Source organism: Malus domestica, chromosome 05, assembly GCF_042453785.1.
Source record: "Malus domestica chromosome 05, GDT2T_hap1".
NCBI lineage: Eukaryota > Viridiplantae > Streptophyta > Magnoliopsida > Rosales > Rosaceae > Malus > Malus domestica.
In genome coordinates, this window is record NC_091665.1 from 8,608,146 (window position 1) to 8,673,052 (window position 64,907).

General features: G+C 40.7%; 4 protein-coding genes and 1 long non-coding RNA gene across 5 annotated transcripts; 1 reads left to right on the forward strand and 4 right to left on the reverse strand.

The window, feature by feature from the left end:
• The first annotated feature begins 20,734 nt into the window (after positions 1-20,734).
• Positions 20,735-26,045, forward strand: LOC114824755 (gamma-glutamyl peptidase 5-like). The gene is made up of 4 exons (XM_070822220.1): positions 20,735-21,208; positions 25,017-25,169; positions 25,383-25,550; positions 25,720-26,045. The coding sequence occupies exons 1-4, from the start codon at positions 20,900-20,902 to the stop codon at positions 25,819-25,821; spliced, it is 732 nt and encodes a 243-aa protein (XP_070678321.1). The 5' UTR covers positions 20,735-20,899; the 3' UTR covers positions 25,822-26,045.
• A 68-nt stretch (positions 26,046-26,113) lies between these two features.
• Positions 26,114-29,758, reverse strand: LOC139196370 (uncharacterized). The gene is made up of 5 exons (XR_011581202.1): positions 29,527-29,758; positions 29,284-29,443; positions 29,110-29,178; positions 28,353-28,411; positions 26,114-27,399 (listed from the first exon to the last, which is right to left on the reverse strand). It is a non-coding gene; the product is annotated as an uncharacterized lncRNA (long non-coding RNA).
• A 12,655-nt stretch (positions 29,759-42,413) lies between these two features.
• On the reverse strand, positions 42,414-48,327 carry LOC139196371 (uncharacterized). Its single transcript, XM_070822221.1, has 5 exons — positions 48,123-48,327; positions 47,880-48,039; positions 47,706-47,774; positions 46,949-47,007; positions 42,414-46,047 (listed from the first exon to the last, which is right to left on the reverse strand). The coding sequence occupies exon 5, from the start codon at positions 43,262-43,264 to the stop codon at positions 42,590-42,592; it is 675 nt and encodes a 224-aa protein (XP_070678322.1). The 5' UTR covers positions 43,265-46,047; positions 46,949-47,007; positions 47,706-47,774; positions 47,880-48,039; positions 48,123-48,327; the 3' UTR covers positions 42,414-42,589.
• Positions 48,328-50,322: 1,995 nt separating this feature from the next.
• On the reverse strand, positions 50,323-52,652 carry LOC103436561 (uncharacterized protein C6C3.02c). Its single transcript, XM_008374998.4, has 5 exons — positions 52,506-52,652; positions 51,808-51,864; positions 51,590-51,673; positions 51,325-51,503; positions 50,323-50,646 (listed from the first exon to the last, which is right to left on the reverse strand). Exons 1-5 carry the CDS (start codon positions 52,522-52,524, stop codon positions 50,551-50,553), a joined length of 435 nt encoding a protein of 144 aa, XP_008373220.1. The 5' UTR covers positions 52,525-52,652; the 3' UTR covers positions 50,323-50,550.
• A 2,127-nt stretch (positions 52,653-54,779) lies between these two features.
• Positions 54,780-57,803, reverse strand: LOC139196372 (uncharacterized). The gene is made up of 3 exons (XM_070822222.1): positions 57,765-57,803; positions 55,468-55,826; positions 54,780-55,370 (listed from the first exon to the last, which is right to left on the reverse strand). The coding sequence occupies exons 2-3, from the start codon at positions 55,822-55,824 to the stop codon at positions 54,834-54,836; spliced, it is 894 nt and encodes a 297-aa protein (XP_070678323.1). The 5' UTR covers positions 55,825-55,826; positions 57,765-57,803; the 3' UTR covers positions 54,780-54,833.
• Between the last annotated feature and the right edge of the window lie 7,104 nt (positions 57,804-64,907).

The window sequence follows — 64,907 nt, forward strand, 5'->3', positions numbered from 1 at the left end:
ACAATTAGCTTGATTATAGACTCTGTTTACCTAATATAGCTTATAGCTTCTGTATAAATCGATCTCCATGTATCTCAATATTCATATCAATGAAATATACAATTCCACAATTTATCTTAACCGAAATGCATGAGAAGACAAATTTGCCCTTATGTTCATAACTTAATTTCAATACAAAGTTAAATTAAGTAGCAGCTTATGTCTCCAAGGTTGGTGGTGACCATAGGTGGGATTGTATAGGACCTAATTTTCTTTTCAATATTCGGACCGGATGATGTAAACGTATCGATTAGAATTTAATAAAATCTATCCATTGACAAAAAGGAACAAAATTATGGATAATTATTACAACTTCCCCACCACTGCCCCCCTCAACCACAATCGTTCAATTACAACTTCTCTCTTTTCTCTGTCTAGCTATATCAAAATTCATCCTTCACCAAAAGCGCATACTGGATTTCCAAGAAAATTAGATGAAACATGAACTAATGCATGCATGCTAGAAGAGAAGCAAATGGTGCAGCAGACAGATTGACGCAATCGATCGATCTACATTTTTCGTTTGGTAATTAAGTATCTTTTCTAATCCTTTTACTTCTTTCTATTCAAGTTCTCTTGTCCTAATTTTACCATTTAGTCTACAAATAATAAAGGTTATAATTTCGTGATTGGGAATATCTATAAAGCTCTTCTTACTGAAGACCAACCCAATCAAACAAAGAATCACAATCAAATTCAATCAAAGATTCTACAAAATAATTCTAAGATATTAGACATAGAATGGCAATCCTCACACATATGGCCCGATATCTTTCTATAAATACCACATTCTCCACCAAATTCTGGTAAGCTTTTGCTACGCAATTAAACCCTAAAGTATCTTCTTCTTTTTTTTCTTTTTCTTTTTTATAGAAAATTTGACTTAGGCATCGAGATCCATTGGCCAACCCCTCGCCCCTCCCTCCATGGGCGCGTGGCTTTGATCTTTGATCAAAGGAGTTTATTCGTTTTGTAGGTACAAATTCGTCCACAAATTTTTGTTACCAGAGTATCCATTCGATTTTGATTAAGGACTCATTTGGAAATGATTTTTTTTTTTAACAAAGAAAATAATTTTAAAATAACTAAAATATGAATTCGAATTTGATTGAATCCGTCCTTCGAAAGGATCAAATTAACAATAGAGATGACAGAAGAATTGCAGCTATTGTTCCGTCATCAGTATGACATTACGAATTGGTGGATTCATCAGCTACCACTGACATAATTTGAATGAGATCGTGCACGAAAATTGGAAAGTGGTAATCGTTGTGATCAAAAGTTTTGTTGGTAATATTCGATTAACCCAACAGACAAAGCGCATATCGACAAAGGGATTCCCCCGATCAAAGCTAGGTTATAAAAGCATGGGTAGCTGATTATATAGACCAAGGAAACATGACTAGGTGCTTTTTGAATGAGTGAGTGCTTTATATCACCTTCATCTATTTATGGTTCCAATAATTTGGCAAACAAATCGTGCAAGTTAAGGATCTAAGAAAAAAGTAAAGAAACATTGTTTTCTTTCTCTCTTTTTTTGGACATTTTGCAAGATCATGGCCATACCACATTGTAATCTCATGATGTGGCATGTCATTACGTAAAAATTGTGACATTATGTGATAAAAATGTGAAACGATTATTTCAGAACCACAATTTTTAAGATGTCGTGTGACATAAGTGGTTCGGCAATTTAGAAGTGACTAAGATGAAGGAAACCCAAATCTGCCCCAAATGAAGACATTGGAAGGTCTGTGCTGAATGTATCAGACTTCCCAAGTTTAGAGAGTCCAGATACGGTTTGAGTGTGGTTTAAGTATGATAAAGTCCTATATGAGGCGGGTTACTTGGGCTGCAATCCTCGAAGTGTATCTAAGTTCGCATTCACCACGCAATGTATGAACAATCCCTGCTCTAAGCCTACCGCGTCGAGAAGTTCTATCTATATACTGACTCGACTGTTGAGGAATCCTTCGCCGGCATCACATCGGTGCCTCCTATATGCTTTTCGAGGTCTTTAAATGTTATAAAGGTCCAATCTCACCCGTACATGACATGTGATACAGTTTATGCTCAAGTAATTAGTGTTTCAATCGAGAGCAGACTACAAGTTACTTTCGCTAACAAGTATCTCTCCTTACCATGTCAAATCCAAACAACGAAAGTCCTTTTGGTATTCCATGGTTCGCCCGTGCCGGCAGTTCTAGAGAACCATGATTTTCTTTAACTATTTATATTTACTTTGCTTAAGTTTATATAGTGAGGATATTGTCGAAAGTATATTGGTTGTTAGGCTGAGGAATGAAAGTGAAGTAAAAAGAAAATGACGCAAGTGGCGAGAAAGAAAGAAGACAGGTGTCGATGCAAATTTCCACCATTTTCAGTCTTGACGAAAATGCACCTACAACAATCAACACATTTGGTCAAAGACCTATGTTTGGATTAACACTTAAAACTTTGGGCTCAAAAGGGAGTTGGCCCAAAAAGAGGAGAGAAGCCCAAAGTCCAGCCCAAGCCCAGAAGGCAGAAAAGGCTTTTCCCGACTAGGTGTAGATCATTTGCACCACTTGCTCACCTACCCAAAGACCAAGTGGTATAGACCAGCTAGTTAATCAGCCCAAAAGTACTTTACAGTGGCAGTACAAGTAAATAGATGATGAGTCACTATCCTTCAAACTGCATTCGGGCAAGATTACTGCTACAGGAGGCCAAGCCAAAGCGTCTATAAAAGAAGAAAGAGAAATCAGAGTTGGAGACACTCAATCAAACAAACAAATACAAGCACAAACTCTGCTCAAAGCCATATTTGCCTTCTAACGAAGCTGTAGTCAGCCCAAGCCTTCATCCCTTTCAGGATAAACCCTTACCAAAAGCCTTTGTAATAGCTTTGCAACCTTGTCCTAAGCTTGTTGTAGTATCGATTTCTTTCTGTAAACTCATCTCCCTACCCCCATTTCTAAAAGCTCTCAAACCCCTTGATAAACCACAAAGATAGGAAGTTGCAAGACGATCAGTCTTGCCTGACAAGGTTCAACCTTGCCCAACCCTATTTGTTTTTGTCTTTTCATTCATTAGCCTAGCAATATGTTGTATACTTCAAGTTGTATTCAAGTTATTTCTAGTAAGATGGCTATTAAAAGACTCTCTCAGCTATTGAATCCGATTTGAATATGTCTTCATAGTTCAAACCAGATCTAAGTTCTAAGCTCTCGGGCATGTAAGATTGATCATTTAAAAGTCCTTGGCCTCAAGGCATAAAAAAGAACCTTATGTGGACTTAACCCATCCACGACAAGCTTTGATAACAAGAAGTCCGAAGTTACTTGAGGTGCAAGTAATTGATCTATTTCTTAGTTTTATTTCTATTATATTATGATTATAGTAGAACGTTTGAGTATAGAAGGAATTCTGATGGGAAGCCTCAAGGCCTATATCTAAGGCCCTACAAATGCACCTATTTGGGTTCATTCTGCTTTGCGGGCTCGGATAATCAGAAGTATAATGGTTATAACACTTCTGCAGACAATAAAACAAACATCGTATATTCGAGTACTGGGTTAGTTCATGATCGGAAGCCTCAAGGCCTACACCTAAGGCCCCACAAAGACACCTGTTATAACTAACATGGCCTCTCGAATATATGTGCAACTAAACTCAACATTCATTTTACATCTGCCATGCTAAAGATGGCAGTGGCACGCCTGAGCACTTAAAAGTTAATCTTGATTGTGAGCCTCAAGGCCTACACCTAAGGCCCCACAAAGGCACCTTTCAAAGTTAACTATGTCCTTCTCTTTCAGCCTTGCCCAACAAGTCTTGCCCGACAAGCTTTGCCCGACAAGCCCATCAGTAAAGCAGAAGCCCGACAGAAAGCATCAACCGGCGCCAACCTCTCGGGGAGCTGTGTGCTCGTCGGCTAGGAGATATCCCCGATGGAAACTCCTGCCACGAACATAGTTTTGGCACGCCCAGTGGGACCTCATTTGTGTTGATCTTGCATGTCCAAGAAGAAAAGCCATAAACTTTGCAGAAAGAATACGAATGATGGGTCTTCTCAACCTTTGCTACAAATGACAGATCAATCAGGAAATCTTTCTTCCCCATCAGGAAAGGTGGTCCCGGAAAGCCCATCTTCATCCGGAAAGTCGGAAAGGAGAGGAACTAATGAGGAATTACAGGCTACTATGATACAAGTATTAAGAAGTATGAAAAAAATCTCTTTGGAAACCAAGGAGGAAGTCAGTAAACTGTGTACCCTTAACAGGGAATCTACAAAGAAGGTTAGATCTGGAGTTTTCCACTCCAAAAAATGCTCAGGGAAGTGGGATGAGCCAGGTTACCATCAGAAGTGAACCAATTATTTCCCTATTTCCATTGTTAGAAGAAGAAAATGATAGAGGAAAGAAGAAAGTAGTTCTTGAAGGAAGTCAGCTCGTGATAGAACCAGTCTTGGAGAAAGAATTTCCTAGCTTCCCATTATTATCATTTAATAATAGGAAGCAAAGCGAGCAAGAAAGGACAAAGTATGGGATGCCCACAATAACAGGAGAGTCCAAAAAGAAAGCTCCGCAGCTTCGGATAAACCTCTTCCTTATAGGCCACCCCCGTTGGCTCATAAGGGAGGAGGAGCCAACTGGAGAAAGCCTGAATCAAAGAAAGAAGCATTCACAGGCAATGATCGAAGCCCGAAGAACGAGTTTACCCTTCTCTTCCAGAATAATAAAATGTTACTCAACAACTAAGGGATAAGTTGGCTGAATTAAGGAGGGCAGTGGCTCAAAATGCTCAACCACGGGCGCGCCCAGTGTTCAGGGTTATCTATCAAAAGCCTTATCCTGAATACATTGATGAGCAAAATCCATTTCCTCTCAACTTCAAGATGCCCGCATTCCCAACGTTCACAGGTGAAGATAGTAGTGTGTCCTCCAGAGACCACATTTTCAAATTCTCCAATCATTGTGTGGCATATGAAGATAACCCAAACTACAAGTTAAGGTTGTTTGGTAATTCATTGGCGGGGCGAGCATCTCAATGGTATTCTCTACTACCCCCTAACTCTATTGTCAACTGGGGGCAGATGGAGATGGCCTTCCTTGAACAATTTTACAGAATAGAACCAGAAATGATTATTAATGATCTGGTTGAAGTCAAGCAATATGAACATGAGTCCACAGAGGACTTCATGATGAGGTTCAGGAAGACAAGGATGAGATGCCAATTCCCTGTTAACCAAGCTCAGCTCATATCAATTGCTCAAAGGGCTCTGAGATTACCTTTGAGGAAAATATTTTATGATACACAATTTAACGAGCTACAGGAATTGGTAATTGCTGCCACAAAATATGAGAGGCTATTGCTAGAAGAACAGCAGGTGAAGCATACTTCCAAAACTCTTCCCTTCTACAAAAACAAAGCTGCAATTCATCGTGTGGAGGTAGGAGAGGTCGGGCCAGAACATAAAGATGTCCATGACAGAGAGGAAGTTGAGGTGTGTGCTGCTGAGATGACTATGCCTTTCAAACCATTGATGGTGAAAGGATTAGTTCAACCTATCAAGGACCAAAAAATTGTGATGAATGATGGAGGCTTCGTTCCTAGGAAACCTCCCAAGTACCAGAGCTATTCGTTCGATCTGGCCAAAGCACCTGAGATTTATGAAGAGCTGGTATGGGTAAGAGTAATTGTGCCCGACAGTACTAAAAAGATGCCCAAGCCAGAAGAGCTGAGGGGAAAGAAGTATTGTAAGTTACACTATACCTTCAACCATTCTATAACCAATTGTGTTCAGTTCAGAGATTGGATACAAGACCTTATAGTGAAGGGAAAACTGTTACTTGACAAGCCCCAAGCTAGTATGATGGTTGATACCAATCTTTTCCCAGAAGCCCCTATCAACGCGATCAATCTAAGTTGGGTGGAGAAGTCAGTGTCATCAGTTGTTACGACAGAGGGGAAAGATGGATCCCAGGTTGTCACTACACCCTCGCTCAAATAAAAGGGCCATAAGGGGGACCAAGGGATCATGATCATGTCCCAAAATTGGTATTGATGAGGGAAGCAGAAGAAAGAAGAAAATAAATAAGGGGGCAAAGAGTTACCTGAAATAAGTTCAGACAAGAGCCAGAAGCAAAGTAAACAAAAGACAAAATACATGTTCATTCAAGAGGGGTTACAAGTAATCCTAGTCTAATAATTTTACATCTTCACTCAGGGTGATTATTCGAGAATGATATGTCTGCATGATTGCAAAAATCCTACTAGGTTCAGCCAAAACGGTGTGGCTATTTTCAAGTTGAGACCTAGAATGCTCTAAATCCAAGTTTAACTTCTTCACTTCTTCGATTTGATTTTCGAGGGTGTCAAAAAGAGTTGTTTGCTCAACTTTGAGAACAACCAGTTGTTCCTCTAGCCTCTGGATTTCAGAAGTCACCACTCTGATCCTTGCTTTTGTCAATGAACCGTCATTTATCAACCTTTCTACCTAAGCAGAAGTACTTGATTCCCTCTCCTGGAAACATCTTACACGATTGGCTTATCTTTCAGCTCTCTTATGTTGATCCCGGAGAGCCCTCAAATTCTCAAAGAAAGAAAGAAAGGAATCATGCTGGGTTTTTGACAGTTGACAGGCTTTGAAAAGCTCACTCGTAACATTTTCCAGGTCACAAAGAGCCTTAAGGCTAAATGAAGCTGAGAAGTCCTTCCTTGCCCATTCTTGGAAAACTCGTTGCTGTTCTGAAAAGCCGGAAGGTGAAGAATGCTTCGACGATTTCAGCCATGTCTCAAGCTGCCCGAATTCTTCAAAAAGTTTGGGCAACTTAGCAATTTTTGAAAATGGAGAAGCAGGATGAGGGTTTTGCACTTTAGTTTCCTCTAATGAAGTAGTACCCACTGATGGAGCAGTTTCTGTCCCCCCGGCCTTCTCAATTCCAGGATGGGAAATCCCGGCACTTCTAATAGTTAAATGAGGCCGAGGGAGCTTTGACTTACGAACCAAGCGAGGAGGATAAGCTTCTTCCAGAACTTGCTGCAAAGACCAAAGAAGACCAGATTAAGACAAAAATACAGTTCGAAGCAAAGGGAAGTTTTGGGAAGAAGAAATATACCTAACTAAGCCCTGGGCTTCACAAGGAAGAGTACCAATTCCTGGTTGAGGAGAAAACCCTCTACCACTGACAGGGGAAGAAAAAGTTGCGCTTGAACCTTCGCCAATGCCCTAGAAGTATCCAGGGATAGCAGCAATTGTTAGTAAATAAATGGTAAGAGGAAAACAGGAAGAAAATACCTCCATACCTGAGTTCAACCCTGAGGAGATGAAGGAGGATCATCGAGGGTAACGCTCGGGCAAGCAAACACCTGCAAAGTAGTTGCCTCTGAAGCTACAGGAATCTCAGGGACTATGGGCTCGTCACATGTTGCCGCTGACGAATGTTGTATTTTATGTGGTGAAGAAGGCTGAAAAAGAGGTAAATAGAAGTTGATATCGATCGAAACAATGCACAGGAAATCAATGTACGGATAGTTACTCACCAAATTACTGTCCTCATCCACAAAGTGCAACATGACTCCTATGGATGGATCAAACTGAGAGGATGAAGCTGCCTCCAGGACAGAAGGAGAAATCAAAGGAGAACTTTGACTAGGCAAGGGGGCAGATACCCCGACCTGGATGAAGTCAGAAGAAAAGAAAGGTTCAGGCATTAGCGCCGGAGATTATAAAGTTACCTAAGGTTAAAAAAGGAAGGGAATGTACCTTTAAAGGATTAACCCGAGGAGGAGAGAGGCTTGTTTCTCGGGCAAGTGGTGAAGAGACCTCGGGTGGACGGAGCTTTTCCTCTCTTGCAACCTGACTCAAGTAATCATGCTCAGGGTTTTGGGAAAGTAGGAAAGACTATGCAGACATAAACATAAACTATACCTCAAGTTCTTTGAGGGTGATATTTCGCAATTCTTCAGCCTTTTTGTGCATTCCAGCTCCTAATGGTTCCTCCTTAGAAGCAATGGTTGGTTTCTTAGATGCTTGAGGTCCTATTTTCAAGGGGAACAAAGGCAATTAGATAAAGAAGAAGGGTGGCAATCTGATAAAGAAGAACAAGACTTACTTGAAGATATTTGCTTCTTTCTGCCTGCCTCAGAAACTGGAGCAGATAAGGCTGAAGACTGGTGAGGTTGGACGATTCTTGTTCTCTTACTTTTTCTAGTAGGAATTGGTCGTTTAGTCTTGGGTGGGGATGCTGGATCAGAATCTGAGGTCTCCATCACAACTGTTTTCCTTCGCTTAGACACTTGGGTGATGACTTTAGGCGCTTCTTCTTCAGCCCCTGAATCTTCGGAAACATCCCTACCTTCCCCAGCTGAGTCAGCTGAGTCATCCTCGGAATCAATAGGTATCGATTCAACATCCACTTGGGCTGCAGGATTAAGCAAGGTAAAAGCTAAAGAACTCAGAAAAAGGGATACAAAATCAAGATAAGAAGAAGAAATACCTATCAGAAGTAACCGATTCTTCTCATGGATCATCTCCTTCCAATTTTCAAGTTCGCCCATACTAGGGTATGATTTGAGAGAAAGTTGACTGAAAAGGCGATCATGAGTCTCTCTCAAGTCTCCTCCATATTTCTTGGTCCATTTTTCTTCCCACCAAGAAGAAAAGAGTGAAGTGCATTCAAAATTGAGAATGATGGACTTTCGGGCAGCCTGACTCATGACTTCAAGACTGCATTGGGTAGCTTTAAAGATTGCCTCAGAAGGAGATGATAAACGAAAGGAAGTGCCACAATGAATAGAGTCGAAGAACGGGATGGGAATGGCTTGCCTAAAGCCTAACTGCCTGCTGCAAAAGTTAGGGTGATACACCTTCAACTGTCGATCATATCGATTATCCCGAACTCCTCAGACCATGTATCTTCATTGAATGCAACTAATGAATTTTTCCCTGCAAAAGGGGGTGGCATCTTCCCCAGGAGCATCTTGAAAAGCTTGATCAGAGAACCAAGGATATCTCCTCAAGACTGACACACCCCATTCCAGGTCTGATCGAGTCCTACAAACCTTGAAGAAATAAAAGCAGGTGAAAGTGGAGTGATCGGTAGGAGCGGCTTCAGCTAGGATTCGAGCAGGGGCCACACCTTCTGGGAACTCTAAGCTCGCAGCCCGAAACTCTGGAAAGTACCATTGAAGCCATGTTTGTATCATCCATATGGGTCCATTTAGGTTAGTCTCAAATGGCTCGCTTTGAGTCATTTCGAAAAGAAGATGGTAAAGATGAGAAAGAAGGAATGGACCCGTTGCTACATCATCAAAGTTATGAAGAGCTTCCACCAAGGGGATCCATTCAACCTTCACTCCTTTAGACTTATTGGGGAAGACATGTTTGTTGAGCCAGTATAGAAGGAAATACATGTGCTCTTGATCTTTATCAACATGAGAAGACCCTGCTCTAAAATTTTCATTTACGAAAGGGATGAAGCCCTTGAAGGAGGTCCCGTAACTCATAAAGGTTGCAGAATTATATTCCAGGGAAAGGAAAGAGGCAGATGACCCTGAGCTTTCAGCAATTGAGGGAAGAGCCCAGTCTTGAGTAACATCCACTATCCTGCCCGATGGCCTTAGCCCGAAGACCTGGGCCATATCAAGAATAGTCGGAGACATAGGACCCATACGGAAGTCAAAAGTGTTTGTGCCCGTATTCCAGAAAAGAAGAGAAGAAGCAAACAGTTCGGGCTTGGGAATAATGGTAGTTTTTTAGAGCATTATCAATTCATAAATACCATTATTCATCCATTTTTTCTTAAAAGTTGGCTCTAGTTCATCGATCCATTGAGCCCAAGCCAGATCGTTCATCAAAGGAAAGCCTCGACGATATGACGACCACTTAGATGAAGAAATGCCTGACTTAGCCAAGAAGGGATTTGGGGAAAACCAGTTACCCTTGGGCATATTATTCTCTATCACGGAAGGGACCTTAGAAATCCATGCGGGACCCAACGATTGTACCCTGTGCACTTCAAAGAAAAGCTCAGAATGCAAACCTGCTCGAGGGCGATGCAGTCCGTTGAGTAACGGCGCAAAGTGGCGATTCCTTCACCGGATTCATAGGATAGTTGGGTTTGGCTGGATCCTGAAGCCATTTGATGAAGTTTGGAAGGAGAATGGCAAAGAAGACGACAAGGGTAAAAGATATCGGGCAAAGAGTAATAGAGAATCTGAAACATTTAGAGAAGCAAAATGTTTGAGAGGTTAAGAAATTTTCAATTACAGAGGGGATTTCATGCTAAAAAATACAGAGGATTCGTGGGTTAGTGAAGTGATCGCAGGAAAGTGATGATTATCTTTAAAAGGCGTGCAAATCCCGAGAGAGAAACGTCGGCTTTAATGGAGAGCTATTCAATCAATATTGGCGCTTGGAATTCCAGTCTAAATATCAATTGAAGGGGGCACTGTTTGGATTAAAACTTAAACTTTGGGCTCAAAAGGGAGTTGGCCCAAAAAGAGGAAAAAGGCTCGAAGTCCAGCCCAAGCCCAGAAGGCAGAAAAGGCTTTTCCCGACTAGGTGCAGATCATTTGCACCACTTGCTCACCTACCCAAAGACCAAGTGGTATAGACCAGCCAGCTAATCAGCCCAAAAGTACTTTACAGTGGCAGTACAAGTAAATAGCTGATGAGTCACTATCCTTCAAACTGCATTCGGGCAAGATTACTACTACAGGAGGCCAAGTCAAAGTGTCTATAAAAGAAGAAAGAGAAATCAGAGTTGGAGACACTCAATCAAACAAACAAATACAAGCACAAACTCTGCTCAAAGCCAGATTTTCCTTCTAACGAAGCTGTAGTCAGCCCAAGCCTTCATCCCTTTCAGGATAAACCCTTACCAAAAGCCTTTGTAATAGCTCTGCTACCTTGTCCTAAGCTTGCTGTAGTATCGATTTCTTTATGTAAACTCATCTCCCTACACCCCCTTTCTAAAAGCTCTCAAACCCCTTAATAAACCACAAAGATAAGAATTTGCAAGACGATCAGCCTTGCCCGACCCTCTTTATTTTTGTCTTTTCATTCATTAGCCTAGCAATATGTTGTATACTTCAAGTTGTATTCAAGTTATTTCTAGTAAGATGGCTATTAAAAGACTCTCTCAGCTCTTGAATCCGATTTGAATATGTCTTCATAGTTCAAACCAAATCTAAGTTCTAAGCTCTCGGGCATGTAAGATTGATCATTTAAAAGTCCTTGGCCTCAAGGCATAAAAAAAAACCTTATGTGGACTTAACCCATTTACGACAAGCTTTGATAACAAGAAGTCCGAAGTTACTTAGGGCGCAAGTAATCGATCTATTTCTTAGTTTTATTTCTATTATATTATGATTATAGTAGAACGTTTGAGTATAGAAGGAATTCTGATGGGAAGCCTCAAGGCCTATATCTAAGGCCCTACAAAGGCACCTATTTGGGTTCATTCTGCTTTGCGGGCTCGGATAATCAGAAGTATAATGGTTATAACACTTCTGCAGACAATAAAATAAACATCGTATATTCGAGTACTAGGTTAGTTCGTGATCGGAAGCCTCAAGGCCTACACCTAAGGCCCCACAATGGCGCCTGTTATAACTAACATGGCCTCTCGAGTATATGTGCAACTAAACTCAACATTCATTTTACATCTGCCATGCTAAAGATGGCAGTGGCACGCTTGAGCACTTAAAAGTTAATCTTGATTGTGAGCCTCAAGGCCTACACCTAAGGCCCCACAAAGGCATCTTTCAAAGTTAACTTTGTCCTTCTCTTTCAGCCTTGCCCGACAAGCTTTGCCCGACAAGCCCATCAGTAAAGCAGAAGCCCGACAAAAAGCATCAACCGGTGCCAACCTCTCGGGGAGCTGTGTGCTCGTCGGCTAGGAGATATCCCCGACGGAAACTCCTGCCACGAACATAGTTTTGGCACGCCCAGTGGGACCTCATTTGTGTTGATCTTGCATGTCCAAGAAGAAAAGCCATAAACTTTGCAGAAAGAATACGAAGGATGGGTCTTCTCAACCTTTGCTACAAATGACAAATCAATCAGGAAATCCTTCTTCCCCATCAGGAAAGATGGTCCCGGAAAGCCCATCTTCATCTGGAAAGTCGGAAGGGAGAGGAACTAATGAGGAATTACAGGCTACTATGATACAAGTATTAAGAAGTATGGAAAAAATCTCTTTGGAAACCAAGGGGGAAGTCAGTAAACTGTGTACCTTAACAGGGAATTTACAAAGAAGGTTAGATCTGGAGTTTTCTACTCCAAAAAATGCTCAAGGAGGTGGGATGAGCCAGGTTACCATCAGAAGTGAACCAATTATTCCCCTATTTCCACTGTTAGAAGAAGAAAATGATAGGGGAAAGAAGAAAGTAGTTCTTGAAAGAAGTCAGCCCGTGATAGAACCAGTCCTGGAGAAAGAATTTCCTAGCTTCCCATTATTATCATTTAATAATAGGAAGCAAAGCGAGCAAGAAAGGAAAAAGTATGGGATGCCCATAATAACAGGAAAGTCCAGCCAAAAAGAAAGCTCAACAGCTTCAGATAAACCTCTCCTTATAGGCCACCCCTGTTGGCTCATAAGGGAGGAGGAGCCAACTGGAGAAAGCCTGAATCAAAGAAAGAAGCATTCACAGGCAATGACCGAAGCCCGAAGAATGAGTCTACCTTTCTCTTCCAGAATAATAATAATGCTACTCAACAACTGAGGGATGAGTTGGCTGAATTAAGGAGGGCAGTGGCTCAAATTGCTCAACCATGACGGCATCCTATTGGTCAATATTTATGGAGAAATATTCTCAAGATATTATTTAAATAACGATTACCTACTTGATTGGAGTCATTCTTCAATTGGGAATGTATTAAAGATAGGATTTGGGTAATTAATCCTTATCTTTAATGCTTTGACTTTTCCTTACCAAAGGCAGGTGAGCTGTGGGCAGTCGTATTCAGCAGATGGGACTTTCAGAGTATGAGCTGCGCGTGGGAGTATCTGAGGAGCCTGCCCATTTATTGAGGGCAATCTTATCTTTCTTGAGCAAAAGTCCACGTGTCGCCTCTAGAATTTTTGGGATTATTTTTTGTTCCACAAAGGCCCCCACACATGCTGGGCTGCATATAGGAAAATGGCAGTAGGTGTAGAAATCCTAAATCGCATGGGCTTGTAGAGTTGTTTCCCAATTTGAACTTGGTCTCCTTTTTTGATTTGGAGATAGACTCCTTCTAGGAAAAGGAAACTAATGTCCCCAGTACCTATTTAATTATGCCTTAAGCAGGGGATTAAATAAATTTGGAGAAGAATCATCATTCTAACAAGGAAAAGAGAAGCCAGAGGAAATTTTTCTTCCCCCTCCCCTAGCTTTCTTATTCTCTTGCCCTTGCAAAGAGTCGTCTCTCGTTGTTGTTCTTCTTCTCTATGCCACACCAAGGTAAGAAAAATTTGAACTTTCTTCTTCTTGAATTTTTCAGGAGTCTTGGGACTTGAAAAATTGGTTTGGAAGGGGCCGAGGGTGTGTGAGACTCATGGCAAGGGAGCCACGAGGCTGGTGCACATGGTGGTGTGGCACGAAAACCAGCTGGCGTAGGCCAGATGATCGGCTCAGCTCGGGCCGAAGTGGCTGGGCGCTAAGGCACGGAGAGGCCGACTTGGGCCAGGCTTTCGAGGCTGCTGGGCATGAGCCCGTGCAGGCAGAGGGTGAGAGAGTGGGAGAAACTAGCATAGGTTAGCTCTTGGGTCTTGGTGGCTAGGCTGAGAGGCCTGGGCCTATTTTCTAGGGGTGGTAAGTGCACGAAGAAGATGAGGAAAGGATGCGCGGACTCCCCCCGTATTGGGCTGTGCTTCGAGTGAGAGGGTTGGGCCGTGGGGCCTAACACTGGGGCGCTGTGCTCACGGTCCTTCACATATATATATATATATATATTTTTTTTTTTTTCGCGAGCCACCTTCTAAATATTTTCCTTCATACTTTTTGCAGAGATTTTGAGATATCTTCCTCCGATCGCAAAAATGACAAATATCTTCCACCTTTGTACCATCAAGGTGGTTCTTCCAATAAGGTGGGCTACTTCACGGCCGTACATGTCAAAGATAAATTATGATGAGCTGTTTCGGGATTTTCTTGAGATATACAAGCATGCGATTCCATCAGGGGTTCGCGTCAAGTGGGTGAAGGATGATAGTGGCCATAAACCGTGCAACGAAGGTGCCACTACTGGGAAGAGGGCTGTCAAATTCCATTTGTATTACTTCGTGTTGGCATTGACTTTTCCCATGCCATGTCTTTTCCAAGAGGTGATCTACTCTATGAAATGTGTGTCTGCTTAGTGCTCCCAAATGCAGTTCGTGCGATGGTAGGGTTCTTGAACTTGAGCAAGTTCTTTGATCTTGGCTTGACCATAAATGAGTTCTGGTACTTCTTCGAAATCAGCCATAAGGAAGGCGTGGGGCAGCTGAGGTCTTGCCATCGACTGCTTGATGCTTCCTACAAAGGTGATTATGAGTGGACGAGAGACACCTTGGAGGTTAGTGGAGAGTGGGAGTTTGACTCCTTTCTTAAGTTGCATGTTTTGACTACCTTTATCAGTGGTAAGTGATGGATGGTTGTGATTAAATGATGGATGGTTGAAGAGAAAAATAAATGATGGATGGTTGTGATTAAAAGAAAAGAAGAGAAAGGAGGAAAGAGCGAAAGAAATTGAGCAGGAGGGACCAATGAGGAGAGGGAACTGGGAGGAGAAAGGAGAGAAAGAGACACGGGGGATCGGGAGTTTGACCCGTGTGACCCGACTGTACAAGCCGACGGTTCCTCACCGTTTTTGTCCAATTTTTCGACGAATTGGACCTATAAACCGCTCTCAATCATCACCTTGGCCCTCTCTCTTCATGTTCCATAAAAAATTTGAGGGAATTTGATGGTATTTTGGTACAAAAATCCTAATGGGTGTTACATGAGACTTTGCCCAAAATCCATAAATTGTGAAATAATTTCATACAATTTCCTCCGCTAAAACCCTCCCCTAGATGTCAGAAACAAAGCCCAAACAACTAGAGGGGTGGCGGAACACCTGAGATGAAGGATTGAAGTCACCTATTTATAGGGTTTCCGGTGGGTTCGAGGCAAATTAGAGCCTTTCCAAGCCAAATTGGACTTGGCTACAGGTATAAAATTTGTTCTACTCTTTGAGATCTTCATTTCTGTAATTTTTTAAAATTTGTAGAAATAGTTGAATTTTCAGGCTAGCCGGAGCGACCGGCTGCCACTGGAGGCAGCGGGTGGGACGGCACACGGTCAGGGAGCCAACATTGTGTTTTTATGCAAATTTTGTTATTCTAATAATGCTTTTGAGACCTAGCTGTTTTGGTTTGAATATTAATATGATTGTGGTATATGTTGGATTAAATGAATATATTCGATTTTGGTTTGAATTTTGGAAATGTGAACTACGAATGGCTTGATCCCTGTTTAGGGTACGTAGGTAGTCTAACGAGACGTTAGACGCAACCATACAACAAATGAGATTAAATAATTAAGAATTAACATTTAGATGGAATTTTGACCTAAGAGAAGGAAATGCTTCTAAATAGGAAATGAAATTGTATGTTTTGGTAAATGATTAATGGTTATGGATTACGTGGGATGAAGGAAATTATTTGGAGAATAATGACTAATGATAGTGAATTCAAATGTTAATTTAAAGATATGTTTTAACATTTAAGAAAATATGGATAGATTGTAAGAATTCTAATTATTGACTTAGAGGAATGTGATTAATGGAAATAAATTAACTATGATTGTAAGTTGGGCCTACTATAATTAACTCCTGAAAACATATATTTCGGGGGCGGGGTGTGACATTCAGGGTAGGTCATTGGATTATGAGTTTTCTGATAAGGACTTCGAGACTTTCTCCATTTCTCCAATTGATCTACTTGATTTCTTGTTCGAGGTTGCCTTTGGTGGAACAGTTGAGGGTCAGGCAGTCCAGGCCGGGGTGGCTAAGAATGAGCTGATGGAAACTTTGGCTGCCAAGAGCGGTATGGCTGCTAAATGCACGGCAGTCATGGTACTTCAGTAGTGCATCAAGTGTCTATCCGGATCTTTATCTCATTTGAACAAGGTGAAATATGGCAGGCTGAACTTCCACAATGGCTCTGTCTGCTCGATCTTGTCTGTAAATGGTGACCTACTCAGGTTGGCCACGTTTCTACGAAGGGCAGTGTAGCTGCTCTACTACAAGCCTTTGTATTTCCTCATGGATTTGTGTCTGGTGAGGTAGCAGAGCCTCAAACTGCCATCGATGCTGACCTGCTGGTCCATGTTACTCTTTGGCATATCCTGCTCATCTGTGTTGAGGTTGCGATGTACTAGGTTCATTTTGTGCTACTCGTCGTCGCGCTTGGCAGAGGCTGCCAGTGGAACTTAAGCTGGTTTGCTCCCGTGCTCTCTTCTGTTCGTTATGTGGCTGCCTACTTCGGTGCTTCGTAGGAGGATCTTTTTGCGGGCCTAGCCTCGTGTGGACACTTCACCTGGAATGTCCTAAGTGCTCCTTGGAGTATGGACCCAACCTCAAATACACACTGACTTGTGAGCTGAGTTTGGAATGAACACTTCTCTGCATATCTAAGCGGGAAAAGACATTTTCCCAAGGGCCCAAACGAGAGTGCACACTACATGAACACATAGTTCATGGCGGGCTAAGCAGCTATTTGCCGGGACTTCACAAGAATGAGCCACGTTCTTTCACCCTTGTCCTGCTTCGGGACACTTCGTTTGGGGCGCGCTGCATCTCAATATGCTCGAGGAGTTAGTTGACCAAGGTGGTTTGCTGCAAGAAGGCGTTAATCAAATTGGTAACCTGCTGAGGCAGGTAGTACTCGCCATTTAAATTGGAAAAGTCTAGATAATGGGCGTCTTCATGTGTGGTGGAAGTATAATGGGTTGTAGGTACAAAACTTGAGCTCATAACGTGCATTCATGCAAAAATGTGGGGTGAAAATAACCCTTAGTCAATCGCGGGATTGGTGGTCTGAATCTGGATCGCTAGAGTGGCCTCGGATTGGAATGGGATGCGGGCCAAGTCGCGGGGCAGGCCAACCAGGCTGGGTGGTTGGGCCGTGTGTGTAGACGCGTTGGGCTCGCACATGTGGTAACTAGCCTTGGGCATGTGCTACACACTGAGCCGACGCTGGCTCCTCACAAACCTGGGCTCGATTGGCAGCTAAGTGGGCTCGAGCTACCTCAGTAGCGAGTTAGGCCTGGGCTGTTGCGGCTTAGGCTGCTGGCTGGGCTCCAGCTATTACAACTTAGGCTGCCTAACTTGCGACTTGAGCTGCAGTGGTCTGGGCCTCTTAGGTTAGGCCTACTTTTTCGTGGACTTAGGCCTCCTGCATGTGGGTTAGGGAGTGGACCTGGGCCTCCTGCCCAGGGTTTTGAGGGTTGCGGCGCTGCAAGGGCAGCATTGTTTGCATTTGGGCCATGGCTGCTAGGTCCCGGTGGTGGCGGTGGGGCTCCTCCTATCGTCGCGTTGAGCCTTGAGGATCGCCGTCATGGGGCTATGTCCTCGTCTCCACTCTTCGATCCAAATCCTTCTACGTAAGGGGTTCCGTTCATCGTGGTTTCTGAATTTCCTACCATTATATCCTTTCTCCAAGGATTGATCAAGAAACTTTTCTAGGAAAAATTAATTGATACAACGTGTGAAAAATTCAACGTAACAGAGAATTCAAGAAACAAATGCAAGAGGCTTCTTTGAGTATTTTAATCAGCTCTCAATGAAAGCACCAATTTGTTGATGCAAATTTCCACCGTCTTCAGTCGTAACGAAAATGCACCTGCAAAACAATCAACACCTTTGATCAAAGACCTAAGCCTCATGCGCCCACAAGGTAAGGGGGTTAGGCCAATGGATCTCCAATGCCTAAGTTAGTTTCCCTGAGAGAGTAAAGTGTTTAGGGCTTTTTAGGGGTAGCAAAAGCTTCTGAAATTTGGTAGAATATGGGGTATTTATAGGGAAGAAGGCCGGCCATAGTGTTAGGGTTTTACCCTACTCATGGCGGCATCCTATTGGCCAATGTTTATGGAGAAATATTCTCAAGATATTAAATAGGAAATAATGTAATGAGATAATTGAGTAATTATCCCTAATTGATTTAAATAGGTATTACTTACTTGCTTGGAGTCATTCTTCAATTGGGAATGTATTAAAGATAGAATTTGGGTAATTAATCCTTATCGTTAATGCTTTGACTTTTCCTTGCCAATGGCAGGTGAGCTGTGGGCAATCGTATTCAGCTGATGGGACCTTCAAGGGTGTGAGCTACACGTAAGAGTATCTGAGGAGCCTGCCCATTTATTGAGGGCAATCTTGTCTTTCTTGAGTAAAAGTCCATGTGTCGCCTCTAGAATTTTTGGGATTATTTTTTGTTCCACAACGGGTAACAATTAGAGTTTTGGTTTATTTCCTTATGTTGAATTGGAAGTAACGTCACATTTATAACCTCATTCTTTGATAATGCAATATAAGGGATTGACCATCGCCCTGATTAATCCCTAGAATTTAAGAAAAATAATAAATGGTGCCTAGACCTGCCCAGGTGCCAGCCTAAACTCACCTAGGCATCCACCTTGCCCGCCTAGGTGGTCTAGGCAAGCTGGGTGGTTTTGAAACCTTTTTTTTTTTTTAAATCTAAGGAAGTAGCTTAGTGACCCTCATTTAGATAGAAAATAAATAACTTTCATTTTGCATTTTAGTTCTTCAATTAATTGTAAAAGACTTGTTATATACTTAGAAAAACACTCATTATGTTTTCAACATGTTCTAGTACTTTATGATTTATATATCATTCTATGTTATAATTTATTTATCCTAATACGATTATGTAATTTTTAAGCAAAAGTTGACATTTATTTATATGTTTTAGTGAGTCCCACATCGACCAAAGGGAAAGAAGAATAAGAGTTTAAATAGGATTACCTTACTCTAATTAACACCGAGGCTTTTTGTAATAAAACCTCATACATGACGAGTTGGGCATGTGGTAATTACCAAGTTGGGAACAGTATCGGTGATGTTGGAGTGAGGCCCTCGATCCTTTGACTTGAAAATTTCAACATTTTATACAACAAATTTAATTAAATTAAAAAAAAATAACTGCTTAGGCCCCCGGACTAGCCTAGAGGCCTAGGTGCTAGGCTCTTGCTCACTGTCGAACTATTATTTGGCATCTTTTAGGACCATGATAACAATTATAACCTACGTTTGCCCTTCATCTAATTCCATTACATGAAACCATGATAACACTTATAACCTAGATTTTGCCCTAGATCTATTTTCATTACATGAAAATACTCTGTTTCTTACAACCCAACATTGTTGATTTTCAATATGCGTGAACTTAGTAAATGTAAGATGATAGATGGAGAAACAAAAAACTTTCTTTTGTTTTTTGATAAGGGCAATCTTAATTCATGCAGTAAAAGAAAAGAAGATAAGGAAGAAGTTAATATAAATAAGATTCATGGTTATGCCGTCACTGTGTACATCCATCACGCAAACAAAGAAAAGATGAAGCCCTAGCTACTTCTCATATATAATAATCCATGGAACAGGATCCTTATCGTTCCTCAATAATCTGCATGTACCACGCAGCACGCCAGTATAAGCTCAAAAGATATTGTTTCCCTTTAAACAATTTTTTAATTAGACGCAATCCTTTTAGTACCCTTTTTAATTAGACGCAATCCTTTTATCACATACGTTAAATATGATAAACATATCCAAATAAGGGTGTGATATCCACACATCTTATTTTATTTGTCACACATTTTTTTAATTTTCGATCGTCAGATTGGATGAATTGAAGAAGATCAACGGACATAAATTATCAAAGGGTGTGTGAGAAGTAAAATGGGGCATGTGGATAGCACACCCCACCCAAATAACAGATTTCACTTTCCTTTTTTTGTGGGGTTTTAACTTTTGAGTCCTTAACTTTGGCCTGGTGATGGTGCGTAGTGGGCAAAAAAGGGGAGAGATCATCTCTGAATCTCTCCTACCAAAGCCACCAAGTCCACTCATCTAGACTCTTGAAATTTGATTCACCGACTAAAATTATTATCTTTTTAAGGGGTTTTATGTTTGTAGTTATTGGATTAAATTTCAAGAGCCCAAATAAGTGGACTTGGTGGATTTGGTGGGAGAGATCCGGAGAGATCTAGTGAGGATCTCTTCCAAGCAAAAAAGGCAAGTTTGCGTAGGTGGGAATTATATATGAGAAGGTTCATCTAACTTTCTAATGGAGGCCATTAAGCCAGGCAGATTCATTTACGTTCACTGTAGCCAGCATGCATAAAAAGTTAAACACGAAAAATTAAAAAACAAAACGATCCAAATAGCAAGGGTAGCCACTTAGTACTAATTATTACAGTTTAATGATATTTATGTTCATTTATAAGTAAGAGATTTTAAGTTTGATTTTTTCCAAAAGCAAATTTGAACTACATTATTGCTAGTTCATTGTGAGACTAAGTCTCACCCTTCTTCCTTCGTGTAAATAATATCGTTTATTCAAATGCCAAGGGGTATTTTTGGAAAACCGCACTAGGTGTCAAAATCGTAAATTTGGCTTCGAAACGTGAGCGTTTCTAGAACCCAGCAGTTTAAAAGCATGTGGCCAACTCTCATGTAAGTCCAAGGAGTTTCAACACCCAGACCAGACCATCTCTCTCTCTCTCTCTCTCTCTCTCTCTCTCTCTCTCTCTCTCAAATTTCGTCTTTTGGAGAGGCGGAGAGGCATTGCAATATCTCTCTCCAAAACCCCATTAAGAAATCCAATTAATCCTCCCTCTCCCTGAGATGGGTGGGAAGAAATTCGCAGTGCTTCTGTGCGCAGAGGACACGGAGTTTGTGAAAAAGACGTACGGGGGATATTTTGGGGTGTATCTGACAATGCTGGCGGAGGAGGGGGAGGCTTGGGACTTGTACCGGGTGGTGTGCGGTGAGTTTCCGGAGGATGATGAGATTGAAAGCTACGATGGGTTTGTGATATCCGGAAGCAGCAGGGATGCCCACGGCACTGATGCCTGGATCTGCAGGCTCCTCTCCCTCCTCCAGAAATTGGATTCCATCAAGAAAAAAGTTCTCGGCATTTGCTTTGGTCATCAGGTACATAATCATTCCATCATTTTTATTTTTGTCATCATGTTCACAAGAACCAGCTATATTATTACTCTAATTTACACTAAGAAATGAGTGTGGGTTTGAACCCAAATCAAATTAATTGAAGAGAATAATCATATTCACAATTCATCCTTGTATATATTGTTCATTCATTCTTTGTCTGTCTTTTGTTTTCTTCGTCGAATCGGTAATCGGTTGGTTTTTCCCATTTGGAAATGAATCGGATCCTCTCTGAGGCAACCCCTCGGTATCTTCCTGACCGTTGTTAGTGGGCCATTAGATATTTATCCAAAGCTACAAATGGGGACCCTCTAAAAGTTATAATAATTATAACCGTCGGATAAAAATCTAACGGCCCACTAATCTCGTTCAAGAGAATCCGGAGGGTTTGCCTAAGAGAGATCCAATTCCTGGAAATTGGATTTTTTAAGAAAGAGCATTTTGGTCGTTTTAGTATATTTTGCTTTAACGTGGTTTCCTATTTGATTTTTTTTCTTATTTTTTTGGATTTTGATTTTGGATGCCGCATTGGGAACAGTTTTTAAAATGTTGATATTGGTAGAAATATCGATATGTAATTTGTTGAAATATCGATAGATATATCAATATCGGTAGCTTTTGATGAAAATTAAGAAAAATGAAATTTTAGGGATTGTCAAACACTAATTTAGAAGAAATATAAGGGTTTCTTCTATATTTAATCGATATGTCAGAAATTTCAACAAAATATGTCGATTTTAGCTGAAATTTAAGAATTTCTCTTATATGTAATGAAGTTTAGACTTTACATGCTCCATATCTTTTTTTTTGAATTTTTCGAATATTTTCATAGAAATATCAACAATATCAAAGAAATTTCAAATACTGTTTGAAAAAAAACGAAATGGTGGGAAAAATACTGTTTCCTGCTGGACACTGACATTTTCGGTTATTTCAGATTAAGGGTACAATAGTCTTTATGGAAGCACAGAATTAATTGTGATTAATAAGTTAAGTAACCGCTCTGAAATAATACTTAAATATTCATTAGTAAGGGATTTATATACTCATTTTTTTATTTGGCCCAATAATTTTTTTAACACATTTTATTTAAAAAAAAATAAGAAACACGTGATATCTATTAATTGGATTAAATAAAAAATAAATATATAAAGTACTTACTAATAAGTATCGAAGTATTATCTATTATTAAGCATTGAAGAAACGTACAGGTAATAAGTAAGGTGCCCTCTTTTTCTCTCTAAGTTTAACCATTGATTAAAACGCATGATTTTGTTCCCCATCTGTATGTATATGTTTTACAAAAATGTATCAGGAGTAGATGGTGCCCACTACTTAACAACATTATATATCCAGAAGGCCACTAAAGGTTGCAACATTAGATGTTTGCGACATAGCCTTATCGGTTTACCCTTACGTTATTGGAGAACCATCGTTGGTTCTCATTTTATTATTATTATCTTTTGACTCACACTTTGTGTCTTAGCAACGATACATGACTATGTCATAAAAAGAGAATATAATATATGGCCATATTTGTTTTTGTTTTGCTTTGATTGTCTTTCACTCAGAGACAAAATCACATTGCTGCTCATTCAAATAGAGCATAAATTCCAATAAAAATCTGTCCGAGTCTGTGAACTAACAAACCAGCATTTGGGTCTCAAACAAGAGTCAGTGACCGACACTAAAGAGAGGTGGGTATAAAATTAATCATGTGTGTAATTTGTGTGATGTGTGTTGAATTAGGTGACTATTTTGTTCCTAATCCTGAGTGTAATTTGATTGGGTTAGGGCAAAAGAGGCCTGGTATATTGGTTTATGGTCACATATTTTTCTTTTTGGCCAATAGATATTATAAAAGTTAAATTCGAACTGACGTTGGCAGAATTAAATATAATATCTATGAAAGTTTCCATGACATTTTGTAATTTGTCGGTGGCTAAACTAAACTTGATAGGAAATGTTGTGTGCTTCTGGCTTTTGGGTGTTTTTTGTTTTTTTAGCAATAGCAATATAAAATTAAAGCTAAAACATGATTACATAAAAGTGTCAAACTGCGTGTATTTATCCAGTGATCAAGCACCACAAACAAGCATAGTAAATTCCCTACATGGTCACTACAAACAACAAAATACGCAAGAATCAGCGATGCAAATTTGTCATAATAGATCAATGATGAGTGGTGACAAATTCAAGACCGTCCACATCACTGTCGAATCAAGACGGATTCGCATCAATTATGGCCTAAACAAGGTGAATTTGGCTCAAATCTTGGCATGCGAGGTGGCTAAGCCACTAAAACGGCCAAAAAGCGCACGGCCACCATGGAAACCAGCGGAAGAGGGGTGGTTTCAACCTCAATAACACCCCAAATCCCACGGATCTATACTCAAAATAAAGCGTATAGGAGGGTTTGGGATGGAAATCTATTAAACTGTAGAGAGTTGTTCCAAAATAACGAGCGAAAAGGTGAAAAATAGTAATTGATAAGATGATGAGCAGTACCAACATTTAGTATGGGGAGAAAAATGCACTCTTCTTTTGGATCGCTAGGAAGGAAAGAGAAAAGTGGGGATTGTGACTTTTGGGTGCTTTGGTTTGGAGGAAGGAAGGAGAGAGAAACGTGTGCATGGTTTCGCACTGTAATCAATTGTATGTTATGAACGTAAGATAAAGGCGTCCAACACCACATGCACACGTTAAAAATATACATATATAATAATACTTCCATGCAACTTTGCCTTTATTGGGAGGGATTCTGATTCTTCTCGTGGATAGATTTTTCGGTGTGAACGAAGTGGTATATCACGTGTCATTATATAAATAGTGAGATGTATGTGTGCTAAAAAATTAATAACTTAAAAAATAAAATTTCTTACCACTCCTATTAAAACACGTGATGTACCACTTATATTCCCGTCACAACTAAAAATTTCTTCTTCTCGTGGATGAATCACCTCACCTCCCACTACTTGATACGTGGGATATGTCTGCTATTGTCCTTAGTCGATGTTCTCCTCTTCTGTACATGGTCGCAGCCCTTATTTCCTTGAATTTTCTTTTGAAATACGAGACATGCTTTATTATGTTTGCATAGCTGGCTAGTTGCTGGAAAAGTTTTACTGAATTCAAAAAACAATTAACAAATAAAAAACTTTAAAATTTATTTAGGTTAATTAATAAAAAGTTTTATTAAAAATAAGTTTTGTAGTGTGTATAGGAATAGTGATACAAGTAAGAAGCATCTAAAATATATTATTTAGAATAAGAGCTTTTATAATCACACACATTGGCTTTCATATTCGTATTCATGTGAATTATATTAGTAAACATTTTATACGGAATCATATTATTTTTACTTTGATTCCATAAATTTTTAGTAAACAACGTCAATAAAAATCTGATTCTAACTCCACCTCATTCCAACTCCTCCTCAATACAATTCTTGTTATTCTGATGACAGATTAATAAACGAGCCACTGGTTGAGTATGTGATATTTTGAAATATGGAGGCACTTAATGTGAAAAAAATCATAAAAAAAAATGAAGGTAAAAGAGTTAGTTCGTTCTATTGCTTTTTTAGGACACAATAGATGGCCTCGACTTTTTGGTGTGTTATAACTTATAGGCTAACTTATATGTCGATTCTGTTAGTTTTTAGTTAGTTATATTTCTTTTTGGGTTGCTTGAAAATGGTTGAGCAGCCAACTCCTTCTCCACCCTTCAAATTAATGCCATTGATGCTTGTTTATGTTTGTGATGAATGATTGGGAGTTGTGGCTTTGATTAGATATTGAGCCGTGCATTGGGAGGAAAAACTGGCAGAGCCATCACAGGCTGGGATATCGGAATCCGAACCGTCCACTTGTCATCATCTTCCAAGGCCTTATCCACTCTCAAAATTCCAGCTCTTCTCTCCATATATGAAATCCATCGAGATGAGGTGTGTATGTCTGTCCACAAATCTACTTCTCCTTCGTTGATCGTCCTACAATATCAGTTTGACTTTCATGCAAAATACTTTAGCATTTAGGGTTTAGGGTTTACCTTACCATGCACGAAAGTCAAGTTTAATTAATTATATGTTGCTTAACTTGTTATACATATCAGTTTTGATAGATAAATTCATGTTTATTGATCTCATTTAAAAAAATAGGTGTGGGAACTGCCGCCTAAGGCTGAGTTAATTGCCTGGTCGGATAAGACTGGTGTGGAGATGTTTAAGTATGGAGATCACATGATGGGAATCCAAGGACACCCTGAGTACACCAAAGACATTCTTCTCAATCTTATCGATCACCTTGCCAAGCTCGAATACATCTTGGTAATATACTTCTATAACATTTTTGTGATCGTAAACACTATAAATATTCCGCTTTGCGGTCCAGAAGCTAAATTGGGAGTATCAAAATCGTTATCATTATCTTTTCAAATGTTCGTCTAGTTAACAAATCATGCAACAGTTTAATTTGTTATTGTTGATTTGGTTTTAGGACTCGGAAACTGAAGAATTGAAGGCCAAGGTGGAGGCATGTGAGCCAGACAGAGAGGCATGGAAGAGGGTTTGCAGAAGCTTTCTCAAGGGTGAATTATGATGATAAATGACTAATATATGAGAAAGAAAGAAAAAAAATTAAGTGTGAATATCTTGTGTTTTGAGGAGAGGCTAAGAAAGGGTCGTTAGTTGTTTCGGTGTTCTTAGGTTGGTAACTGTGTTTAGGTTGGCAGCTTAAGGATTAATATGTTATCAAGTATAATTTGAAGAAGAGTTTGCAAGGTTGCTTAATTTTGCTAATAAAATCTTTGCATTTTCTGATCATCTCACTCAAGTAGTACAATATGATTGACATCCGTGGCCTAGCATGCAGCGAAAAGGAAACAAAAATTACTGCAAATCAATCCTAATATAATTAATTATGGTTCGAATGGTTGAAATCCAATGCCTAGAAAAATTATAGTCCAAACAACTTTATACTAGTGCAGATTAAAGTAGAGATAAGGGAAGACATGAAGGAAGTTGTAGGGCCGGTCTTGAGATTTTTGGTGCCCGAGACAACGCAACATTTGTATAACTCCATATAAAAAATAAGAGAATTTTTAACTGAAGAATTCCACATGAAGGAAATCTTCTTTTCTAACTATAATGTTGATATTCTCAAGAAGACACTTTAATTAGAAAAATGCGTATCAAAGGGTCCAGCAGTGGAGGGTTGAATTTGTTAGCAGTGGGCCTACAAGTTGTTCACAGCTCAACATTTTCAACTAGACTTGGCAAATATGTTAGCTCGACTCGAAACGACACAAAAATAATGAGTTTCGGCTCTAACACGTTAACTAATTGGGTCGTTGTTGGATCACACGTGTTCTTAATAGATATGAGTGCATGAACTAGGCCCAAAGCAGTTTGAAGGACAAGCGAGTCCCTAGGGAATGCTTTGTTGTTTTTGCCAGAAGCTGCTAAGTGTTTGGTGTGATGTTATGTTGAGATTCTCCCGACGATGATAAAGTGTTTTTGGCAACTGCCCAAATGCTTGGTAATGATATGCTAACACTGAAAAATGGCTTGGCTTGAGAGCTTGAGGTATGGGAGTTAAAAGAGTCATAAGTTTAGCAGATGAGAGTGCATGAGCTTCCTTTGGTGTTAGCTTGAGTGTGGAATGAGGGCTTAAGGATTTTCTTGGTGTCTTGGTGAGCATTTGACAATGGTGGTTGAGGTTTCAAAGGTAGAGGATGAGAAGTGGAAGGAAAAAGCTTAAAGCTTGAGGAAATAGAAAACAATGGGCTTGAGGTTATAGTTTGTTGGAAAATTAAGAGTGAATTTCTTAATTCTTATGTATAAGAGAAGGATTTCTTGCAGTAGGGAGAGGAACACTACATTTTGTTCAAGCTCAATGGCCCGAGTAGTACTTCGGAAACAAGCAAGTTCACCCCTAAAAAATGTGCTGACACTCAGTCCATTTAATCCACTCAAATGAATAGTGACTGACTGACACACCCCGTCCCGAAGGAGGGCATGCTAGCCGTCACGTGAGAGTGACGTAACCATTTGCACAGTACGGAAGCTTTAAGATACAATTTAAATTGATACACCCAAAGGTGAGTCCTAATTTTGTCCAATCTGTCAGAACACCGTCGAATTCCTCGTAGTCACCACACCTTTGTGATTCCTGAACCTGGAGGGGCGCAAAACCAAAATTGAGTGGGTCAGTAAAACAATTCTTTTCCAAATCCAAACATTTCTCAAAACGTTGTAACCCCTCTCCGTAAAACCTGTATACTTTCCCAGAAATGTAAAATATAAATATACATATATATTCTCAAAACTTCATTTTTACTATCTCAACATTATCTCTTTATCAATCATGCCATGCCACATCATCTCAACAGTAATAAGGTATGAATGCATCAACATAATCATATCAGGTGCAAGAAAGTAATCAACCGTAGGCCCTCTAATAGCCCTATACGGTTGAACCTAGAGCTCAAAATCTATCATTATCACTCTACCGGAGTCACCTCTGTGACCCGTCCGGCCTTCTGCACACAAGTTACGCTCTAGTGCTTCTCATAAATCATCTGTGCACATAATCTAAGGTCACCCACCAGTCGGAATCTCACTAACACTCTCGCGACTGGTCTGTCGTACCCACTCCGCGTGGACTGTACGACTAGCATCTACTTGGATCCAAGGCGAGCGTGCGATGCGGTGAATACTATAAGCACTAAACCATGGTGCAGGATTTGAGCTCAATATATATCATCATCATCATAACAGTAATTAAATACTCATCTGTGCGTCCACCGCACCATTTCATACATATGCATCATAAATCAATTCTTACCTGTGCGTCCACCGCACCAATTCATACATATGCATCATAAATCAATTCTTACATGTGCGTCCACCGCACCAATTCATACATATGCATCATATATTAATTCATGCATGGCATTTCAACTCACATTTCTATATACTTTTCATATCAATTCTATGCATGGTATTTCACTTCCCGTTTTTCCACATAACTCATATGCATTTCATTTTAAACATAATTTCATGCATTTTCAATTTCTGGGAAAACGTTAAGTATATATATATATACGGAAAACAAAACTGCCCACTCACCTGGAGTTCGTCCAACAACTCCCTAGCACCACACATCAAGGCTTCACGACGATCGCCGCCTAGAATAGTAATCAAATCCAACCTCAGAATTCATATCGATAGAATATATAACTTATATAAAATACGTCACTACGTAGTTCGATCCGGAAGATCTGCCACTCAGATTTTAAATCCATAACTTCCAGAGGTCCACAATATATCTCTAGGATAACATCCTAAAATTTCATTACCATCCAACGGTCGGATCTCCGTCAATTTCCAAAACTAAGTGACGGTTAACATTTTATATTATGGACTTACAATTCCAATTCCGGAAGATCCGTAACTCGGATTCCCAATCCGTAAGTTCCAATAATCCTCAAATATTACGTATTACAACGTATCAAAGTTTGGTGACGATCCAACGGTCGGATCATCAATTCACATTTTCACCTAAATGTGAAAACTATAAAACGTTATTTGAACACCTAACCAACAATCTTCAATAACTTTCTCATACGGTGTTCAATTTAGGTATATGAATATACCACAGTGATCTACTCGACGTCACGGACGTCGACATATTTATAAAATAATTTTATTTTTATTTTTTATTTTTACTGTAGCACCTTCTTCTTCCTTGGGTCGCCGGACTGGTTTTTCCGGCGGCCGTTTTCTGGGCAGTTTTTCAAATTGCCATAACTTTGTCATTTCTCAACGAAATCAAGTGATTCAAAAACGAAAGTTGTAGCCCTTGAAGAGACAAAGATAATGGTACCTTGCAAAACACCTAGTTCTCCGTGGTTTGGCCGGAAACTGCCTCGAAAGCCTCGGAGGTCGCCGGAAACTGGGTATTTTTCAAATGAGTATAACTTCTTCAATACTCAACGAAATTGAGTGAAACAAAAAGGAAAGTTGTAGTACTTGACGAGACGAAGAGATTGATACCTACCTCGACTCCTAACTCGCCGGGTATTCGCCGGAAAACGCCTCGAAAGCTCCGGCCAAACTTTGAACTTGTCGATCTCCGTGTTCTTACGTCCAAAAACTTCCAACGAAGCACTCCGAGCTTCCTTGGGACCTCACTAAGCTCGCTGTGATCTTGTTTTAGCCTAAATCGTAACCATTTAAAAGATCATGAACAGTATATAAACACGGGACCTTAAAAACTAGGGTTTTCCGAAGCAAAACTTACCTGAAAATGGTGTCTACGTGATCGTGGAGTCCTCAGGGTTGCAATGGTAGTCTTAACTTGGACGTTGGTATAGGTTTTAGGTGGTTTTGGTGGTTGCCCGTGCGTTCGAGAAGAAGAGAGAGAGTGAGAGTTTCTGAGGAAGAGCTGAGGAAGAGAGAGAGAGAGTGACTGAGGAGATGAGAGAGAGACAACAAACGGGAAATGGGGAGGGATTTAGGGTGTAGGACCCTACCTAAAGTCCAAACACAAAATTATTAGTCCAAGTTTAAGTTTAATTAACAATAACTTAGGAATTTTAGGTAAAACCAATACCAAAATTACGCACCTTAATCCCGTTTAAGGGCATTTTCGTCTTTTCACGTCCTCGGAATTAAAATTCCAGGACGGGCTGTGACAATCTTCCCTCCTTATAGAATTTCGTCCCCGAAATTCCAGCAATCAACTAAATCAATCATACTCCAACAATAGCTTCGGGTAAATCTCTCTCATCCGTTTCTCTTTCTCCCACATAATTTTCTACTGAATGATTTCCTTCACAAAGCTTTTACCACTTACTCTGTCTTAATTCTCAGGACCTTCTTTTCCCAATCCAAAGTAGTCCTTGGTTCCTTATCAAGTCGAATCCAATTGAATTCTAAATAGTTGCACCAGAATCCCATGTGACGAATCTGCCACCTAGTGACAACGCATCGAAATATAATGCATTATGCACCTTAGCCAATTTTGAAGGCATCACAAACTTATATGCAACTTCATTGATTCTTTTAATGATCAAAACGGTCTGATGTGTTTAAATCTTATCTTGTCTCTTTTCCAATTCTCTTCATTTCTGTTCGTGGTGAATTTTCCAAAAATATCAAACCATTTACCTTACACACTCGATTAGTGGCATATCCATCTGTTGATCTCTTTTGCCATTCCTGGTTACTTCAGGTTAACTTAATCACCTGAATACTTTGAGGAGACTCATCCATAGTCTCAGGGTCGACTAAAACTCTTTCTCGATCGAATCTTTCTCTACCCAGAAACATTCCATTCACAAGTCATCAAAAACCGACTCACGTGACACATTTCATGGTCCTTATGGCGTTACTTCGGAAACTGCACAACCAACATACTTAAGAAACTTAGCAGTTCCGTAATCCAATTCTCTTTTCCATAAAACAAATAAGTAGTGTTGCACTGTCTGGGAAAGGTTGTTACTCAACACTGGGGTAAATGTACTAACTTGTTACTTAACAAGTATAACTTCTTCTCGATCTTCCATTCTTAATTTTTCTTCCGTTGGTTTTCAATCCACAAAATGATACTCTTGGCAAACGTGCCAGATATTAATCTTACTGTAGTCTTCTCACCAAGTGCTTCAGCTAGAACAAACTTTACGATCACCCTGATCGTACAATCATGTTCATTAAGCAATACAATTCACTTTCGCTGCCTCATATCAAATTCCTTCCAAGTAATGGATATTGAAGACTTTTTGGATTCGTAAAAAAAAAATCTTGCATTCCCACTAAAATATAATGTCTCCATAACTTCACAGCAAGAATGGTAATCGTGACTTCCAAATCACCAGTAGGGTAATTCATCTTATGAGATTCCATTTATCGTGAAACGTATGCAATCACCCTAACATTTGCATCAACATGCCTCCAATACCATTCAAGAAACATCACTAAAAATTTATGATTACCACTATTCTCTGGGAATACCAAAATACGTGCATGAGTGAGGAAATACTTCAGTTGTTGAATCCTTTGCTTACAATTCCTTCCCACTCATACCTAACCTCTTTTCTCAACAGTCTCGTCAATGACAAAGCAATGACTGAAAAATCTTTCACAACCATCCAAGATAGCCTGGTAAGCTAAGAAATTCCAAATCTCAATTACGACTCGTGGTTGTTCCAAATTTTAATTTCTGTTACCTTTTAAGGATTCACTTGAATACCTTAAGAATATATAACATATCCCAGAAATGCTGCTTGATTCATCCAACATTCGCATTTGCTAAACTTAGCATACAATCGACATTCTTCCAATCTTTGTTCTACCGACTTAATACGTTTACATGCTCTGCTCTGGCTCAGAATATGCCAGAATATCTTCAATGAAAATGATATCAATTATCAAGGCATTATTGGAATACTTCATCCATCAACTCATAAAACTGCATGAGTATCCACATAGCATCACCAAACTTTATAAGGACCATAACAAGTCCAGAAACCATCTTATGATCAACGTCACTTATAATATTCAATTGGTAGTAACCAGATCTCAATTCAATCTTTGAATCTTCGCAATTACTTCTGAGCTGGTTAAATAAACATCAGTACATCACCATGGATAACGGTTCTCAATCGTTACCCGACTCCATTGTCTATAATCAATGAACAGTCTCAAGATCCATTTTCTTCCTCACCAACAAACTGGGGCTCCTCAAAAGTGTTGTACTAGGTTGAATAAAACTTTTATCAACCAATTCCCTCAACTGAATTTCCAATTCCCTTAACTCATCATGAACCAATCTCCAATATAAATTTATACCTGGCAACAAATCAATAATGAACCTCATATCTCTGCCTGAAGGCAATCCAGGTATACTTTCAGGGAAGACATCAAGAAAAGTCTAACTCTTTCGACATTATTCACACTACTCCAAACAACATCATTTAGCACCACATGAGCTAAGTATTTTTGACAGCCTTTCGAAAACAATCTCTTTGCTCTCACAGCATAAATAATGGCTGAACTCAATCCACTTTGCATACTTACAAAAGTAATCTCTGGTCATCCAGATCGATGGAAAGTACTGGTTTCCCTTAACATTCCGTCTTGTCACAATTATAACCAACCAATCTAATGGAAATAATTTAACCGACACAATACATACTCTATTACTACTAAGCATTCTGAATAAGTACAAAATAATCTACCGGTTTACTTACTTAACGAATCCACGAATGAGTTATTAATATTACGGTCTGCAGCCCGCAATACTGATAAATCATCGTTGTCTCGATAAGTAGGCAACCACTCACAAAGATATAACATTACTATTTTGTCACTCAATGCAAAATACATACACTCGTCTCAACTACATTTATTTACTACTCTCTAGGTAATAACATACATAATAAGAAATATATCAGCCGAAGTCAACTAGAATGACCAATACGGTTGATTCAACTCTTATCTCAATAATACGTCGGCCGGATCCACTCCGCGTGGTCGGTACGGCCGAGCCTATAACTCACAAATTTCGCATGTGTCAATCGAATCCACTTCTCGTGGCCTGTACGGCTGAACATATAACTCATCAAATCTCTCTGTACTCACAGTCAATCCGACCAAACTACTAAGTTTATAACTCTTCTGAATCGAAACTATGATATCATGGAAAATTATTGAGTACAACTGATTCTAGGGACGATTCACAATTCTGTGTCCCCTCTGTTCACATAAACACATTCATTAATTTCACACTTCCCAAAGTGTTAATTTTTGTACCTGCAGCACAAGGTACATTTCCTTTACTCGAGACACCTTGTCTCAAATATCTGGGATTACCAGTATATCCATCACTTTTATTCTGACCAGCGACATTAAAACCTCAGCTAGAAGAATTAACTCTAGCTTCACTTCTTTCGAAGCTCTAAATCTTTCTATATCCTTGATATGACGAATCATTAACTTTATCGTCTTCTTTTAATTCCCATTCATTTCTTATTCTTCTTTATTCTCGTTGCTCATGTTCTCAGAGTCCTCAAGATTCAACAACATCTAGCATACTCCTGATAAGAACTACAATGGATAGTGGTCACCCAAAATACCACTTCCCTTTTGTCACCCAGCTTAAAACAACATAACACCTCCACCAAATTAACAACAATATCTGGATGGAACGAGGCTAGTCTGAAAACTTTCTATAATATCCCTCGATCATCACCTTCCTTGTCTCATATTTGTAAACTCTTGTTTACTACCATCGATAAATGCCGGAGGGATAAACTTTTCCTTTAAACAAGTCCTTAAACAATTCTCAATCGACTGATTCCTCTGGTGACAACAATTCATACTCCTGTTTCCACCAGGATACAAATTCATAACCAAAACCAGGTAGTCGTCTCGACCCCTTGTCAGAAGGAAGATTCCTTTGACTTGCATATTCCGAAACATCTTTTCCAATTGGTTAATCCGTCACTTTGTTCCCTCAGGTTCATCATTTCTCTTAAGTGATTCAAATTCAACTCATAACCCGTCTTAAAATGTCCATTTTTCTAATATACTGAATCACCATAAGAATAGTTTCCCCCAACCCGCTAAATCAGGGAGACTAAGTTCCTCTAACTACGTGGTTTGCTACGAGGCGGTGTAGTTCTGACAGAATTCACTAGAAACTTCTCAAGATGTCCAAGATTGCAACCATGCTCTGATACCAACTGACACACCCCGTCCCGAAGGAGGGCATGCTGGCCGTCACGTGAGAGTGACGTAACCATTTGCACAATACGGAAGCTTTAAGATACAATTTAAATTGATACACCCTGTTTGTACCATACTTGACCAATCCCGAAACTACCGAGCACCGGCCAACGCTATACTGTCAAGGACCCAGAAGAGTTCCCCTCCGACCAGGAGGCCAATCACTACTCGACACGTGTCAAGATTAGAAGCCAATCAGAGCGCAGCACGTGTCGACATCAAGAACCAATCATAACATGACACATGTCAATGTGACAAAGCTACAAGTTTTTCTATAAATAGGGGTCATTCCCCCACAATATTGCCTAATGCCATTTTGTGTTAAATCATTCACAAGAACTCACTAAATTGAGAGCTTGATCCTTTGTACTTGTGTAAGCCCTTCACTACTAATAAGAACTCCTCTACTCCGTGGACGTAGCCAATCTGGGTGAACCACGTACATCCTGTGTTTTCTTCTCTGTCTCTATTCATTTACGTACTTATCCTCACTAGTGACTGAAGCAACCAAGCAACCAAGCGAAGGTCACAAAACCTGACACTTTCTGTTGTACCAAAGTCTTCGCTGATTTTGTGCATCAACATTTGGCGCCGTCTGTGGGAAACGACACTTATTCCTACTCTCTTCAGCTGTGTCAAGCTGGTTTCTATCATTCGTACACTTTCTTTTGATCAGGCATCCCTCTCCAACATGGGAAGCGAAGGAAGCCACAGCACACAGAATGACACCCCCCTTGCACATAGTGCGAAACAACGAAAGAAGGAAGGAAAACGAGTTCTTCTTCAAGCTAAAGTCGATGAGTTGGAAGCTCAGAACAACAAGATAGCAATGAGGAATGAGGTCCTCCAGGAGCAATATGAGAAGCTCTTCGAGACACTCCACGAAGCTAGGCAAGCTCAGACACGCGAGCTTGTTGCCCCCGTGGAAGTCAACCATCAACTGGGTGCCCTCCAACATGGAGGGTCACATGCATTCGACATAGATATCCCTGATAGGGAACAGATTACCCCTCGACTTGATAATCAACATGAGGCTTCTCTTAACCCAGTTGCTTCGACCCGAACCATGAGAAGTGGAGGGAGACACCTCTTTGCTGAAGGGGCAGAAGGATCGAAAGCCGTCTTTCGCGATTGTCGGGATTTCCTGAAGCAACGTCGAGAGAATTCCATCCATATAAGCTCAAAGATTAATGACCCAAGGATTTCTGAGAGACTCGGTCCCCTGCCACGGCCCAAGCCGGCCACCAATTTGGGGAAGGGGCAACAAGTCCTAGAGAGACATGAGGGTACAGGGGACTCAGAGGTGTTCCGACAGACATACCCTGGAAGCCAGTACAGCGAGTCCAGGGAAAAATCACATGCCCTTGATCAAACCTTCCTAATTCCAAGAGGAGATGGAGATTTACGAAAGAAAGCTCCAGTGACACATAACTCCGCTCAGGACCCCCTTGTCCTACAACTTCTTGAGGAAGTAAACAAGTTGAAGGCTGAACGTCAGGCTGAAATACCTGACTGGAACCAACCCAGGCCTAGCCCTCTTACAAGGAGGATCCTCAACACCCCCATTCAAGCATAGACAAAGCAAAAGCTTGGCTTGCAACTTTATACTGGAAAAGAGGACCCGATTGAGCACCTTAACCTCTTTGAGTCCACCATGGCATACCGGATGCACACCGACGAAGAGCGATGTCTTCTCTTCCCCTCCACCCTCTCTGGTGGAGCTCTAAATTGGTATTGTCGTCTTACACCTGAGACGGTAGACTCATTTGAGGAATTGAGGAAACTATTTGTTTCCCAACACATTTTCCAAACCGATCGCTTGCACTCTGCAGATGACTTGTACACTATCCGCCAGAAGCCAGACGAGTCATTACGTATGTATGCTGGCCGCTTCAGCCATGAATACTCCCGGTGTGCCGAGGCAGACGACAAGACTGCCCTCAAAGCCTTCACGGCAGGCCTACTTGATTGTTTCTTTAAATACATGATCAATGCCAATACTTGGAAGACTTACTCTGAGGTGATGGCGCAGGCTTATAACCATGCCTCCGCCAAGGCAAAGACATATCAGGAGAAACCCCCTACAACCATCCTTTATCAACAAGTGGGAGGTGGAAGCCAGACTCACCTAAATGAGAAGACCTCGACTTTCCAAACAGCAGTGGCACCTCCCCATGCCTTGCATAATGCTTCACCGAATCAACAGACATATCAATTTCAAGGCAAGAGGAAGGATTTCCATCCTCACCACTCTCCTTTCAGTAAAAAGAGTAAGGGACACTATCCCGATAACCAAGGGTATCGCCACAATAACGCTCACCCCCAGGCAGTCAATGCAGTGGGTCAAACCCGCGTCAAGATACCCCCTACCCCAAGGTATGAGACATACACGCCCTTGAATGCCACATACGCGGCCATTTACCCCAGCATCGCTCACCTGATACCAAAGCCAAAGCCGAGGCACCCAGATTACACGCCCCCGAATAACGCAGGCATGTTTTGTTGCTACCATGAGCATAACGGCCATGATAGCGAGAAATGTATCATCCTCCGTGATCGTATTGAAGCTTTGGCACGAGAAGGAAAAATTGATCAATTCCTTCTTCACCCTCAAAGGGATAACCGTAACCAACGCCAGGTGAATGTCATATATTCCATAAGTGGCGGCACACCCATATCTGAATCTTCCAATATGGCCATGAAAAACAGTGAACGAAGTCTGAGGCCTGGTCACCAAGTGTTTCACGTGGAAGACATCAGGGGAGGGAAGTATTAAAAGCCTAACTGGGATCCGATATGTTTCTACCCTGAGGAAGAAAGAGGCATCATCTACCCTCATAACAACCCATTGATCGTGGAGGCTCACATAGCCAACTTTGATGTTCGACGAATCCTCGTAGACACAGGGGCTTCGGTCAATATCATGTTTGCCGAAGCTTTCAGGGCACTCAGTGTAGCTGAACACTTGCTCGATCGCTCGATTTCTCCTCTGATAAGCTTCTCCGGTGATATCGTGCAACCCTTAGGGAGCATACATTTACCCTTTACTATTGGTACAGGCCCTTACACGGCTACCATTACCACTAACTTCCTAGTGGTTGACTGCCCAACGGCATACAATGTCATCTTTGGGCGCACAGGCATCAATGATCTCAAGGCTATGGTATCCACGCATATGCTGTTGATGAAATTTCCAACCCCCCATGGCAACGGCTACATCAGAGGAGATCAGCTTAGTGCACGATCATGTTACAACACTTCAGTTAAGCAACAACACTTGCCCGAACCCAAGGAAACCCTGTCTGTACATGACCAAGTCACAAAGACCAGCCTAGATGAAGCGAACTTGGATCTTCCTGATAGCAACAATCAACCCGATGATCCTCGAGATGACTCTTTCACCCAGCAAGCCCAACCTGCTGAAGAGTTGGAGAAGGTACCTATCTCAAGAGATTATCCAGATCGCATGGTGAAGATTGGCACCACATTGTCACCACCCCTTCGATTAGCATTGATATCTTTTTTGAAAGAGAACACTGAAGTCTTCGCCTGGTCATACGAGGACATGTCAGGCATCTCTCCCGATGTCATTTGTCATCGTTTGAGTATTGACCCCAAGATCAAGCCGGTGAGACAGAAGCGAAGATCTTATGACGCTGAACGATACGAGGCAATGAAAGTAGAAGTTGAAAAACTCAAAGGCATAGGCTTTGTCCGCGAAGTCAATTACCCGACATGGGTAGCAAATGTGGTCCTTGTTAAGAAAAATCCGACCAAAGAAAGTCTTTTGCTTCAAAAGGTCTTGTGGAGAATGTGTGTTGACTACACCGACCTAAACAAAGGGTGTCCGAAAGATAGCTTCCCTCTTCCTCTTATTGACAGACTTATAGACTCTACGGCCGGGTGTGAACTCCTGAGCTTCATGGATGCTTACTCAGGATACAACCAAATCCTCATGAACCCTTCGGATCAAGAACACACAGCCTTCACTACCGACAGAGGACTATACTGCTATAAAGTCATGCCTTTCGGCCTAAAGAATGCAGGAGCGACTTATCAGAGACTAGTCAACTCAATGTTCGCCGAGCAGATTGGGAAGAGCATGGAAGTTTACGTTGATGATATGTTAGTCAAGAGCAAACATGCTGACCAACACATCACCAACCTATCTGAAACTTTCACTATTTTGAAGAGGTATCGAATGAGGTTAAACCCCAACAAATGTGCCTTCGGCGTAGGCTCTGGCAAATTCTTAGGTTTCATGATTAGCCAACGAGGCATTGAAGCTAATCCCGAGAAGATCAAAGCAATCCTCGACATGAAAGAGCCAATAACTTCAAAAGACATCCAAAGCCTTACTGGCAAGGTGGCAGCCTTAACCAGATTCATCTCTAAGGCCACAGACAGATGTGCTCCTTTCTTCAAAGCACTCAAGGGAAATAAGAAGTACATTACATGGACGGAGGAATGTGCCAAGGCATTCAGGAACCTCAAAGAGTACATGAGTAAAGCCCCTCTGCTCTCCAAACCAGAAGTTGGTGACACTCTTATCATCTATCTATCGGTTTCGGCTTCAACAGTCAGTTCTGTTCTTATTCGAATGGACAGTGGTGTCGAACGGCCCGTCTACTACGCTAGCAAGGCCCTACAAGATGCGGAGACACGATACTCCAACATTGAGAAATTAGCTCTAGCATTGGTCATGTCTGCTCGGAAACTTCGCCCTTATTTCCAAGCACACGCCATCATCGTGCTTACCAATCACCCTCTTCGACAGATACTCCAGAGTCCTGACACGTCTGGACGAATGATCAAATGGGCGATAGCATTGGGTGAGTTTGACATCTCCTACCAACCAAAACCAGCCGAAAAAGGCCAAGCAGTAGCAGATTTCATCGCCGACTTCACATATCCTGTTGACATTGCTTCTACACCTGAAGCAGTAGCTTCATTACCATCGGAAGCTCAGAAGGTAGAATCAACGACCTCAGCATGGAGTTTGTATGTTGATGGCTCATCCAACCAACAGGGCTGTGGAGCGGGACTAGTCTTGACTACGCCCGACAAAGTAGCAATGGAGTATGCTCTTCGTTTCAAATTCAAGGCATCAAACAATGAGGCCGAGTATGAAGCCCTTCTAGCAGGATTACGTTTGGCCAAACACCTCGGGGTTAAACAAATTGATATTTTCAGTGACTCCCAATTAGTGGTCAACCAGGTTACCAACAACTTTGATGCTAAGGACAGCTCCATGGCAGCATATCTTGCGCAAACACAACTTTTGCTCAAGCACTTCCACTACCAGATCACCCAAGTTCCTCGAGCGGCAAACAGTCATGCAGACGCCCTGGCTCGCCTCGCCTCAGCTGTGGAAGACAAGATTGGAAGAAAAATTCATGTCGAACTGTTGGCAACACCAAGCACCATGGCCGCAGAAGTATGCAACTTACAACAGGGGGATAGTTGGATCACCCCGATCTATAATTTCCTTGCTCATGGCACCCTCCCAAATGATAAAGTCCAGGCTAAGCAAATTCGATACAAGTCTACCCGCTACCTGATCATCAATGATCAACTCTATAAGCGAGGTTTTAGCCTGCCATACTTAAGGTGTCTTACGCCTGCCGAGGCGGAAATCGTCCTTCGGGAAATACATGAGGGAGTCTGTGGAGATCATGCTGGATCTCGGTCCCTAGCACACAAGACTTTTCGCCAAGGATATTACTGGCCAACACTCCACCAGGATGCCATCAAAGTATCCCGCTCATGTGACAAATGTCAACGATAAGCAACTATTCCTCATTCCCCTCCAGAGCCTCTTACTCCTATGATCAGCCCTTGGCCCTTCGCCCAGTGGGGACTTGATTTGATCGGCCCAATGCCGGCAGGGAAGGGCAAAGTCTGTTACGCAGTCGTTGCAGTGGACTACTTCACAAAGTGGGCCGAAGTAGAACCCTTGGCAACCATTACTGAGGCAAAGATAGAAGACTTCGTGTGGAAGAACATCCTTTGTAGATTCGGCATTCCCAATGCGATAGTCACTGACAATGGGCGACAGTTTGACAACAAGAAGTTCAGGTTGTTCTGCTCTAAGTTCAACATCAACTTATGCTTTGCCTCTCCAGCTCATCCCCAGTCTAATGGACAAGTTGAGGCCATCAACAAAATAATCAAGCGCACTTTGAAAACCAGCTTGGACAAAGCTAAAGGTTGTTGGCCAGAATTTGTACCCCAAGTTCTTTGGTCATATCGCACTTCATATCGGACTTCAACAGGAGAAACTCCATTCTCACTTGCCTTTGGCACAGAGGCGGTTGTCCCTGTTGAGCTCGAGCAAGCAACATTCCGAGTCCAGAACTACATTCAAAGTGAAAATGACAAACAACTCACCCTCAACTTGGATTTAGTCGAGGAACACAGAAACCAAGCTCACTTGAGGAATGTCGCCTACAAGCAGCGCATCTCCAACTATTATGACTCTAGGGTCAAGCCTCGTTCTTTCAAAATAGGAGACTGGGTCTTAAAGAAAAGATTACTCTGCGACAGAGTCCCGAGTGAAGGCACACTTAGTCCAAACTGGGATGGACCGTATGAAGTCATTGGCATCAGTCGCCCTGGCTCTTACACACTTAGAAGCTCCGATGGCAAGACCCTTGGCCATCCATGGAACGCTGATCACTTGAAGTACTACTACAAATAGACTCACGATGTACAAGTGTTGAGCTATAGCCGTTCGGCATCCTATGTAATGAAGGCCATTTGACAATGAATTCAATAAAGAGGTAATTTAGCCAACTCAGCCCTCACTCTTTTACATTCATAGCAAGCGATGCCGGAACCCTTCTCAATCAGAAAGCAATCCGTCTTCCACAGTCACTACAAAACAAGCAAATGAAGACCGTGTCAAGCGCCAAAAAAAAAAAAAAAAAAAAAAAAAAAAAAAAAAAAACAGCTTCATCCAAAAAGCTTCACCCGAAAAGCTTCACCTCCAAAGCTTCACCCACAAAGCTTCACCTAAAAAGCTTCACCCAAAAAGCTTCACCCGAAAAGCTTCACCTCCAAAGCTTCACCCACAAAGCTTCACCATCAAAGCTTCACCTCGAAAGCTTCATTTACAAAGCTTCATCTACAAAGCTTCACCATCAAAGCTTCAACACCAAAGCTTCACCTACAAAGCTTCAACACAAAACCTTGCTCCAAATAAACAAATTTTGTGTTCACAAAACCCAAGATGCCCTTGAACTTGTACAAAAACACTTGGGTAAACATAAACATTTTTTGTTTTACACCCACAAGGGCCCAAAATTTTCCTTCTTATTTATTCACTTATATATGTTCCCAAACATATTATAATAGATCCAACAACAAGCCAAAGTCCCAAGTTTCATAATGGACAAAAGTACAAGCAATTCATCAATAATGAAGGTGCTACAAAAATTGGAATCTGCCCCAAAATAGAAATCCAACCCAAGAGACTTTTTCTCTCTCTCCCTCTTCCGCCTCCTTTCATCTATCAAATTTCTGCAACCTCTGCTCTTCTCCAATGGAGCTGAATTTTGGACACCCTATAGTTCTTGAGCATATGAACAACTTTCAAGAAGGAACCATTTCTGTTTGAGCGACGGAAATTAAAGTGTTGAAGCTCCAAACATGACAGTCGGATTCTTGCAGATTTCGAAGCTGCTGTGATGTTTCGAAGATCTGGAAATATTTAACCATTAGTTCATTCTGAATTTTTGATATGTTATGAAAGAGACGATGAGGAACAACTTCAATGAAGAAAGCATGCCGATTTGAACAAGAGAAAATGGAGTTTCGAAGCTCACAACAAGTCTGACGGATTAACAGAACATTGATGAACAGTTACTCATCATACTTGAATTTCTGAAGTTGTACTACTCCGATGGATCTCAAATTTGGATATGTTGTAGTTCACAAGATAAGGAAAAATTTTCATGAAGACGACTTTGCAATCTGAGCTATAGAGAAAGGTGTTATCTTGCATCCACTCAGGCTGATTAGTGGAAACGAAAAGCAATTCCACCAAAGAAAAGATGAAAAAGAGAGAAAAGCTACTAATTGCACTTGATCTTGTCTAGTCAATAGCATGCAGCATCAAACACACAAAAGTTGGAAATATTTTTAGATAAAGCATATACGAATGTGTGACATCGAAACAAGGATTCGTTACTTTGACAAATTAGTAACACGCGAGACACCTCATTCGGCAACTCTCTTCGCCTGAAGACTTGGGGGACTCCCACCATATGCTACTGCACCTTGATACTCGGCAGTCTCACAACCACTCAGTGACTTGGATTTTTCAAGTCTCCAACCGAGAAGTTTTCCTCACTCGGGAAATTAAGGGAACACTACCTCAAACTACATGCTTCACTCACAAAGCTTCAACAATACAGGTTTCAACAAAAGCAAAAATTCAAAGAACTTTATGAAGAAGGCTTTGGTGTATTTAACACAATATGTTGAAATGAAGCAAAGCTTATTTATTAATATTTTCGATAAGCCACAAATATGTACATATACATGAGTCAAAATAAACAAACAAAAGGGAGCCTTCACAAAGGTTGCTTAGGGGAAGTCTCAGCAGTCGGTAGAGCCCCAGAAAGAGAAAGCACCGGAGGGTGGTTATCCGGAGCCTCAGTACTTGACAAAACCCCAGAAGGAGGAGGCATTGGAGGTTCATCATTTGAAGCTTCATTACCAGGTACAACCCTAGAGGACGAAGGCAATAAATGCCTTTGGAACAAACCCACAAACCGCTGATGATCAAGTAAAACCTTACCATCAGATTCCTTCATCTGGTCAAGCTTCCTCTTCATGTTTGTAGCATAGTCATGGGCGAGCCGGTGCAACTGCTTATTCTCATGCTTGAGCCCTCTAATCTCCTGTTTGAGACTCATCACTTCAGCAGCCAATGATTCAACTTGGCGGGTTCTAGCAAATAGGCGTTGGGCCATATTAGACACAGAACCTGCACACTGAACACTAAGAGCCAGAGAGTCCTTAACAGCCAACTCATCAGACCGTTTGGAAAGTAGTCTATTATCTTTGGGAGTGAGAAGGTTCCTGGCCACCACTGCAGCGGTCATATCATTCTTCATCACAGAATCCCCAACGGTAAGAGGACCAGTAGGGGATATGAAGGATGGGCGCCATATGTTGTCTGGAGAAGGCGTGGCTGTCTCTTCTCCAAGGTTCAAGTCAAAACGACGGTCGGAGGGTCCAGACATTTTCAAATGTGTTGAAGAAGGAAGAGGTCAGACAAATCAAGATCTTAGAAGTGCAAGAAATGAGCTTCTACTGGTAGAGATTCAAGTGTGCTGTGGAACTTAATGCCAGCCTCTATAAAAATCTGCACTCGACGGAGCTTCAGAAATCGAAGAGGCGTTTGCTTTCTCAAAAGCTGGGCTGTTCAGAGACCACGAGGGCCGATCTCAGAAATCGAAGAGGCGTTTGCTTTCTCAAAAGCTAGGCTGCTCAGAGACCACGAGGGCCGATCTCAGAAATCGAAGAAGCACCTGCTTTTTCAGCCTCGTCAGCACCTGTCACATGCACAATCAGCTTTGTGGAAATTACGGGCACTCTGTCGAAGATTTCTGGTGAAGTAGAAAGCACGTGAATCTTACTGTTCAATCACCGCTCTCCATATGCACCATCAACTCCTCGGGTACCACATATAACTTTGTCAAAGATCTCTGACAAAGTTTAGGCACGAGAATTTCGAAGTTCCAGCTACCCTACTATTACCCATAAGGGTAAAGGAACAGCACAACTGCTTGACAACTGGAAAGTCCCTATGTGTGTCGACCTCCGTGTTTTGCGGCAAGACAGGTTGGCAAGAACGTCCAACCTTTACTCACATTCGAGAAAAGACTCCCAACATAATTACTTTCTAAAAAACCGGAGTAGCACCGCTTTCCGAATCTCGAGAATCAGATCCTCGACGGGATTGCTTGTTCGAAAACCGAAGAGGCACAACTCTCAGAACTTCGAGAGCCAGATTTCCTTAGATAAAGCTTGTCTGTAATCTTCACACGTAACATCAGCTTTCCAGATACCACATACCACTTTTTCAAAGTGCTCTGACAAAATTAAAACACGTGAAGCTGGCAGCTCCCACTACATTGCTGTGACCAAGAAGGGTAAAGGAATAACATTACTACTTGTTATTGGGAAATCCCTATATACATTGACCTCCCTCCTCAACGGACAGAAAAACCTGCAAAAATGCTCAACCCTTTCTCGCATTCGAAAAGGCACCCTCAACATAACCTCTCGAAATACTCAGCTTTATTTCCCCCCGATAATACCTCAGCAAATAAGCCACACCAAGAACAAGAGTATCTCATATCATCAGGGTCGAAAGCAAGAGTATCCCATATCATGCTTTCTCCCTGTCTTTGTCTTTGTCCTTGTCCACACCTGCAGGACAAGGAGAAAGAGAGCAGTCAGTCGGAACCTGAAATCAAACCTCCAATTTGGAACTGACTGCCTGGAGCCTTTGCCTGGTTGCTTACTTAGCATTGCTCTCGAGTACTCATCCTCAACTGCTGTCAAGGTGACGAATTCCACCGGCAAATACCTCATGACAGTTGATCAGATATTGGCTCTTTACACTGAAGCTGCCAAGCGTGGATGAGTCACTATGAAGGAATGTTCTGAAGGACCATTTAAATGCAAAGGTTGCACACCACTTCTGCCATGCAAAAGATTGAAGCAGAAGGTTCAACGGTGAGCTGAAACAGATCACTACAGCACGACACCTTTCCATACCACATTCATTATTCCGTCAACAGCAAAAGTATCCCATATCATCAAGGTCGAACGTACTCTAGATTTGATGGACTTGTTTTGACCCTCAAATTTTTGAGTCGGCCTTATACTCTGAAGGGCACCAGAAAACCCTCCAGCACAGTTCAAGAATAAGCCTGTGGAAAGTTACTTCTTCAAAAGCAAAAGTATCTCATATCATCTCTTATCCATTTGCTTCTCCTTATCCTGGCAGTTGAATGAGAGACAAGGAGAAGGAGAACAATCAACCGGAAGCCGAAGTCAAACCTCTGATCCTGGGTTGCTTACTTGGAAATTTGACTGCTTACCTTGTCTGTCACCTCTTTCGGCAGATCTCCTAGCTCGGCGACTTGGGGGACTCCTACTATAGGGTTTGTATCACACTTGACTAAGCCCGAAACTACAACTAAGCTTTAAGTGAAATTGATACATTACCTTGTGCATCAACATCAGCTAAGTACACCATTCCCGGATGGAGGAAAGGTACTTCCAGAGAAGGGCAGATGAAGATCAGACCACACTTCGGTACTTAGAAGTTTCGTGATTACTCAAGGGATTGGATCTTGCAAGTCCCCAACCGAGGAGTTTCCCTCACTCGGGAACTTAGGGGAGCACTGTTTGTACCATACTTGACCAATCCCGAAACTACCGAGCACCGGCCAACGCTATACTGTCAAGGACCCAGAAGAGTTCCCCTCCGACCAGGAGGCCAATCACTACTCGACACGTGTCAAGATTAGAAGCCAATCAGAGCGCAGCACGTGTCGACATCAAGAACCAATCACAACATGACACATATCAATGTGACAAAGCTACAAGTTTTTCTATAAATAGGGGTCATTCCCCCACAATATTGCCTAATGCCATTTTGTGTTAAATCATTCACAAGAACTCACTAAATTGAGAGCTTGATCCTTTGTACTTGTGTAAGCCCTTCACTACTAATAAGAACTCCTCTACTCCGTGGACGTAGCCAATCTGGGTGAACCACGTACATCCTGTGTTTGCTTCTCTGTCTCTATTCATTTACGTACTTATCCTCACTAGTGACTGAAGCAACCAAGCAACCAAGCGAAGGTCACAAAACCTGACACTTTCTGTTGTACCAAAGTCTTCGCTGATTTTGTGCATCAACACACCCGAAGGTGAGTCCTAATTTTGTCCAATCTGTCAGAACACCGTCGAATTCCTCGTAGTCACCACACCTTTGTGATTCCTGAACCTGGAGGGGCGCAAAACCAAAATTGAGTGGGTCAGTAAAACAATTCTTTTCCAAATCCAAACATTTCTCAAAACGTTGTAACCCCTCTCCGTAAAACCTGTATACTTTCCCAGAAATGTAAAATATAAATATACATATATATTCTCAAAACTTCATTTTTACTATCTCAACATTATCTCTTTATCAATCATGCCATGCCACATCATCTCAACAGTAATAAGGTATGAATGCATCAACATAATCATATCAGGTGCAAGAAAGTAATCAACCGTAGGCCCTCTAATCGCCCTATACGGTTGAACCTAGAGCTCAAAATCTATCATTATCACTCTACCGAAGTCACCTCTGTGACCCGTCCGGCCTTCTGCACACAAGTTACGCTCTAGTGCTTCTCATAAATCATCTGTGCACATAATCTAAGGTCACCCACCAGTCGGAATCTCACTAACACTCTCGCGACTGGTCTGTCGTACCCACTCCGCGTGGACTGTACGACTAGCATCTACTTGGATCCAAGGCGAGCGTGCGATGCGGTGAATACTATAAGCACTAAACCATGGTGCAGGATTTGAGCTCAATATATATCATCATCATCATAACAGTAATTAAATACTCATCTGTGCGTCCACCGCACCATTTCATACATATGCATCATAAATCAATTCTTACCTGTGCGTCCACCGCACCAATTCATACATATGCATCATATATTAATTCATGCATGGCATTTCAACTCACATTTCTATATACTTTTCATATCAATTCTATGCATGGTATTTCACTTCCCGTTTTTCCACATAACTCATATGCATTTCATTTTAAACATAATTTCATGCATTTTCAATTTCTGGGAAAACGTTAAGTATATATATATATACGGAAAAAAAAACTGCCCACTCACCTGGAGTTCGTCCAACAACTCCCTAGCACCACACATCAAGGCTTCACGACGATCGCCGCCTAGAATAGTAATCAAATCCAACCTCAGAATTCATATCGATAGAATATATAACTTATATAAAATACGTCACTACGTAGTTCGATCCGGAAGATCTGCCACTCAGATTTTAAATCCATAACTTCCAGAGGTCCACAATATATCTCTAGGATAACATCCTAAAATTTCATTACCATCCAACGGTCGGATCTCCGTCAATTTCCAAAACTAAGTGACGGTTAACATTTTATATTATGGACTTACAATTCCAATTCCGGAAGATCCGTAACTCGGATTCCCAATCCGTAAGTTCCAATAATCCTCAAATATTACGTATTACAACGTATCAAAGTTTGGTGACGATCCAACGGTCAGATCATCAATTCACATTTTCACCTAAATGTGAAAACTATAAAACGTTATTTGAACACCTAACCAACAATTTTCAATAACTTTCTCATACGGTGTTCAATTTAGGTATATGAATATACCACAGTGATCTACTCGACGTCACGGACGTCGACATATTTATAAAATATTTTTATTTTTATTTTTTATTTTTACTGTAGCACCTTCTTCTTCCTTGGGTCGCCGGACTGGTTTTTCCGGCGGCCGTTTTCTGGGCAGTTTTTCAAATTGCCATAACTTTGTCATTTCTCAACGAAATCAAGTGATTCAAAAACGAAAGTTGTAGCCCTTGAAGAGAAAAAGATAATGGTACCTTGCACAACACCTAGTTCGCCGTGGTTTGGCCGGAAACTGCCTCGAAAGCCTCGGAGGTCGCCGGAAACTGGGTATTTTTCAAATGAGTATAACTTCTTCAATACTCAACGAAATTGAGTGAAACAAAAAGGAAAGTTGTAGTACTTGACGAGACGAAAAGATTGATACCTACCTCGACTCCTAACTCGCCGGGGATTCGCCGGAAAACGCCTCGAAAGCTCCGGCCAAACTTTGAACTTGTCGATCTCCGTGTTCTTACGTCCAAAAACTTCCAACGAAGCACTCCGAGCTTCCTTGGGACCTCACTAAGCTCGCTGTGATCTTTTTTTAGCCTAAATCGTAACCATTTAAAAGATCATGAACAGTATATAAACACGGGACCTTAAAAACTAGGGTTTTCCGAAGCAAAACTTACCTGAAAATGGTGTCTACGTGATCGTGGAGTCCTCAGGGTTGCAATGGTAGTCTTAACTTGGACGTTGGTATAGGTTTTAGGTGGTTTTGGTGGTTGCCCGTGCGTTCGAGAAGAAGAGAGAGAGTGAGAGTTTCTGAGGAAGAGCTGAGGAAGAGAGAGAGAGAGTGACTGAGGAGATGAGAGAGAGACAACAAACGGGAAATGGGGAGGGATTTAGGGTGTAGGACCCTACCTAAAGTCCAAACACAAAATTATTAGTCCAAGTTTAAGTTTAATTAACAATAACTTAGGAATTTTAGGTAAAACCAATACCAAAATTACGCACCTTAATCCCGTTTAAGGGCATTTTCGTCTTTTCACGTCCTCGGAATTAAAATTCCAGGACGGGCTGTGACACTGACCCCAATGAAGAGTAATTGGCCAAATGCATCTCCACCTCTAAAAAATGCGTTGATACAAAGTCTAGTCAATTTGTATTAAAATATTATTATTTTTTTTTATAAAATAATTTTAAAAAATTAGTTTTAATTTCGGATAAGATTTTTAACCAATCTTGTCACACCATTTGTCATTATCTGAAAGTACTATTTTGTAGATAGATTTCCGATAAGATTTTCAACCAATCCCGAAGCGCCACGTGTCACTATCTGTTTACAATAATTTAGCCAAGATTGAAATGTGGTGTAAAGTGGAAGATGATGGTTAGGTATTTATAGAAAAATAATAATAATTTTTTTTTAATTTTTATGTTTTTTTAAACAATTTTTAATAATTTTTTTAGTTTTTATTAAGTTAATTAATTTGGATCATTGGATTTGAAAGGATTGAAATCCAACCGCCCAGATTTGGACACATGCTCAACAGTCATAATTCTAACCGTTTCCTTTTTTTATGTTTTTTTGGCCAAAAATCATGAACCGTTGATCTAGGAATCGGACGGCCTAGAACACGTCACATCACTAGTCATTGGGTTTGAATTTCAAATTTCTTTTACGGTTGGAAATCCAACGGAAAGACGCACCACATGGCTTCTTCCAACTCCTGATTACTACACCTGCAACTAGAGGTGGGCACGGTCCAGTTCGGCCCAGTTCCACCCTCAAAATGGAACCGGAACTGGAAAATTTCAACGGTTCGATTCGGTACAGTTCCGCTTAAATTTATTACTAAAATTGTACAGTTCAGTTCATGACGGTTCCGGTTCAATTCATGTCGGTTTACGGTTCTAACCAAAATTATATATATATATATATGTTTTTTCTAATTTTCTACTTATAATACCAAACACCTATTTCAACCACAAATTCAAGTAAATTTGAGTTTTCAATCTACAAAATTTGTGACCGGAAGATAGAAAGTGTGCATATAAATTTAACTCAAAAGTTAGAAAGGCTCATAACAAGACCAAAGTGTAGATCTTAAACTAAACCTAAAATGTACATAATGCATAATATACTGGAAAAGAATGGAGAAAATTAATGTAGGGGGAGAAAGGTGATAAAACAACAAAGGAGGGGAAGAGAAGTGAAGTAAAATATTGGGTTTATGTACATGGTCTTCTTGGAAAAATGTCTTATTTATATAAAAAATAATAATAATAAAACAATAATTTATATTAAAAGCGGTTCAATCCGGTTCCTATTGTTCTTAATATTTCCAAACCGGAACTGAAATCGTTTGAAACGGTTTGGTTCGGCTTTTGTTCCGATTTTGACTTTTTTGGTCAATGCTATTTTTTTTGTCACGGTTTGATTCAATTTTCCGGTTTGACGGTTTTTATGCCCATCCCTACCTGTAACAACAAGCCCCGCCGCCTTTTTCCGTCAGGAAAGGAGTGGGCTTCACTGGACACCAACGTGACATCACATAGGCCAAGACATTGCTCAGCACGTTTTGAGCCAGCCTACAAGCTGGCTTGGGCTGGATGCCAGCCTATTTGGCTCGGCTGGAGTGGATTTTGATGGTGCCAGTCTATTTTTAGGCTTTGGACCAGCCTATCTCCATGGGCTGGAGTCGCTGGGAGAGGAACACTGCATTTTCTTTACATGTAAATCTTTATGTCCTGCCACTTACTACTACGGTCTAATAGTATTCCTTCACTTGTAAATGAAAGACCTTAGGTTCAACCCTTCCCACAGCAGTTCCAGTAAAGAAAAGACCACAGCAGAGGACATGAGCACTTATAACACGGAAACCAGCATAGCTCCAAAAATCATTATTTTACCAAGATGAATACTCGGAAACAAGAAACCGAGTTCAAATAAGTACTAATTAACGCAGCACGTACTACCATGCATACAAAGATTTATATAAATCCTTCCGCCACAATAGACCACTAATTCATCATCACGACAGGCACAGGAATGAATAAAACGTTCAGAGTTTAAATCGGGTAATAATTCATCTCATGGCAAAGAAAGTAGTGTGCTTAGGCATTCAACATGCCGGAGTTCTTCTTGCACTCGGACAGCATATCCATGTAGAACTGGCACTTGCTTATATCACTTCCAAAGTGGTTGACACACTGCAAAGTCAACAAATAGACTGAAGTTAGTTCTGAAGCCACTTCACACTTCCCATTTCATTTCAGTTAATAAGGATCAGTCAAATTAATTACAAGATAATTGTTGAAACAAGAACATTTTGATGGTCAAATAAACCAAAGTGAAAACCATTAAAAAGACATTCATGTCTCAACTAGCTAGAAAACTCTTCCAGATGCATGAAACGTCATTACACAAATATCTCATGATTCATATCATCGTTTGGTTATTTCACCAAAAATAAAAACACAAGGATATCCATGCCAAACATTACAACACCCTTCTGAAAAGCACTTGAAAATCCAGGATATTTGGAATGAAAATTCCACAAGGGATTCTGTAGATTACTCATTTGATGCTAAAACAACAAAAGGAAACTAGATATTATGAAATTACAAATAAAACAGTCCACGCTAGGCACCACAAGTTCTTGGAAAGGGGTATATAAAAAATTCTGGCAAGATACTACCAAATTTCACATCAAAGAAATGCATTGCAGCAGGGCAAGAGAAGATAAAATAAAAAATAAAAACTAGAAGGGTACATTCCTATTCCTCCCCTTCCTCATCCACAAGTATAACAAAGAAACATAATAACATTTACTTGAGACACTAAATTTTCTGGAAAATAAAAGGAAAATGGTGTAGAGTTCTGCATACATCTTGGAATGCCTTGGACTGATTACTGCATGCATCTGAGCCACCCATGCTGCTAGCCATGGGGACTGGAGCACCAGCAGTGGCCTCAGAGACTACAGTTTCATGTTGAATAGTGCGAGGACCCATCACAGCATCCACAGCTCTGTGTGCCACAGCACTTCCAGTACCAAAAGCCATACCTGCAACACGAGGGGAAGTCAGACATACAATACCAATTTTTATTATCGTGCAAACACAGAAATAAGCAACCAGACAAACAAATTACCCTGTGCTATGGTTGATCCAATTCCGGAAAGCATAGATCCACCACTTCCAGACTGAGCTGGAGCTGGAGGAGGAGCTTGGCGAACTGCATTGTAACACAGATAATGCAATTAGAGGTGAAAGGGCAATATTATATATTGACAAACAAAATAAATCCTGCTGCAATAAATGTTAATTTAGCAATAGTGCTAATTTATCAGTAATGTCCTAAATAAGTACCAGGCTGAGGAGGGTTGCGTGCAGGTGCATGACGGGGAGCCGGGCGGGCAGATCGACCTGCAAAAGGAGTTCAACGAGCATTAAACTAACCATACACAACCCATAAATGGGGAAAATGAATACGCATTTAAATCACCGTGACATGAAGAAATCAAACCCAAACTCAAGCTCTCTCCAAAAGTTACTACAACAAAAATACATAGTGTTTATCCCAGCCATGGGAACATACAAACCCTAAAATTTCATCAACAGAATTTACATCTAATAACTTTCATTCGGTTATGAACATCGTAACAACATGTAAAGCGCACTACAAAAAGAAAAACAAAATTCATAAAGCATCCCTTATGTCTCTGTGGATGTATTAATTCGCCTAGCCAAACAATAAACCTAATTCAGAAAACCAAGTGAAAACGATTATATAAAAATCTTTATAAATTAAGATAAACCCTAGAACCTCCATTTCCTTGGAAATTAGAAACCCTAGAACCCTAACCCTAATTAAACAGCGACATGGACATATGCTATTGTACAAGAAAAATAAATTTCATATCGATTCATGGTTTTCTCAGCAAACCTGAAACCCTAGAATCAACGAAAACAAATGGAAACCAAATCACACCCAACGGAGGATTCTGATCTACATAATAAAAAAGCAGAAAACAAATACAAGGAAGAGAAGAGACGGCGGCGCGTACCTCCTGAGCGGCGAGCCATGGCAGCGAATATATCAGCGAGAGCTTAACAATTTGAAGAAAAAGCGTCCGGAAAAACCTATCTGGCCTCCCAAAGGCCCTCAAACGCTTCATTTTATATGCAAAAGAGTGTGTATCCGCTACGCCAACGAATCATGAGCTCGGGTACGTGGGCCTACCCTGTTCTACTATTTTATGGTCTTCTGTTGTACTTTGACTTTGGGATGAGGATCACCGTTAACTCGTTTTGACTGACTACCCGATCCTGGCCGTGGTTGTTAGATAAGGTCATTAGTGACGCACATATGCCATATGGAGGTTGGATTAATTGCTTCATCTTTCCATTTCAGATTTACTCGAATCATGTTCTTTGTCTTTGTTGTTTTATTTTTACAGCAAACATAATTATTCAGAGTTAAAACAAATTGATGGCATGAGTTCACCCGCATTTGCCATGGTAGTATTTGTCACTCTTCATCTCACACTTTCTATTTCTTCTTTTTAGTATTTGTCACTCTTTCTCTCACACTTCCACTTTCAATTTTTTCTTTTCGTCTTTGGCTACGTAGGCAATGTTTTTCTCATGATTTCTTCAATTGTATAATATTTATTTTATGAGGAGGTCACTAAGGTAGACAATTTGGTGAGGTGATGTGGAGACATAAATTAACCACATCTAATAATAGAATGACATATGGACAATACACTCAATGTGACAAGTTTATCCTTCAAGTCGGAAGTAGATCACAAAATTACCTAAAGGGAATAACACATAGTTTGCCTATAAGTAATTGAATTTTATGCCACTAACGGGCCATGAGATCTCAGGGCTACCCATGCCTTATGGGTTTTTTGGGCCACCCATGACATAGATTATGGGATCTCCTAGCTCTCCAGGCTCTTCTGGTCATACCCGTAACACACATGTACTCTTACCAATATAGACCTTTAAGACTACTAGATGGCAGTATTGCTGAGACTACTAGGTAACATTATTGAGGACTGCCTAGTATGCTCCGCCTCCCATTCCAGCTGCTTGCTAGGGTTTATTCCCTATAAATAGCTAGTTTTTATAGGAAATGGAAATCGCCACTTACTATTCAGGACTCTCTCACATTATATTTTTCTCTCTACCTTTTCTTAGGCATCAAAGGCCCTTTGGTAGGCACCCTCCCCTTTTTCTTGAGTGTTCGTCAATTAGGCCACTGTGTTTGTTCTCTTATAAGTGGAATTTTGTCAAATCATCCGCAGACAAAATTTGCATCCACAGATGATGCATGAATGATTCAACTGATGTAAGATTACAGATTTGATGCAAAACAATGGTATGAAGATTTGATGTTTTTGCTTCCATGATTCTTTATTCCCTTTCCTACTCTATTCTTAATTCAGTTGGTCTAAGAATTAGATTTGTGACCTATAAAATTGTTTCATCCAGTGTTTGGTTGTATATATGATTATTGACAACATTGAACCTTCTTTACGATGATGATTGTTGTTTCCGTTTCACAGGTGCTTAATTACAAGGAGAAATATGGACATTTATGATATTGTGATGCCTTGGCCTGTTAGAAATCAAAGTCAACGTCAATCAAAACTTGATTTGTGGATCAAATATTATAGAATAAATCAAACTGTAATCACTGTAATTAGGTCCTAAAGTTTAGCTATTTGTCTGCTAGTTTACTTCTTTTAGACTAAGGGTGCGTTTGTTGCGCCGGACTGTCTCGGACTGGACTAGCTGCCGGGACTAAGCTGGACTGGCTTAGACTGGACTAAGCTGGACTAACTTAGTGAAGCGTTTGGTGTAATGTCGGACTAAGAAGCAGGATAAGAAAAACAGTACTGTTCACCAGATTTGTGTTTGCTTAGACTAGGACTACAAATTTTTGCCATTGTGTAATAGAGTAATGCTACAAATCTCATGATATGGGTTAATTGGAGCATATTTTTGCCATGTATATTATGAATCTTAAAAAAAATTGACAATTGTTTTGTTTCTATTACCTGCTAATAGAATTGGGTTTAATTTGCAAATGTAGCTTGGTTTAAACTCTATCACCCAACAGAAGAAAAATAATAGTGCCCAATACATGCAACTTCAACAAATACAAGTACATAAGAAGATCTCCATAATTTAGAAAATCCTAGTTAACATTAGTTAACATTAGCCAAAATAGATCTCCATAATTTACAAAATGGCTAGTTAACATAAGCCAAAATACTAGTGCAAAGCTAAGTTATAAGCCATAACATAATATTGTATGATTAATAAAATACATCCATGTTAACATTAATAAAATACATCCATGTTAACATTAGCCAAAATCCTCATCCGCTTGCGTTGTCGCTTAAAAGCCTTTGGACGAACACTTTCTTGAGTTCCGGTTTGATTGCCCTGAACACTGCCACATTTTTTGGTTTATCCAAAATAAGAGACAATGCATCAATTTGATCCATAGGAGAGAGACCCATTGCTTCAAGTTCATTAGCTATGTCAATATGATCTGCAGTACCTTGAACTAAAGCTTCAGTTACCATTTGCATCCTCTTCCCACTTTCAACATAAAAATCTTTCAGTCCACTGATAATTGCCTCGGTTCCATCACTTGAACTTCCCACAGCTCTTTTCCTCTTTCTTTGGCTATTTTCAGATGGGGTGCTTTGTTGGCTTTGTTGGTTCATTGAAGAAACAAAATTTTCACCTCCAATATCACTTTCACCAACATGATCATGACTTTGTTCCTCCACCATTTGAGCAGGGGTTTCGGCTACATTACCTGTAGCCCGATCTTTTCCAAATATATATGCAAATCTATCAAAAAGTGGAAAAGGTTTGCTTCTCCATCCATCGGCTTCTTTATTTCTCTAAGATTATATCAACATAGCAAAACTAAAATTTAGCATGCGTAACAAATATAGCAGCAATAATATAACTAATGTATAAATAAAATAGGATATGAACCTGCACATAAGTTTGCCATGAGTCATCACTGTCAACTTCAACGCACTTTTTGACATCATTCCATGCAAATCCACTTGTGTTTATCATGTCAACGACCATACTATATGTTTTTTTCCATTTCTTCAACTTGGACTCAATATGTGGATTTGCCTTTATATTTGAATGAGGACATAAAACATTGACAGCTTTTGCTATTTCAACCAAAGTACCTTGTTTGAAAGCACCGGTGTCACACCGTTGCTTCCGAGCAACAAAATCCTCAAGAACTCCTAGTAATACTTCTTCCTCAAATGCTTCCCATTTACGCCTTCTTCCTTTTGGCTCTTGAGTAGCATTCAAAATATTTTCGTTATCCATACCTAAACAAAAAATATTTTAATGAAGGAAAATACCATACAAATAATCAATTTGCATAATATCCAATCAACTTGCATAATATCCAATCAACTTACATAATATCCAATTAATTTGCATACCATCCAATCATTGTGCTAATATCTAACAAATGCATGATAAAAAGGAATACTAAAATAAAATGTTATCATTAACACATATAGCTAGTTCGGTTGCTGGTTCCTAATTGCTCTCCACTCGTTATACATTTCCTGAGCCATATCATTCCTCTTTGCAGTCCACTGGTCAGATGTTTGAACACTACCAACATATTCACCTTCTTCTGTATTTTGTCCATCTTCTATTATTGGCAAATTCTCCATTGGATCTACAGACATCTCTTGCCTAATAAGATTGTGTAGTAGGCAACAAGCGGTAATTATTCGACCTTGTGTCCTTATCGGATAGAAAGATGGACTCCTTAGTATCGACCACCTTCCTTTTAGCAAGCCAAAACAGCGTTCAATTACATTCCTTGCCTTAGAATGCTTCATGTTAAAATATTCTTCCTTATTAGAAGGTGTTCGTCCCTCCCATTCAGATAAATGATAAGGTATTCCTCTATAAGGTGCAAGGAATCCTTCACCATTTGTATAACCACCATCTACAAGGTAATAATAACCTAATGAAAAAAAAAAACAGACCTTATTAGTGTTTTGTAGTTGACAAACAGAACTAGACCTAACTTACAAAGTTGAGACTAAGTAATAGTCTTACCCGCTGGTACCTTAAAACCATTAGGCCTACTAATTGCATCATGTAGCACTCTAGAGTCTGATGCGGAACCCTCCCACCCCGGAAACACATATATGAACTGCATATCTCCTGAACACACACCTAACATTAGTTGCGACTCGACCCTTTCTTGTTCGGTATCTTGGTTTGTCAATTTCAGGTACATGCACATCAATGTGTGTTCCATCCAATGCTCCCAAGCAATTCTTAAAAATAAAAAAATAAAAAGTTTTTGTTAATTTATACAAAGGGAATGAAGAGTTAAAGCTTAGGGAAAATGAAAAAAAATTCTCATCATACCTTAAAACATCGCCACCTAGGATATGTAGAATCAATAGGCACAGGCTGAGGGACTTTTAGTAGGATCCTTGTAATCGCAAAATTCCTTGCAATACGCTATTGAAATACCTACTTATAGTCTCTCCCGACCTATAAAATCTACCGCCAACACTACGATTCTTAGTATGATGTGCTAATATTTGTAAAGTCATACACACCTGCTCCTCTACAGACACCAAACCATCAGTTTTTACCCTCCCATCTTGACGAAGTAAGTCACATAATATGCCAAAAGTCCTTCTATCCATTCTCAATTCGTTGACACATTCAGTATCAGTATTCCCTATTATACCACTCAGATAACACAAACTAATCTCTCGTTTAATAAGTGAACGGTTAGTCAATGTGGGTCGTTCAACATGTCTCTGTTTGCCACGTAGCATCATCAACACAAGAATCGTACAAATACAAATTGTCTCCAAATAAGACATCTCTAACAATAAGATCAATAAAAGCTTCCTTCGATCCATATCTATCCAAACAAAAAAAAAAAAAACAAATTAAGGACATTATATATGTAATATTTACTGTTATTAAGGGTGATGGAAATGAAGTGATTATAATACGAAATGAACTAGATCAAAGTAACTAGCGAAGTCACAATCCGAGGCATCAAATATACGGGTGGTGTTGGAAAAAAAAAAGTTATCATTAATCCGAGGCAACAAATATTGAGGTGGCGTTGAAAAAAAAAAAGTTATCATTAACCCGAGGCATCATATTCAAAATGTTCTACTCTTATACATCTATAAACATGTGTCTAAGAACACTAGTATGAGGATTGCTATCATTGCTAGGCATTGCATGTGAAGAGGGAAATTAAAGGACACCTGTAATGCAGTAGCCTTAGCCTTAGCCTTCCGTTTATGCTCTTCTTCTATGCAACCAACAACCACAAAAAATTGCAATTCAACATCAACCCCACACAATACAAAACATTCACATTGTAATATCATGGTTATAAACCAAGTACACACACACACACTCATGGACAAATGTGCAAAATACACATACATACTCACACTAACACACACACACGGACATACACACTCTCACACACTGACATAGACTCATACACACCCTGCATACATACATACACACACACACACACACTGCATATACACACACACACTGCATACATACACACACACACACACACTGCATACATACACACACACACACACTGCATACACACACACACACACTGCATACACACTCACACACACACTACACACACACACACTGCATACATACACACACACACACACTGCACACACACACACACTGCATACATACACACACACACACACTGCATACATACACACACACACACTGCATACACACACACACACTGCATACACACTCACACACACACACACACTGAACACACACACACACTGCATACACACTCACACACACACTGCACACACACACACACACACTTCACACACACACACACTACACACACACACACACACTGCATACATACACACACACACACACACGGCATACATACACACACACACACTGCATACATACACACACACACACACACGGCATACATACACATACACACACTGCATACATACACACACACACACTGCATACATACACACACACACACACTGCATACATACACACACACACACACTGCATACACACACACACACACTGCACACACACTCACACTCACACATACTCACACTCACACTCACACACAAACACAGTCACACACACACACACACACGGGGACAGAGTGCAACACACTCTTACCCTCACACACACACTCTGTTTTTATACTCACACACACACACACACACATTCACACACAAACACAGTCACACACACACACACACGGGGACAGAATGCAACACACTCTTACCCTCACACACACACACTCTGTTTTTATACTCACACACACACACACACTCACACACACAAACACAGTCACAAACACACACACGGGGACAGAGTGCAACACACTCATACACTCACACACACACTTCGTTTTTACACTCACACACACAAACACACACACACTCACACACACAAACACAGTCACAAACACACACACGGGGACAGAGTGCAACACACTCATACACTCACACACACACTTCGTTTTTACACTCACACACACACACACACTCACACTCACACACACTCACACTCACACTTACACTCACACTCACACACAAACACAGTCACACACACACACACACGGGGACAGAGTGCAACACACTCTTACCCTCACACACATACACACACACACACACACACTCACACACAAACACAGTCACACACACACACACACACGGACAGAGTGCAACACACTCATACACTCACACTCACACTCACACAGGTTACACACTCACACCCACACAGGTTACACACACACAAACACACTCACACACACACACACACTCACATACACACACAAACACAGATTACACACACACACTCACATACACATTTTACACACACAACTCACACACACATATTTTACACACACAGGTTACACACACAACTCACACACATACACACAAACACAGATTACACACACACACACACGGACATATTACACACACATTTTACACACACAACTCACACACAGGTTACACACACAACTCACACACACACACACACACAGATTACATAGGTTACACACACACACACGGATAGATTACACACACATTTTACACACACAACTCACACACACACACAGATATTACACAGGTTACACACAGATTACACACACACACACACACACACAAACACACTCACACACACACACAAACACACAGACAAATTACACACAGTACACACAAACACACACACAGAGAGCACACACCTGAGACTAATCTCAATTTCATCTTATGAAAACCCCAAATTCTAATCTCAATTTCACCTAAATATCAAAACCCTAATTTGTTCAATTGCAAATCCACTTGTATATTATGAATTTCTCAAACCCAAAACAACAAAATCAAATAAACCTCAGTTAATATCACAAACAAATCCACACAAATCGACGAAAAAAATCCAAGATTCGAAGCTTACCAACTTGAGGCAGATGACAGCAACCAGATGCTGTAAGGACGACGATGAGCGTGAGGACGATGTGGGAGCACGGCAAGGACGACGACGAGGGCAGACGCAGAGATGAGGACGATGTGGGATGTGGGATGTGGGAAGACGCAGAAAATCTATCGATGGTTTCTCTGGCTTACGAGTCCGCCCGAAATTGGGATCCCTCGTGAAGAACGGCTAAGCCCCCCCTTAGTCCTAGCGAATCTCACCTAAGCTCATTAAAGCTAATCCCGGTGCCCACCAAACACCGGACTATAGTCTAGTCCAGTCCAGTCCCAGCGAATCCTGTCAAACAAACGTGCCCTAAATGTATTCCTATATAAGTATTGTAAACAAGTTGTACAGATACACATAAATATACAAGAAAGCTTTTTCTTCATATCAAATTCTTTATGGTACAAGAGCGCAATCTTAGTGCCTTATATTGCTCACTTTTGCTTCCGCCTATATCATCGATCACTATGTCTGAAACTCCAACAAAGAAGTCAACCACCATCACCTCACCTACAAAGGTTATGGATTTCAATGATCCCTATTATATTCACCACTCAGACCATAATGGGCACTCTTTTGTCACTTAACTCTTGGAGGGTGACAACTACGCGACGTGGAGTCGTGCCATGGTGATTTCTCTTGAGGTCAAGAACAAACTCGGCTTTGTTGACGGCTCAATCAAAGCGCCGTTGAAGGATGATCCCAAATATGGAGCTTGGAGAAGATGCAATTAAATCGTGAAATCATGGATCCAAAACTTAGTTAGCCCAACCATGACCAATATTGTGATCTTTTCCAATACAGCCGTTGAGGTCTGGTCAGAACTTAAAGATCGGGTCTCACAAGTTAATCTTTCCCGTATTTTTGAACTCAAACGAGGGATCGTTGAACATCGTCAACAACAACAGTTTATAGCAGTTTAATACACAACACTTAAGTCCTTTTGGGACGAACTGGGATCGTACAACCTTCCACCTTCATGTAATTTTGAAGGGTTGAAGAAGATTGCTAAAAGGGAAGAGCAGGAACAAATCCTCTAGTTCCTTATGGGATTGAATGACACATATTCTGCTATTCGTGGACGAATCCTTTTGATGCAGCCACTTCCGAATATCAGAAAAATCTACTCACTTATACTCCAAGAAGAAAAACAGCAGCAACTTGGTGATGCTCGTGACGCAACTATTCATGCCATGAACGTGACAAAGGGCACAAAGAACACAAGAAAAAAGATGCCGGCAAAATCACAAGACAACAGGAAATCCTTTCTTTGCACATACTGTGAAGGTGATACACACACAGTTGATAACTGCTTCTACATTATCGGTTTTCCACCAAGGCTCAAGTTCCATGGCAAGGCAGTCAAGCCACCAAACAAGAACAAGCGTACCACAGCCAACAATGTTCACGGTGCCAAACCCACCACTGCAGAAAATTCACACCAAAACTTTCCCCACTTCACAGATGTCTTTCATGTACCTTCCTTTCGGGTCAACTTATTCTCAGTCGGTAAAATTACTCGTGACTTACGTTGTATTGTCATTTTCCATCCTAATGTTTGTATCTTACAAGACCTAAAAACGATGAAGGTGATTGGCCTGGGGAAGGAGAATAACGGTCTCTATTATCTATCCAAACACACAACCATCAAACCACCATCAGAAATTCGAACCAACGTTGTCTCCACCACTCAAGATTTATGGCACTACCGCCTAAGACATCCCTCTACTACACCATTACAATGTTTATCTAGACCAATTCCCAATGTTTCCTTTCATCCTAATAAGCATTGTGAAATTTTCCCGATGGCAAAACAAACTCATTTACCTTTAAATTTAAGTTCAATTTCAAAACATGCACCTTTTGATCTCATACATTGTGACATTTGGGGTCCCCATCGCACTCATTCACATTCTGATGCTCGTTATTTTTTAACTATTGTGGATGATTTCTCCCGCTACACTTGGGTGCATCTTATGGCCCTTAAATCTGAAACACAAAACTTACTAAAATCCTTTATAGCCTTTGTTAAAACACAATTCCAATGCAACATTAAACAAGTCAGGGTAGACAATGGGAGTGAGATTCTTTCAATGCGTCATTTTTTTAATGATTTGGGAATTATTTTCTAACATTCTTGCCCAGCAACACCACAACAAAACGGAGTCGTCGAGCGCAAACATCGTCATCTCTTAAACGTTGCTCATGCTCTAAGATTCCAAGCTCACTTACCATTTACCTTTTGGGGGGAAAGCATTTTTACTGCTGCTTATATAATAAATAGATTACCCACACTTGTCCTCTCCAAAAGCACACCATATGAAAAGCTCTATAACACTACACCCCATTACAACCACATGAAAGTCTTTGGCTGCTTGTGTTACGCCACCAACACTAAACCCTCACACAAATTTGATCCAAGGGCACGTAGATGTATTTTTGTGGGCTACCTTCTTGGTCAAATAGCATACCGCCTATATGACCTCTCTACCAAAACATTCTTTTCCAGTCGTGATGTCACATTCCATGAAACAATGTTTTCCATTTTCTACCCAGCCACGAGACACACAAACTGACTACCACGACTCCTCTGCCATACCCTTGCCTTTACCAGATGTCACACATCAACCCATAAACACAAACATCTCAAACATAGACCTAGCGCTAATACCTTCCTCACCAACTGTTACAACATCAGCCGACACTCAGCCTAACCAATCCTATGACAGACCATCTAGCCCACCTACTTCATCTTCAGTAAATAATACCACATCTACCCTGCCTTTGCTACCCTCTCCACAACTACCATCCATTGAACCTATACACACTACAATCAACACACACATGCCATCACCAGTGGCCACACCACATATCGTTCCACGACGGGGTCAACGTAAATGCCACCCACCACTATACCTCTAAGATTACCAATGCTCCAACGTCGTTGTGCTTCCCTTCAGGTCGTCATCTTCTGGTCGAGGTACGCATCATACTTTATCCAATTTTGTTTCCTATGATCATTTGTCTACTTCTCTATATTGTTTTATCGCTAGTCTTTATGCCCATAACAAACCAAAATCCTTTGCACAGGCTGATTCAGACCCAAATTGAGGAAGCTATGCAAGCAGAATTGACAGCTCTTAAACAAAACAAAACATGGGTTTTATGCCCCCTACCACCAGGAAAACGAGCTATTAGGAGCAAATGGGTCTACAAAATTAAATACCACTCCGACGACAGGATTTAAAAAAATAAAGCCCGCCTCGTCACCAAGGGTTATACACAAACGAAAGGTCTCGACTATACCGAAACCTTTTCAACTGTTGCTAAATTGGTCATTCTCAAATGCTTACTTGCGATTGCTGCTGTCCGACATTGGTCCTTGCATCAACTCGACGTCTAAAATGCCTTCCTCCATGGCAATTTGGATGAAGATGGTTTGTCGACTTCGGAAGTCGTTATACGGTTTAAAACAAGCATCGCGTAACTAGTTCTCCAAATTCTCCACAGCCATCAAAAGAGCTAGATTCCAACAATCCAAAGTTGGCTATTCCTTATTTACCAAGGTACGAGTGTCACGCCTTGATCCTGACATACGTCCAGGATCGACGCGTGACGTCACCAATTGCCCGTACTTCTATCCTACCCCTCCTCTAGGATATGGACCTTACACACTATCACGATCCAATTACGTAGTAATTTTTCGTATACATTATGGCAACATCTAACCTCCTTGTTAGACTACCTATGTACCTTAAATAAGGATCAAACCATTCGTAGTTCATCATTCACTATACTAGAATATTCATCACATAAACCACTATGTCTCAACATAATACCAGGATTCAGGGCATCCAGCAACTTAAGGAACATTCGACGAAGCACAATAATATTCTCTAGTCACAATGGTCAACGAGTCTAATTATAATTACAACAATCATAACCAACATCATTCCACAATCACATCAATCAATAATGCATACATTACACCGAAATGCAAGGCTAGAGCGACACAGTTTGGCTGAAGCCTACATCTATGAAGCTGAAATCAAATCCAAGGAACCAACAAGTCAAATGATGCAATTTCGGACCACTCAATGAAATCCATCAACATCGGGTTTCAAACCACTCAACGGAATCAAGACACCAAAGGGAATTCTAGAGCACTTAACGGAATCCAAACTAGGATACAATTCCAGACCACTCAACGGAATCCCAATGGATACGATTCTGAACCACTCAACAAAATTGCGGAGTACAATGCATATCGAAACACTCAATGAAATCCAAGCTGGATACGATTCCGGATTACTCAATGAAATTACGGATCACGAGGGATTCCGGACCACTCAACGGAATCCAGACGGAGCAGGGAACCAAACCACTTAACAAAACCCCAATGAAAACTCAGTTCCGGATCATTCAACGAAAACGAGTGAAAGTCCAAGAAATATAGCAACGCTCGAAGAACAAGACATGAAACAAGTACTCAAAATACAAAGCTCAACAAACCAAGAAATGGAACAAAGCACAAGGTACACAATTAGAACGGCTTAATGAAACGAGAAATGAAATAATGATACGATATGTGAAACAAGTCTCGAAGCAACAAACCTCATGACAATGGGTTAATGGTCCACTCCTAGCCCTTACATTTCATCACATCATGCCAAACATACAAATCAACCACACTCCACAACAAGTTCAATACACAAGTCAAATCACATAAAATAAACAAGCATATCATAATGCGATGCCATCAATGCGTAAATCGAGGTGCATGTCAATCGAGGGAGACACATCATCATGCTGAGCCCAATAAGCTCCATGAAATCTTAACAACGCTATAAGCTTAATGACATGCTAGAAGAACTTGGGCTAGTTGACTGAAA

Excerpts from the sequence above, each read along its gene's own strand:
- LOC139196372 (XM_070822222.1), bottom strand. The coding sequence starts at position 55,824 with ATGGATAACGAAAATATTTTGAATGCTACTCAAGAGCCAAAAGGAAGA. Across the intron at positions 55,371-55,467 it reads CATGGCAAACTTATGTGCAG|AGAAATAAAGAAGCCGATGG; the intron begins GTTCATATCCTA and ends ATATAATCTTAG.
- LOC114824755 (XM_070822220.1), top strand. The coding sequence starts at position 20,900 with ATGGGTGGGAAGAAATTCGCAGTGCTTCTGTGCGCAGAGGACACGGAG. Across the intron at positions 21,209-25,016 it reads GCATTTGCTTTGGTCATCAG|ATATTGAGCCGTGCATTGGG; the intron begins GTACATAATCAT and ends GGCTTTGATTAG. Across the intron at positions 25,551-25,719 it reads CCAAGCTCGAATACATCTTG|GACTCGGAAACTGAAGAATT; the intron begins GTAATATACTTC and ends ATTTGGTTTTAG.
- LOC103436561 (XM_008374998.4), bottom strand. Across the intron at positions 51,674-51,807 it reads ACGCAACCCTCCTCAGCCTG|TTCGCCAAGCTCCTCCTCCA; the intron begins GTACTTATTTAG and ends GTTACAATGCAG. Across the intron at positions 51,504-51,589 it reads TGGATCAACCATAGCACAGG|GTATGGCTTTTGGTACTGGA; the intron begins GTAATTTGTTTG and ends CTCGTGTTGCAG.
- LOC139196371 (XM_070822221.1), bottom strand. The coding sequence starts at position 43,264 with ATGTCTGGACCCTCCGACCGTCGTTTTGACTTGAACCTTGGAGAAGAG.